A 72,089-nucleotide genomic window follows, 5' to 3' on the forward strand; every position below is an offset into this window, starting at 1 on the left:
TAATGTGTAAAGGAAAATGAACCTTAAATATGTTAAACTGTAGGAGGGCTGAAATTCGCCGTGAGAACAACATCCCTACAATACTGTATGGTAAGGTCCATTTTCCTTTACCCGCCTGCACAGGAAAATGAACACTACGAAAAAGGTTCTGATGGATTGCATATAAATATGTGGCTGGGAGGCGTGACCAGTCTTAAGGAATATAATGAGTAGGAAGAACATTGTTACATACGAGGTTTTAGAAGTAAGCCGACGAAATACAGTAATAAAAAATATGGGTATCGATGAAAGAGACGACATACTCTCCAGGACGATATGTAGAAAACGCGGTGGTGAGAACACTGGACGAGTATGTTCCTGGGGAACAGTTCTACTCCATTGTGAGCATTTACAAAATGTAAACTACCCAACAATCAGCAAAGTTCTTGATAAATCCTTGACATTGTTGGTTCCTGATGGCATTCGGTATGACAATTTGTTGCTCTTAGTAACGGCTGCAGCGCCCTACATAGTCAAGGCTGCTATTTCGTATCGTGCTCTCTACTCTAAAATGGTGCTTTTCACTTGTTTGGCCCACGTGTTACACCGAGTCTCGGAGGAGGTTCGCTGTAATTTTCAAGAAGTTGACCAATTGATAGGATGTGTGAAAAATTTACACCGGAGGGCACCCTCCAGAGTTTCAACTTTCAAGTCAGAAGTTCCAGACATTCCACTTCTCCTTCTCCCGTTCTGGCAAGCTGGGTAACCTGGATTGAAGCCTGCACGTATTATAGCGTGAACTTACAAGTGGTGAAAGAAATCGTGTATTCATTCGACAGCACTGAAGCCGCATCAATAAAAGCAGCGCAAAACCTTATGGCAGATAGTGAAATTGCAGGGAAACTTCCTTACATAAAAGCAAATTTTGGATTTCTTCCTACTGATATAACCGCTCTGGAAAGGTTAGAGTGCCACTAGTGTAGCATTTACAATTTTTGCTAAAAGTGGTGAATTATTTGAATCGCGGTTGTGTCAAATTGGGACAAGCTGTGTCTGAGAATATGAAGAAGGTTTGGAGAAAAATAAAGGGTATTATACAATGTGTTCAATTGCTAAAATGTTGTCAAGTGAAACATTTTCTCTTTGTGACTTTAACGAGAGTGAATTAAACTCAAGTGACATTGTTTCCTTTAAGTATGCCGCTGCTGTGCCAGTGGATATAGGAGGGCACTTTTCTATGTATAAAGCTTTGTTGGCTGACAATAGACAATGATTTTCATTTGAAAATCTTTACCATGTATTCGTTGTTCTTTGCAAGTCACACATTTTGAAATGAACAATTGGGACCTTTATGACTGAGAAAATTCTGTTTTGTAAACATGCAATTATGTTCAAAATTCATTACTCGAAAAAATGTATTACAAAATGTATGTTTTGTCAACATTAATAGCTTGAACTCATTTTATTACCACACAAGAATGAATCAATTCAGAAATCATAGAAAATCAAAAGTCTTATTTTTAATTTTACGTCATTTCCTGCATATTTATAGGTCATAAATGCATTTTTATTTTGCATTTGTGGCAGTTTTTAGATCATCATAATCCTATCCCTATTAATCAATAATAATTCGAATTTAAAAAATACAAAACAATGAAACATTTTAAAATTCCTTATTAAGAGTGCGTACAAATTAGGGGTAATAAAAATTCCAAATATTATAAAAAGGTGGCAAACCATTTTCTTGCAGTATTAAATGCTGGTGATTTTTATAGAAGCAACTGCCAATGAAAAGTAAGTATTTATCTGGAAATCTATGTCCGTACTAAAAGTATTGGGGAAAAAATCGTATATATAATACTCCTCAAGCCTACTCACATGCTTGCATATATTTATTTTTACTGTTCCTTAATTCCTAAGTGTAACAGTGGAATAAAGGGCGACGATAACTTTTAAAAGGATATGGAATGTTTTTTTTTTTTAATCTTTCAGCGAAAAATGTATTTCATTGCTAGGAAGCCGCGCATGAAGGAATATTTTAACAGAAATTTTTGGTTCAGGTCTTAAGAATGTTACGTATTGAAACTGGTGCATTTATAATTTCGCATGACGCGGGTGTAATTGCTTGTGAACCCATGACCAGGGGGAAGACTATATCTATGGCACGCAAGACAGGACGCATGTTGTTAGAGTGTGATGCATGATACATCATGATGACCCGTTAAAATGTATGGCATACTTAATGCGAGTTGCACAGCGACATAGTGATCTACAGTAATGCTCGTAACGTATGAATGTTAAAAACTTACTCAAATAATTTAAGCTTTTACCTGTGCTGAATCAGCAAGATTAACATCCTTATAAATAGGAATGTATTACCGGAACATTAATTGTAGACGACTATATCATCATTAATCCCCTGCCCCGTGGCACTCGAGCTGGTCTACGGCGTACACAATATTGTTTCTAATTACCTTTACCTGGCACGGAAGGGAGGTAAATAACTCAAGCTTCATGGCCCCAAGACAGAGAAAAAAATCATACTGACATTCACAAACAGAATAACAAATTGGCATTTTCTCGCTCTACTACGAATCATTTTTTGTTTCCTGACAGGGAATGCCTCAGAAAGTTAAGGACCAGCTATATCTGAATACCGAGCTTTTACATCATTGTCTTCGTGAGTTCACTACGTGGACGAATTAGGATAATTCATATCCACCCAGCTCACATAACACAACACAATACTCAATAACTAAATCTCACAGATCTCAGGAGCAGTAAAATACCTCAGAGAAATAATTTACCTCACAATATTTGAGCAAACTGGAGGAGTAATTTTTACTGTGAATACAATACAATTGGATTTAAATTTCGAAGAGATTTATTGAAATGAAATACACAAGTTCAAATGTACTTAGGGACCCGTTTTAGAGTTAGTACATACATACATCGTCATTATAGATGGATATGACTTTAAGCGTTCAGTCTGTAACCCTATATGAATTTACTAAATACCCACATAATCCTCTATTTAAAATTAGCTCTGTGGCCTAATTTTTCCCTATACCTTTTATTTTTAAATCATTCGAATATGAGTCTAATTATCGTCGTCTTGGTTTCTAACTATTTATTTTATCCCCTAGGGCCGGGTCCATTAATCTCCTAGATAGCTTGTCCTCCTCCATTCGCCTCACATGTACCCACCACCGAAGCCTGTCAATGCGTACAGCTTCATCAACCTGGTACATACCCAACCTACCATTTATAACTTAATTCTGAGTATCCCCCTGTTTGTATCAGCGATCAGTCTCGCTACTAACTTCTAACTTATAAATAACTTATAAATAACTTATAAATAAGATAATCCGAGTCCATTGAGGTTTCACTACCGTAAGCGATGTTGGTCTGAAAACAGAATTATGTAAAGATTGTTTTGCGCGGGACCTGACTTATTTCTTACAGAATACTGTTGATCACAACCGCGAGCTCACTCCAGTAGCGTTGCTGCACCTGATTCTATCTTACTAAAGATGCTACCATTCCGGAAGGAGACAAACCTTAAATAGTTGATATGATCTACAGTTACAGTTTTGTATTCCTACCCTGACGTTCAGTTCTCTTAGGATTCTTGCCTACTGACACCATTTTAGTCTTGGAGAGGCTGAGTTTGATACCATACTCATGCATCTATTTTCAAGTTCCAAAATATTAGCCTTGCAGCAGAGTATGCCATTTTATGGCTGCCGAGAACGGGGTTCAAATCTTATGCAGCCATTTCACCTCTGCCTATCCAATGTATTTCATCATTTCAGGTCTAATTTCACCTAGTCTTGCTGCTTTATTAAATAGGATTTTATATACATTCCTTTGCACACCCTAAAGTCACCAGCAGAGTGCTCTTCGTTCAGAGGGCTCGGGGTTCGATTCCGGCCCTTTCGGAGATGATAACCTTGAATGGTTAATACACATGGCTTGGGGACTTGGTATTTGTCATATCCCAAATATATCTGCAACTCACTCATCACAAACAACACTATCCTCCACCACAATAATGCGCAGTTTCCTATACACGATAGATGCACGATTTATTTATTAGGTACAGTCAGAGGAAACCATTTTACACCAATAGCGTGCTTAAACAGTGTAATCCTAGAAATGGCGACTTTTCAACCGTATAGATTAGTATGTCAAAAATACCTTATTAAATGAGTATATATAAAGGGCTTCAAGTCCATTGTCCTTCAGCAGTAAGTCAATGGCAGTGCGTTCAAAAAATGGACGACATCGAGACTTCAGTGAAATGAATTGTAATAAGGACTGTGAAGCTAACACTACAGGTGCATTGAAGAGAACAGCGATATCGACTCTTGTATCTGCAAGGGAAATATTCTTGGTTACCTAAATTCAACCGTTGTACTAACACTTACCTGGGGGAAAAATATTGTTGCCAAAATATTAATCGCATCCTAAAAATGTAAGCCTAAAAGAAACTGGCCTCTTAAACATTGAACAAAAGGATATTTGTTGTTAACATGTTCCGTTTCTTTTTTCGAATTGAGCCTCTATGGACTGTGTGTTAAAACAATCTCATTTTCAGTGTCTGTGCCTTGTTCGTCCGCCGGCTTTGACACCCTGCCCGTATCTATTGAGCCCATCGATCAGATCTTTCTTCCTCTCCTCTGGTAAATGGCCTCTCAGTCTTCTGGTTCTGTCTCCACCATAAAACCCTGATAGCTTTTCACCATCCTTCTGAATATAACACTGTCATTGATTTTATCCTCCGCAAAGTACACCCCGCTCAGATCTTTCTCACATTCTCAATATAGATGACTTTGGATTTAGAAAATTTCAGATTTTCTTTCTGATCCGGTCATTATTCATACTGAATATGTGCTGTATAATTCTTTGTTGAATTTCAGTTGAACCTGCCCGTCAACACATCTGTTGCCTAAAATATTCCGCGTTCTCTTTTAAGTAGTTGATTGATTTGTCGCTTCCGATTCATACACAGATTCTCCGAAGCATATACACCTTCTAGTCTAACAACAGTGCTGTAATGTCTTAATCTGACTCCTAAATTCAGTATTTTCTTATTACCTACAGATGTCTTTAGTCAACTGGAACGCTCGCTCTAATTTCTGGATGCGGATATTGGTCGCTTCTTGTTCTAGCCCATTCTCTTGGATTTCTTTACGCAGGTACTTAAAATTCTTGACTCTTCCAATTTTTCCATGGTCTGTTAACATCCATTCTGGACCATCAGTGATGTTCGTCATGCATTTCGTCTTCTCAAAGGAGATTTTTAACCCTACTTTCTCTGCTGTTTCATTTTGTAAATTTATCGTATTAAATTGTTGTTCTTCTTGAGAATATTTTTTAAAGGATTAGAAATATACTACATTTATGACTATTATTCCACTTATGGAAGAAGGCGTGGATCTACCCTTTATCCTGTGAAAGCATGGTGTGTATAGTAGTGAGTTAAACTGTTATTATAATAAGGACGTTAGTTTTCAGTTGATATCTAGGATCTAGAGAAATGATGAAAACGAATATTAGTTTTATGAACGAATTTGGTAATGACAAGGAAAAACAAGAACGAAAATTGTCGTATTTCAGAATCAAAGCATAAAATATAGGTAAATTGAAATGAAATGAAATGACATATGGCTTTTAGTACCGGGAGTACCCGAGGACAAGTTTGGCTCGCCAGATGCAGGTCTTTTGATTTGACTCCCGCAGGCGACCTGCGTGTCTTGGTGAAGATGAAATGATGATGAAGACGACGCATACACCCAGTCCCCGTGCCAATTATGGTTAAAATTCCCGACCCTGCCGGTAATCGAACCCGAGACCAATGTGACCAAAGACCAGCAAGCCACGCATCTAGCCATGGAGCCGGACATAGGTAAATTAAAAGTTGATTATGACTCTTATTTTCGGAGTTCTGTAGAGGTGATTATTGCCACTTAATTTTTAGATGGTGCCGTGATCAGCAAGAGAGAAGTCATGTGCTACTGTATTCATCGACCGTAACTGCAAGCTATTTTGTAGTGATACTCGGAATAAACACGGCATGTTTACGCACACCATTTGGTATTTCATTTTTATCAAATGTCTTGGTTACGTTTTCAGCGTTATATTTGATTATATTGTTATAAATATGCCCAGCACATCTTTTTAGATTTATCCAAACTTTTGTTGCGAAGAACATGACTCTCTTGAAGGTTGGTTGGTTGGTTGTTACTGATGTAGTTTATTACAAGTACTTTTTGAATTAAAAGTGAAGGAATTGTTTTAATCCCCTTTCGTATGATCTGTGAAGACGAATTTTAAATCTAGTGTCTGAACTACGTGATAAGCCGAACAACAGAACAAAATATACTTAATTATTTCCTCAACAGCAAAGAAAGTAGAAGTATGCCGTACACATTTGAGTAGGACTGGGTAGTTATGAATAAATAAAACTGCAATTACGTCATAAAATATAACCGAAAATGATAAAAGATGACTCGGGAAGGAAATTTTACAGTAATATAATAATAATAATAATAATAATAATAATAATAATAATAATAATAATAATAAATGTAAACGTATGATATAAATATATACCTTTACTATTCCACACTAAGCACCTAAAATAATATAAGTTACAAGAGCACCTACAACCAAAATAATTGATCGAAAGAGAAAAGTAATCGAAATTTGTAGAAATATGATGTATGTTCATAAAATCATTTCTCGTCCATCATCTTGTAGATCATAAAGGAGCAGTCCGGTGTGAAGTGATAAAAAAATGAAAATGGAGGGCTTGAATAAAGAAACAACCGCATTTACACCATAATAATCTGATAGGGCATTTGAGAGATAAATAACTGTATCTTCAACGTAGTGATCTCTCTTCTGTCATTCGCTAGATCAGCATTAAGCAGCAGCGTTGTAATTGTGATTTCAATCATAATCCTAAAAATACAAATTTCCCTCTGTTCATCGGTTATCTAATAGTAAAAAGGCACCCAAACGTGGGAAATTAAAGTAGTGTGCTCAAAACACGGAGAAGAGGGACTTCAGAAAAGCGAATTGTAATAAGGGACTGCAAAGGTCACGCTGAACTGAAAAAGATAAACGGGGATATCAACTCTTTACCTGAAAGGCAAATCTTCCTACTTCTTCAAGATTATCTTTACTTACACCATCTACTACTTCAGCAACATTTTTTTTTCTCATGTGAGTACTAGATTACTACTAGTACTCACATGAGAAAAAAATTGTTGCTGAAGCAGTAGATGGTGTAAGTAAAGATAATCTTGAAGCTCTCACGGATTATGCATAAACTACTTCTGAATGCATGGAAAATAATGAATCGATTCAGCACAAGATGGACGTGGAACTATCCATAACACAGGCGAAGGAGGTCCCGAACTGATTACGAAGAGTCAGACGAGAAAATACCTGAAGAAATGGAAGTCACAACAGGTGATAAAACTGAGAGGTGAATGTGTTTATTAATTCTGATACCATATTTTCTCTACACTAGTTTTCCTGATGCAAGCTCATATCAACACGGTTTTTAATTTTTTACGACTTTTTACTCACCAACAGCGCTGCGTGGAACCAGCTGTAAAGTAATCCCCTGACCTCTAAAATATTACAAAATGTTAATATGAATATGAGTGAATTTAATCCATTTTGTCTCAATCCCAACAAAAATTCTACACAGTCAAATAGCGACGAGGAATTATCATTCCGTATAGAAATTGCTGTATTAGACAGAATAAATAGTATTTCATGATGTAAATGTGAAAGTTGTACTCCTATTCCAAACGATACGGAAAGCGTATGTTGTCATGCGCTTCATAATATGAACGAATATTGTTGTAACTGTGGTTCGCTAATTCGATAGTGTAATTTATTATACAGATGTGCCTAATGTAATACGACACAACTTAGGAGTAAAAACGAACAATTCTAAAAGTACGCGTGTCAGTTAGATAAGACGTGGAGATTCGTAGTTCAAAAACAGTTTTTAAATTGGAATGAATTCGTTGGATGCAATTTGTGTTTAAAATCGTGTTGTTATACCATCATGTGCAGCGAACCGAAACAGAAGTAAGTTTCTACCTGATGAAACTGAAGGGGTCGTACGTTTGTTCTACCCTTCTAACTTGCTGTTTACATACAAAAATGATTATTAACAAGATTATACATACCCTCTTTGAATTACATAAGTCAATTGTGGTTTACTGCAATGATTTTAATACCTGAATGTACAACTAAATGCCTGTACTACGTACATGGCTGACAGCGAGCGGAGAAAGTGACGTCAAGCGTATTTTATCAAGCTCTATATTCCAGCTTCTTGTAATCGCATTGCGCTTAGACAAAGTCTATCAATATTGCAATTGTTCTTCAATTTCTTTAGTCAATAATACTCGGAAGTGATTCTGGACCAGAGTGTTCCTTTAAAAATATTGACATTATATTATTCTGTGGAAAGCCTTCGTGGCTCAGGCGGCAGCGCGCCGGCCTTTCACCGCTGGATACCGTGGTTCAAATCCCGGTCACTCCATGTGATATCTGTGCTGGACAAAACGGAGGCACGGCAGGTTTTTCTGCGTGTACTCCGGTTTTCCCTGTCATATTTCATGCCTGCAACACTCTACATTACCATTTCAATGCATCCGTCAGTAATTCATCATTGCCCCAGAGGAGTGCGACAGGCTTCGGCAGCCGGCACAATATATATCCTCGCCGCTAGATGGGGATTCATCTTCCATTCCTGACCCGGCCGAATGACTGGAAATAGGCTGGGAAGTTTCATAATATTCAGTGGAAGGAAACAACACGTCGCGAATGTTTGCTCTAAAATTCAAATGAATTTAAATTGACTGCAGCCGGGCTGAGTGGCTCAGACGGTCGACGTGCTGTCCTTCTGGCCCCAACTTGGCAGGTTTGATCCTGGCTCAGTCCGGTTATATTTCAAGGTGCTCAAATACGACAGCCTCGTATCGGCAGATTTACTTCCGTGTAAAAGTAATAATGCGGAACAAAATTCCGGCACCTCGGCATCTGCTTCGTTTATGTTTTATTTATTTGTTGAACTTTCTATTACCTCAATAGTACATATTTCATAACAGTATCTAAAAATTACATGTAATAGAGCGCCATTATTACCATTGTTAGGTAAACTATTCTCAATTGCAATCACTTGCATAAAGGTCGAACAGATGAGTTGCGTTAATATCACTCCAGAAGCATTTGCGTAAAAAGTCTCGGATTTTGAAACATCCCGTAACAAATACACTGGCCATCAATTCTTGCATTGTAATTTTCAATTTGACGACCAGAAATAGACTTCCATACAGCTTACAATTCCTTGGATATTCTGCCGAAAACAACATGATTCTTAAAATTTAATTATCAGCCATTTACCGTATCATGGGTTACTGAGCATTTGATCTGTTACCTTAGATTATTCCAAGCACAACCGAAAACTAGTTTTGATGTAGCTCCAAACAATAGGTTGTAATAATTATAAACCAATCCTGTAGAATCAAAATACTTTACCTTATTTTGTAATATTCTGGAAGTAGATAAGTCAAACATTTCATCCGCAAATATGCACGCGGGTAAATTCCTCCCTACAGAAAATCGCACAAACACCTTGTAATTTCTGAATTTATGTACGAATAATCTCCACCTATAAAACATAGATTGTTAATAACCGACTCCCTAATTTGGAAAACATCTAATCCCCATTCTAGTTCACACAAATAGGTGCTTTGTTTCCGTAACTGTAATGTGTTATTTACAAAACACAGTCCTGTGCAAGATATGCCATTCTCTGGATCCAGTGAAGCACAAGAGAAATATAGACCTTTATAATTCCTGGGAATGCGGAGGTTGAAATGTGAACTAAACATGAATAATAACGGTTCAGTTCCTAATCTAAAAAATCATGATTGTAGAAATATATTCTGCTTCACAATCGTCGATAACAGTATTTCTATATACTCGAGTAACATCATGAACGATGTACGAAAATGACAAAAAGCAGACCGTAGTAGAAAAACTGTTACAAAGTAGAATTAACAGGAATATATCTACATATTAATGCGTTCCTTCTGTATATCTCCTTAAACTAATTCGGTTACTATTTGCGGTAATCGGGAACCGCTTGTATACATAACACAATGATGTGTAATTTCATTACCAATACTCTGTTCATTTTCTTTAAATATTCTTGAATTCAACACGACGAAGCAAAATTTTAAACTGCGTCCAATTGTGGGTTTATGTGATATTTCTATGAAACTCTACTTTAGGGACAATATTCCATTGAACTGAAAATTCTCTAGAAATTTTTAATGGAGTGAGCCTGAAAATTTGTTACTTATGACAGAATATCACCAAAATACATATACTTTTATATTCGCATAAATCATCAGCTGAGGATATTCTTACAAAATCAAACATCTATGGATGATACTAATGCCTCGCATTGGTTTATTGCATTTAACTGTGTTACGAAAATTATACCTACTGCCAATCACTAATATGTTCTGAACATTTACAGATAGCAATGGTGAGTGAGTTATGTACTTAGAATTACGAGTGATATTCCTATGTATGAATATTATCAAACATTGAACTCTCGAATGGGTAATGTGACTTTTACATTGTTAAAAGCCAGAATATGAATAGGGAAGGTAATTTTAGATCAGTTCTCATACATATACATTTTTATGGTTTTCTTTTGCTTTGAAAATCTATTAAAGCATTCGTGGCATTTTCGTATGGAAACTTCTTCCCTTCGTTGACCAGGATTCAATGCTTGACCGATTGAACTGAAAGCATCCTTGTAAGTAACATGTTTCGCTCAGTATCTCAGATATATTATTCTCCGATATTGAGAATGATGGCCAGAAAGTTCCACAGTTTTAAAATAGTTGAAACTCGATTATTTTTATTTTATCAAATTCAAAATTTTGAAATTTGCAAGAAGGAAGGTTACTCTCGCAATGTTAGGAAGGAATAACATTGTTAATACAGTATGTGGATGTATAAACACGTACGAAAAAACTAGTCTTGGAGGAATCCTTAAGTGGAATTGTAATCTTGAAGTTTGATATTAAGCAAAAAATTATTCTAGTTTATGTTCCACTAGCAAGATATCCGTGCTTCGCTACGGTTTTAAACTGAACGTTATTATTCAATGTTTTACATTTTGAAGAGTCCACTGTCATCTGAGCCTGTAAAATACGCCTCAGTTCGTACGTCAAATGGTTTAGGGGAAATGATTACTTATTTACAGATATAACACTCATTTGAACCCCATACAGAAGAATGTGAATGTTTTAAACCCTATCTTATTTAAGTTTTAGGATGTAAAAGCGACCAACCTGTGAAATTTTGATTTTGTACGGCGAACAGTAATGGAGGAATGAGTACTTTATTAAGGCGTAAATGATTTCAAATATTTATTAACATCTAGGGTTTAGAATACCACCCTTCACATAAATATTAAGTTCGTACTGAACCCTTTATGGTACCTGAAATGATTTTGGAAGAATGGATATTGAGTTTTTGAGTGTCAACCAACACTTAAACCACTTAGGGGAGAATTATTTTTAAGTATACGATATTTTACACCTAGGGCATAAAAGAAGACCCTTCTCGTAAAATTACAACTTTGTACTTCAAATGGTTTTGGAGGGATGAATAATTTTATTTACGAAGCTAACCTCATTTTACACTTTAGAGGTGGAACGTTAAAAATACTTCTTATTTCACACCTAGGATTTAGAATATATGCCGCTCTTTGGAATGTTGTTTCATACGTTACACCGCTTCGGAGGAAGGAGTGAATACATGTATTTTTGTATCTTAATCCCAATTTAACTCTTCGAGCGGTTAAATTTGTTTCAAACCTTCTGTTATTTAACACCTAGGATACCATTTGAAATGTTAAATCCATAATTGGAACGGTTTCATGTAAATGCATATTTTGGTTCTCATTCCTCATCCCCCTAGTCAAAAACCCCTTAGGGGTCCATTGTTTTAAGTCCACTTCTTATTTCTCTCCTCATAAACAGAATTCAATTCCTTTTACACCCCCTTAAGTTGATTCCAATCCCCCTCTCACACCTGTCACAAAATAGGTGTGCTTTTATTTTTTTAAAGATTCCAAATTCCAATTTTTTCTTCCGTAACATCCTTCGTTTTCACGATATAAGTACAGTATACTCAAACAAAGAATTCGACTCATCTTTCAATTAATTTATCCCCTCCCATTAATAGCTTTTTCCAGAAAACAAAAGAGTACATGTTTCGTTTCTTTTAATGTAGATTGTAAATACAAATTTTCATGTCACTACCATCTTCAGTTTTTGAGATATAAGTATCCTCATAATAAGAATTCAACACGATTTCAGTTCTTTTTAAACTCCCACTCTTTAAGTGTTCCTCCCGACACAAAAAATACGTATTGCTTTATTTTTAAAGATACTAATCATATCAAATTTCACGTCTGTAATATGTTAAGTTTTTTATATATACAGTAGATACGCTCATTTTAAAAATTCACCCCTTTTAACACTTCCCCTTAAGTGGATTTTCAGAAAACAAATTATGTGTGTTCCCTTTTTACAGGAGATTCCAAATACTAATTTTCACGTCTGTAACATCTTCGGTACTTGAGATATAAGAATCCTCATTTAAATAAGTCAACCCCATTTTCTGTCCTTTTTACAACCCGCTTAAGTGAATTTTCCGAAACAAAAATACCTGCTTCTTTATTTTTAAATAAAATTCCTAAGTTTGTTTGCCTATAACATCTTCATTATTTGAGATATAAGTATCCTCATAAAAAGAATTCAACCCCTTAATCCTTGCTTTTTACAACCCCCTTAAGTGAATTTTCCGACCAAAACATAATGGGTGCCTAATTTACATACTGGGTTCCTAATTTTTAAAGGAGATTACACATACCGACTTTCACGTCTGTAATATCTTCGGTTTTGGAGATAACAGTATCATAATAAAAATAATTCAAACTGCTTTTTTAGCCATTTAACCCCCTTAATTGTTATTTTCGGAAAGAAAGTGTTACTTTTAAAATAAATTAACCAATTTTCACGTCTGTAATATTTTAATTTGTTTAGATATACTGTACATATTCTCTCTTTTTAAAATTCACCTCCTTTAACACTTCCCCGTAAGTGGATTTCCAGATAAAAAATTATGTGTGTTCCTTTACATTTACAAGATATTCCATATACCAGTTTTCACGTCTGTAACATGTTACGTTTTTCAGATATATTATAGATATACTCATTTTAAAAATTCACCCCCTTTGTCACTAATGTTTACTACCTCTTAAGGAGATTTTCCTAAAACAAAAACATTATGTTTCTTTATTTTTAAAGAAGATTCCGAATGCCAATTTTCATGACTATAACATCCTCAATTTTTGAGATTTAAGTATCCTAGTACAAGGTATTCAACCACTTTCTCACCTGTTTTCACCCCCCCCCCCGTAAGAGGATTTTCCGAAAACCGAACAATACATATTTCCTTATTTCTGAAGAAGAATCCAAATAACAATTGTCACGTCTTTAATCTGTTAAGTTTTTGAGATATGGATACACCCATTTTTAAAATTCACCCCCGCCCTTTCTCCCCTTTAGTGACGGAATATCCAAATATCCTCCCTTGGTGAGCAACTACATTGTCATATAAATGTATCCTCTAAATTTTATTTCTTTATGTCCAGTAGTTTTGGCTCGGCGATGACGAATCAGTCAGTTAGTCAGTCAGGACATATTATTTTATATAACAGATTATCCTCACTGCGTAGCTATAATTTTCTGTACCAAAATTCAATTTCTTCATGCAACTGACCGAGACATTTAGGTTAGCATATTCGTGATTTTAGTGTGCAAAATAATACATGAAGACAACAGAACGTTTTAGAGTTTCATCTGTAGCGAAGTCGGACACCTCTTGTAGTTAAGTCTAACGACGAACCAAAATTATAACAGAGATACCACGTTCACTTTAATTTCAGATCTTTTCCCAGCAAATCGATCTGCAGAATTTCCATCCAAATTAATTTTTTGACAGACGTTTTCGGAGATCAAAAATAATTATACTATTCAACACTGAAATAGACGACGTACAATTCTAAACGTGTCTCTGTCATCACCGTTACAAGATATCTGAAGAAGCTTAATAAAAATAGATATTCACTCGCTGGCGTGTATACCCTTAAAATAATACACTGAAAAAGTACCCGTGTTGGCAATTATGGGCTTTTAGATTCGCTGAATGGACCTACTCTACAAGCAGAAGCACTCTAGCAATGTTGGCATCTCAAATCTACCAAGGCTCTATGTTGCAGTAGAATCCGACGGTGAGTTCTGCTCTGGTTTTCTCGTCAAATTCCACGAATGATTTCATCGAACATGTGGCTCCGTTGCTATTTTTTAAATTCTTGTGGGCCTCTATGGAAAGCCAATCAGATGATACATCCTCCAAGTTAATGAAGTTAACTTTTCACATCTTCAGATAAGTCTTTCGAATATCCTTTTATCGTTTTCCTTTGTGCTCCCTGATTGCATTGTCTGGTCTTCAATTGCGAATACATCACCTGCTTTGTAAGGCGTACGTTAGGAATACGGACTACGTGGCTGACCCATTGAACTTGATGTTAGATGTTCTTAGTCTCTCACAAGTCACCTATTTTTATTCGACAGTCCCGCCATTTTACGCTAAATATTATTCGTCTAAGATAGCACTGGCGGTATTCTTCCAGGAACCTTAAGTGTCTCCTGGAAGTATTCCAAGTATTACACCCAAAAGTAAGTGCTGCGAAATTTTGTCATTCCGTCTTTGCGGAAATCTGAGTTAGGCGAGGTTAAACAAATATAAAATAATAATTCGACAGCAGCGCTCACTTTATATTCCATACTGCAAACTAATTGCGGAAAGCTTTTCGCAGCACTGGTTGTAAGAGTTAAGACGGTGGTGTGTTCTGGTGGGTGGAGTGAAATTCCGATTTCTGTGCAAGTTACGTCCAGTAATAAAGTGACAGTGGAAATTGAGCCGATATGATATTGTAACTTTCATTATTATCAGAGTATTATTACTCTTATTATTATTATTATTATTATTATTATTATTATTATTATTATTATTATTATTATTATTATCGTAGGCTCATAATAGCTATGTCATTGGTCCATTGCTGTAAATATTTGAAATTTATTGGGGTCAAAACTGGCATTGTATTGGCCGTGACGAAATGTTTGGAAAAAAGGAGGATTCACATGAAGTTGAAGAGTTAAATGACGGAGAACCGCTCCTCAGATGAATAACCCAGAATGTGTACACCGTGTTGCAGCATCAGAAGTTAATCTTAAATTTGTTTCAGACCTAGACCAACACATAGTGTGGGTTAACGCAAACCTCAGTTTTGAAACCTTCCTCCAAATCTCATGGCACTTCTTCTCATACTTTAGAATTTTCTACACGCATTTACATCAGATTTAATGGGTCGTACTTGGCAATTCACTTCCGCATTCTGATTTATACCATGTGAGTTAAGACTGTGTTACCACTAAGCAGTCCTTGTTCGTATTTACGGCGTTGGATATGCTACAGTTCATGTAGCAGCAAGACTCTATTCGTGAAAATAACGTTAAGTCCGTCCGAACTGAGTAGCCCTGATGGACGAACACTGGATTTTCGTAACTACAGCGCTGGGGTCGATTGCGTCTCATTTCGATGGTACTTGAAGTTATTCAGATACGCCAGCCTTGATTTGGTAGATTTGTGTGCACGTAAAAATCTCCTGCGGATCAATCATTTGGGCCCTTCAAATTCTATGAGAACCAAAATATGAGATAGTGAGACATCACACCAGTTAGGGCTTCCATTAATATTAAAACCACCTCGGGCAACCGTGAGGATATATTTCCGTGCTTTACCGTCTCCACACTACGATAAAGCAGAAGGAATACCTTCATTACGGTCACAATACATGCACCAGTTCTTTCCTAAGCCAATGAAACATAAAACAAAAGAAAACTTGGAACAAGGGCCCACTTGGGCCTTGGTGTGCGAAGACGGACTGCAGATAGTCTGATGCTGGCCCTTCTGGTCCTGATCTCCTGCCCATCGTATCAGGCAGCAGCTCAGTTGGTCTCGTGACGCTGCGTTGAACTCGTTTCAGACCTTCGACCAGAATTAAAATCATTGGGCTGGCCGCGAATCGAACCACAAGCCTGAAGATGAGACAGACACATATCTCTCCATACGGTGGTTGGCTTCCTACAACATCAATGACGAAAACTTTCAGTGTTAGTGTGAAGTTAAGCCACTTGCCTACTAATCGCGCATTCCATTATTCAGAGTATTCTGATAGAAGAATGAGTCCTTTTAGTATTCATCTAGAGACACAGGAATCAGAGGGAAATTAGCTGTCCCAAATTCGCTTATGTCCGTAGTGTCAACCGCACCATTCCACTTTTCTCAAGGGAGAAATTGTACGGCACTCTGATGGAAATTCATCGGCGTGATATCTAAGCTGCAATTGAGAGAGAGGGTATTCGTATTGGATGACAGATATTAATGTGCCTTTTTTTAATATCCTGATGCAGGTTCCTGTGCACAACCTGTTTTTAGAGTGAGTGAGCTATTGGTCACTGATTACCGGTTTCCTTTTCCAATCCTTTTCTTAAAATCTAATCGAAGTCACTTTCACCATATTTGGTTCCATATATCGGTAAATATGTTCTTCGAATCTCTATGAAAATTGTATCTATAGTGGCATATACAGTATATTAGTAAAGAAATTCGACTATAAAAGATATATACTCGAGGAAATGATGATGAGACACTCTAAAACTGGTTTTCATTTGGAATGTGCAAGACAAAGATAACGATCCTGACATATTTCATTTTTTATTACAATTCAGTGATTATCGTTCCCTTACGATGTGAGCAATTATGACAGGGCCTCAGAACAAATAAACCGCACGGAAATACTAAAAGACAGAAAGAAAATGAATAAACGTGCACATAGAGTCCATGAATGACTGCTGTCCGGCCAGATAGATGCCATTGACTGCAAACGCTGCAAACAACCCCTTACTTGGTCTCCAGAAGCTGAGTAAATCCCTTAGTCCTCAGTACGCAATTTAGATCCTTGGACAAGGATCTCCAGGTAAGAGGAAGGCACGTTATCCCTACACCACTGACCTAGCAATGCATGCGTATATCTATACACTAGCAAGATACCCGTGCTTCGCTACGGTATTATAATGAAATTTATAATTGAATGCTTAACGTTTTATATATAATCCGCCGAAATTCGCGATCTAACTCTTTTTCTGAAACAATCCGCCAAAATTTGTGATCTGACTCGTTTTCTGAGAGATTACGGCAATGTTCCTCCCATTTTTCAATCTTTATTTCCAGCAATAGATTTCGTACTTCCTGGGCTAGGTCCAGGTATTCCACCCGGTCAGTTGGGTGCCTAAATCTTTGCTATCTTTTCCTATAGGTATTTTTAATATGGATCAAATCCTTGAGGAGATCCGGCGTGGTGTCGTCTTGGGTGTCTTGGTGGTACTGAACCCGCGGCCAGACTGCAATCGTAGTCATTACCAGGCCAGGACCCATTTCCAGGGCGGTCCGCACATTTTGACGACTGTCCAGAACATTCTTATTTTTTTCTTATTCTTATTTTATTATTATTAATATTATTATTATTATTATTATTATTATTATTATTATTATTATTATTATTATTATTATTATTATTATTATTATTATTATTATTATTATGTTTATTGATGATCTGGAACCCACAGCAAAATGCAAGACCGCTACTTGGCGGTAAATTACACCTGCAGCCATTGTCATTGCTGACAATGTGACCAGCATCATCGGCGAGCATAGGCAAGTGCGCGAGATTTCTGGCGACACGAATGATATACGTCCGTGAATTATTGACCTTATTATAGAGGTGAACAATTGCACGGTCAATATGATCCATATCGTTTTGAACCCATGAGCTTTGTGCCCTAAGAACATTATGCATAAATCGACAATCACTTAAAAGTTGGATTCTTGATAGCATGGATTTGACACGTGACGAGGGGGTGATTACCTTCGGTCCCACGCTCTGGGGTACGTGACGTCAACCACACGTGTCGACGGCGGAAGAATCTCAATTCATTTTTATGAACTATTTCAAAGCGCGTGTACATGGCGTGACCAAGCCAAGTCAAAAAATATAGTGCCTATCAAAGGGGGTCAATCATCTCACAAATTGAACACGTAAAAATTTTAAATGTCCATGAACACTACCGCCAGAAATGTAGCAAGCATTTAGTCACTTTCAAAACTCTTGAAATTACAGTTTAGGTAAGTCAGAAAATTTATAGAAATTTTCTTGGCGGCAAAGGGAGAGATCCGAAGAGAGGGGGTAACTGCTATAAATACGAAGGGACGCCATGACGAAGTCTCCTTCTCCGGCATTTGTGATACAAAGCGGACGAAAAATTGTTGAGCTGCTCTGCGAAATCAAACAACGAAAGTAGACTGAGTTCAACTGCAGATTTCATCCAGTGTGGCTAGGTCTTGAGTCCATGAGGGGATAGTTTTCTTGAGTGAAATAATTGTACCAGATAGGACGGTCAAAGTACTGAATAAATTCTAATGTGATTAAGTAATTCGTGTGCGGAAATAATTATAGTCCATCGTGTGCGCTCAGCAAACAAGTGAAGGGTATTTTCTTTTTTTATGCTTTATTCCAAGAAACCTGAAGAAATATAAAAATGGTTTGTAAAGCCATGAATGTAAAAATGGCTAAATAAAATGCCAGGGTCGCAGGTGACCCCTATGACGAACAATGGTGTGACTACATAAGGTAATGTGACTTTCCATCTTACTACCTTTTATATCTTGTTTCATGATCTCTAAAAGTGTATTTGAATGGGGATATACGCCGCAGTGGTCACCCCTACTAAGTTTGGTGAATGTGAGAATACGACTAAAAGAGTCATTTGTTTTATTTTCCACTTGGATAAAATTTTTGAAGTCTTGCGAGTGCCGTATAATGTTGTAAAAAGTTATTGAATAGAGTTTCGAAGTGATATCACGTCCAGTGTAGATCGTTATCCGTGTGAGTGCACTGCCTATATTTTGTGATGTCAAATTAAGATGTTTATTCGACGTAAATTTTTCCTGTCTGCAATTTGACGTTAATAATGTAGGAATCCATGGTTACTCATTTTCAATCGAGTGGAAGCGCGCTGTCGGGGGAGAATCTAGGGTGATGAATTTGGTCACGGGGAGAAACGTTTCTCTAGGCCCATTTTAAACTGTGTCTGACTGACAATAAAAAGATCTAGTAGAATGTTTCAGTCATTTCTCGTAAAAATCAAGTTATTAAATACGATATCATTTATGCGAAGTTATTCATGATTAACGCATTGTGCGATATTAGACGTCGGGATTCCTAGTGAGGATTTTATTCCAGTTCTTTGTCGATGATAATTGTGGAGCTGGGAAACAGAGGTTAGTTTTGTTGATATGAGATTTGTGAATCAGGTTGAACCTGACATTGAAGCCGGAACACGGAAGCCCGAGGAATGTTTTATGTGAGTTGAGATGAGATGTGCGAATCAGGTTAGAGTCCTGTTATTGAAGCCGGGACATGATAGCCCGAAGAATATTTTATAATGTCGAGAATGGAAAGAAATTCATAGAAATCCATAGCGGTATCAATTGGCGACGCGTATAATTAGTGTGGGCATCTTGAAGCATAATCTGTGCATTTTATTGGTTCGAATATCGTATTTGTTTAATTATGTCGGCAGAGTTTAAAGGGAAGCATTTTTGAGAAGCCAGTCAACTGTGAATAAACCAGGTGTTTCATGTAACTGCCAAGCGAACTCGGGGGATGAGAGACCTCAGTTATGATAACGGGACAGGCGTGGAGTTGAGATTGTACTGTAATTCTCGGCCAGGGAAAACGTTAAAATGCTGGATTTAGTTGAAATTCATAGCCGGTAATGATCTGAGTATTGTGAAATACTGTAATTGGGGACGTAATGAAGATTTGAAATCACGAACTTTGAGTATAAGGAACAGAGTAACCAAATTCAGGGTTGTCCAAAATATAGAGCGATGGCTGTGGTGATCGGTTTGTCTGTGAGGGGTGTGCAAAATTCATAAATGGTAATGACGAGATATGACATCGTAATTATATGGCGGGTTGTTTGGTTTGTACGTAGATTATTAGGATATCCAAGTGTTAATAACGGTTAGGACTAGATTAGATTTTAAAGTGTGAAATCACGAGACAAGATATATAGCTGGACATGAATTATGTAACAAATTCTTTTCCAGCCAGATAAACATCGCAATATTGAATTTACATCACAGCTTCGTAGGAATTTGTGAAGAAACCAGAGTCCGCGGAGATAAAATTTACTGATCTTTAACATTTCGTTAAATCATTTAAATTTATTTAATTATTGAATTCAGTGAAACCGCATTTTGAAATAACTTTAATCAAGCGAATAACTTGGAGATGCATTCTGGAAATTTTAGTTTGTTTTTCTGGGGAATATTAAAATATAAAGTAACGATTAAAGGGACATATCCGAAGGAAATGGATTTTACTGCCACAAAGTTTGTGAGCATTGCTATTGTTGTAATTATTGAACTTTGATTGATTGAGCAGTGAATGTGCTGGGGATAGTAAAGTGGAACTTTGGTCATCAACCGATGTAATTTAATTGTGTTTAGCCTTCAGCCTAGAAACATGGATGGACAGGGGGTCATCAACCTCAGTGACTTAGATTAGGGCCATATGCCATTGTAGCATCCTTTCCTTGCGGTCATCATCCACAATGAGTTTAAAGTAACTTAGAAGATTAGATGTCGGTCCATGACATAGATGCAGGTCACATCGATTTAATTAAGGGTCCATGCCGTAGAACCACTGTGTGGCACACACCGATTGGACGGCCTTAATTATACCCAGAGTCCAGAGTTCGTGTTACGAGGGCTGGACCATAACGAATCACTATGATGGTACATGTGGTCTCACATGGAAGCCGAATTTAAGGATTTCCAGACTTTCCTTTCTTAAATGATTAATAATTGAGACAATGGTTTCTATTAAGAATGCCCGTCAGGCAGTTACGTTAAAGTCTCACACCAGTGTTCTGACGTTTATGTAAAAATGATTGTGGTGTCCAGTGGACACAATTGACTTCTATGATACCATTGACATAAAAGAAGGCTTCAAAATTTCCTGAATAAATAGGAATCTTTTAAACAGACCTTTCATTCCAGTAGATAGATTAGAATTACTGAACCCTACCATTACCTCAGCAAGTGACGAAGAACCCGACACGACCCAAGAGACAGATCTCATGAACTTTGCTGATAGGTATGAAAGGTAGCTATCCCTCAATATGGACCAAAGGGTTCAGTTTATTTCAAATGTGTTTAAATTGTATTCATATGCCAGGAGAATCTACTGTAATCTAACTTTATGTACTCCAGAGGAAAATATGGTTCTTGAAAACGAACCCAGGAAAGATTAAAAATGATCAGTTCATGATCATAATAAGTACATTATGAACATTAAAATCAATTGGTCTCAACTCCTTTTTCACCCGACTACCGTTAAAATGATTTACCCCCCCCCCCAAAAAGGCGTGTTTCCTTATGTTTAAAGGAGATACCAAATACCAATGTTCTTATCTGTTATATTCAGTTCTGAGATATAAGTATCCCCATAAAAAGAATTCACTTTTTTCACTTTCTTCCACACTCCCCCCCCTTAAGTTTATTTCCCGTTAAAAATACCTGTCTCTTTAATAATAAAGGATCTTCTAAATACCAATTATCACGACTCTAACATCTTCAGTTTTTGAGATATGTGTCCACATAAAAGGAATTCAACTCATTTTCACCCCCGCCCCCAAAATGATTTCGCCCAAAAACGCTTTTTCCTTTGTTTTTAAAGGAGATCCAATTATGACTTTTTACGTCTGTAACAACTTTAGTTTTCATTACATGTACGTATCCTCATACAATTAATTCATTTAATTTTTCAATTTTTGTTTAATTTTAGAGCAGATTCCAAATACCAATTTTCACGTGCAAAATCTTTCGTTTTTGAGATAATAGTATCCTCATACAAATAATTCAATTAATTTTTCAATTTCACTCCTCTCCTTAGATGGATTTCCGAAAACCAAAAATACGTATTCCTTTATTTTTAAAGAAAATTCCAAATACCAAATTTCACGTCTGTAACATCTTCAGCTTTTGAGATATCAGTATCCTAATTAAAATAATTCAACCCCATTTTCAGTCACTTTCAGCCCTCCACGTAAGTTGTTTTCCAGAAAACAAAAAATACATGTTTCCTTACTTTCAATAGAGATAAAAAATACTATTTACCCTTCTATAACATGTTAAGTTTTTTAGATATATTGTAGAAATGCTCATTTTAAAATTTCACCCCCTTTTTAGTTCCCTTTAAGTGGAGTTTCCATAAACAAATCACCTACGTTTCTTTCCTTTTACAGGAGATTCCAAATACCAATGTTTACGAGTGCAACATTTTACGTTTCTGAGATATACTGTAGATATTGTCTTTCTAAAAATTCACCCCAATTTTCCAATAACAAAAATTTTCAAAGGAGATCCCAAATACCAATTTTCAGGTCCGTAATATCTTCATTAAAGGCATTCAACCCCTTTTTCACACTTTTCCAGCCTTCCTACCGGTATTTTCCGAAAACTAAAATACATGTTTCCTTATTTTTCAAGAAGATTCTAAATACGAATTTTTACATCTAAAAACTTCAGAAGTTTTTAGATACAGCGACCCCCTTTTCACCCTCCATTAATTGGATTTTCCTAAAGGAGGTCCCAAACACCAATTATCAGTTCTGTAATATCTTAATTTTCTGAGATATAAGTATCCTCCTTAAAGGCAATCAACACCATTTTCACCCCTTTTCACCCCTCCTATTGGGATATCCCGAAAACAAAAAATACGTATTTCTTTATTTTTAATGAAGATTATAAATACCAATTTTTACGTCTGTAAATTTTCAACGTTTTCAGATATAGATACACTCATTTTAAAAATTCACCCCCGTTTACCCTCCCATTAATTGGATTTTCCAAAAACAAAAAAGTACTTGTTTCTTTATTTTTAAAAGAGATCAAAGTACCAATTTGCAAGTCTAGATTATCTTCAGTTTCTGACATATAAGTACCAGTATCCTCATTAAAGACATTCAACACACTTTTCCAAACTTTTTCACTCTTTTTTCATCCCTCCTATTGGGATTTTTTTTCAACAAAAAAATGCGTGTTTCCTTATTTTTAAAGATGATTCTAAATACCATTTTAACATTTGTAAACTTTTAAAGTTTTGAGATATAGAGCAACTCATTTTAATATTTCACCCCGTTAGCGACGGAATATCCAAAAATCCTCTCTTAGCGAGCACCTACATCTTTATATGAATATATCCCCGAAATTTCATTTCTTTATGTCCAGTAGGTTTTGCTCGGCCATGATGAATCCTTTCAGTCAGTCAGTCAGGCAGTCAGTCAGTCAGTCAGTCAGTCAGTCAGTCAGTCAGTCAGTCAGTCATTCAGTCAGTCAGGCAGGCAGGACAAGTTACTTTATATATATATATATAGATTTTGTCTCCAAAAGCCATTAACTTTACTACGTCCGTACATTTTCAAGTTGCCTTCCAGCATGCAATACGCAAAACTCCGTGAATGAACAAAAAATTACAGATTTGTTATAGCCAATATAGGGGCGTATACTTTAATGTAATGGTTAATATTGTGATCACATACAAAAGACTTCTAGATCTTTGTAGTAGCTGAACCACAAAGGCAGGGTTTTAAATTTCATAAATCACACACATATTGATCAGGATTCGAATCCTGTCTGCCTTAGTGAGAAGCCAGTAACTATGTCACATGACTTTTACGACAGGTTTGTAATTAGCACTGTGGCCTCTTCTGCTTTCCTATATATTCCTAAATGATAAGTCTAATCATTGCCTCCTTGGGGTCTCACTATGCCCCCTATATCTCTCATAAATGAGTTTATAATTTTATAAGAAAGTCAGTCTTCTCCATTCGCCAATCAACAATCATAGCTTCAACCACTGAGTTTTGGCACCTGTTTGAACCGCACTTATATTAATTACTTATACGTCTGCTAACACAATTTTCCTGATAAATATGCATAGTCTATCCATTTCTCATTAATGTTCAACAACGCAAGGCTGAAAATATGCCGATGTAAGGACACTTCAGTGTTCCATTTCATTTTCATCTTACAAAATTGCGATCATCACAATTATGAACTTAATATATTAGCCTTGCGACACCTTAAAATAATGCATACGCTCCTTTTTCAAATTTTCTACCTTGCTGTAGAGCGTCTTAGGCTACGGGGAGGAAAGGAATGGGATTCAGATCAATGAGAATCATGACATTCGGAATGAATAAGTGTTGATCGGAGGGAACAAACCGATCTCAAAAGAATGAAAGGAATACTACTTCCAGTCATCACTCACTGTGTATCGCATGCCACTGCACCAGGCAAAATGAATGGTGCCCAGAGTCATATCATCTTCTTAAAAGCAATGGTCAGGAAATAAGCGATACATATCGATTCAGAAATGTGAAATAGGTTAAGAAATAGCCTCATGGTGCTTAATTTACTCCTAGCTAATATTACCTGATCTGAAGGAAAATAATATATAATTCTTTGGATGAGAATAACTCTGAATGTTCATTCTGAGAAGGAGAATTCATGAAAATAGTATCCGGCACCGCTGAAGGTGTTCATGTTCAACCTTATCTCACCAATATCACATAAATGGATCTGCGATCACACTCTTCTCTACAATCATACAGTACACGTCTTCAAATGGAAGTCGTCCATGATATTACGAAATAATATAACGTCAATTGAAAATATTTACCATTGTAGCATCGAAATATAAATGTGGCACATACATCCCATTAAGAGACAACCTGGCAAAACTACTGCTGCCCAGCCAGTTTGGCCTGCAGATATTGCAGTGCCACATGGTCAGAGTGACGGCATATTCAACTTATTGCTTGATTTTATTGAGTGGTTCCACCCCGTCTCAGATCAAACAGCTCCACATTTAGTCCCATGAGGCTCAGTGAACTCCGTTCCAGCCCTGAGTCGGGAATTGGAATCCGAGGACTAGCCGGAAATCGAAGTCGTTCCCTCCTGGGAAAAAGTAAGCACACTAAATATAAACTGCGGCACTGGCATAAATGAATATAGACGTACAGGAAACCAATATATAGCGATTGAGGTGTACACTATGTGAATCCCAAGCAAAAGAACACAGAACATGTCTGTAACTAAATGCTTTCCAAAGGAAATTCAACGGCGTGAAAAGGCAACGCTGTATTATAGCGATTCCGATCCAGCATTCGCTTTTCATCACGTACATTGAGAGAAATGTTCCTCACTTACGTAAGTTTTGTCTAGCGGAATGTTGGACGGGTATGCACGTCAGCAAACCTACAAGTAGCCGTACCTAGTGAAAGCCTAATATTCAATTTACATAGCCAATAAAGAAAATTGGGTCTTGCTAGGAAGTTGCTTTACGTCGCACCGACACAGATAGGTCTTACTGCGACAATGGGACAGGAAAGGGTTAGGAGTGGGAAGGAAGCGACTGTGGCCTTAATTAAGGTACAGCCCCAGCATTTGCCTGGTGTGAAAATGGGAAACCACGGAAAACCATTTTCAGGGCTAGAACCTACTCTCTCCCGAATACTGGATACTGGCCGCACTTAAGCGACTGCAGCTATCGAGCTCGGTAAATTGGGCCTTTCTCTTGTGAACAAGACTAATGATAAAATTTGAACCTGTCGTCAAAGTCACTTTATGGCAGTAATAACTAACGGCTGGGACGTTCTTGGGTGTGTAAATGTGCATCAGAGTGACAGGATTCGAAAACAGATTCCTTACACGCATTAAAAATGCTGAGGAACTTCTCCGAATTTTTTTCTAATTGCTATAGCTTCAGATAAGTACCCCATATACCTTTAGGCACGAAGGAACCATGAGCCTGGCAGTACTATGCTTAAGAATCATTTTTCGGCAAAACCAAACCACCGTAATTAGGTTGCAATATGCTATTCAACCCTCACGACAATTATGACAAAACATAGCTCTTACATCTAAGTACCATGGAGAACGTTAGAGGCAGGCATAACATCATGCAAGAAAAATAGTACATCATTGCCTCAATGTACGGATCGTTGCCAATTTGTAAGGAGAGATTTCGGAAATATTTCACTCCGAGATCTGGTGCACGACGAACACTACAAGCTACGGAGTTTCTGATTTTGCCTTCGTATTACATGGAGTCACGGTACGCATTCTGTGATTAGGGTAAGCTCAAAAATTTTCCCCACCGGGAAAATATCTTCCAGCCTATTGCAGACGACAATATGCACGTCGATCGTTCAGTCATCGTCGATATGTTACACCGCAATGCCGAAATCTTTGAACTGACCTCGTTATCTTACAGGTATGGGCCCTATTTAACTATCTTGAATTGATTGGAACGGTCATTTTGAACATCTTAAAAGACCACGTAATTAAGGATACATATGAGAAATCGCCGTTGAATAGATAGACAAATTAAACCCGCACTGCCTGCATGGACTAGTGGATGGTATGCCAAGAGATATACCAGCATGTATTTCTTCAAAAGTGCGAGTAGATAGGTATTACGTGAACTGTCTGTGATGAACAAAAGGTATCGTTGATTTGATACATTTGCAAGTTGCATTACAACTTTGGGCCATGACTAATAGCTATATGTACGGATGTAGCCTACCACAAAATGGCAGATCTATATCGGTTCATAAGTAACGATTCTCGAATTTTAAATTAGTCACTTTAATGTATCATCCTTGAACAACTGGTGTAATTAAAATACTATACTGTTGGTTTTCTAGTGATTCTTCTAAATAGTCATCGCATTATACCTCTGTCGCTGCGTGACCGTTGCACTTCTAAGAAAGTAAAAGGGTTTAATTCGAGTCAGCGCTTCTTTTCCTATTCATATGACATTCCCCCATATTGTGTGGCTCGAATTCGGATTTGAAGTGGTGGCAGCAACTAGACCTTTCATTTTCTTAGAAATTCATCGGTCACACAGCGGCAGATATACAAAGCAAAGACAGTACTTTATTCCATTTTCTCCCTTCACCCTAGATTCGAGAATGAGAATGTTTCAGTACTCCGATTTGGCATTCATTGTATTTTAAAACATTTGAAGTAGATATTATAGTACCATAAATTGGTCTGAATAAATGTGGATGGAGTAGAAACAGTACTAAGGGGGATCTTATAAAAAGGGGACAAAAACGAAGTTATAAACTGGCAAATTTATTGCATCTGCTGTTTGAGATGATCAGGTAAAATTAGTGTAAAGTGCAGTTAAAAATAAATACTACATCCAAAATTGTATAACCAACGATTCAGAGGCAAGAATTCATTTGTATCTGTAAAGCTACTTACAGTATGTGATCATAGAAGCGTTCAGTTCAATTACAGCAGACACCATACTTGAGGATAAATAGACAATCATGTAATGGAATAGGAAACCAAATTTCACTCAGGACAGCTCTACTCACTTCCTGTTAAAGTTAACTCGTTCCGCCACTTGATGCAGCAGACAAGTAAGCCTTACCCTCCCCTGCGACACGTGGAGGACTGACCCCGTTCAGCAGCGACACAAGGAGAGGGTAAAGGGCATTTCAACATTGGTGACCCTTGGCCCCAAGTAACTAGGTGTCTTATTCTTTTCGAGGCTATTCAGGTGAGTTGGCAGCTGCCTCAGGTGAAGTCTTTTACAACTAGGGAGAGGTGGCGAGAGCGTGTGAGGGAAGTCGGCTTGAACATAAGAAGACATTTAAAATACAGCGAAGCTCAAGGATGTGCCGGATTAAATGTAAACACTACATATGGATTCAAGTGAAGATTGATAAGGTGAAAGAAATAGGGCATAGGAGCAATTGGCAAAAGGAAGTGTATTAATAATTACACAGGAATAACTGTAAAGAATCAGGGGCACAAAGTTACCAGAGCATAGAAGTTCTGAGGTGCAATTTCAGGATATATTGAGGAGCTGGTTCGTTAGAAATAATTTTAAAGTGCATACTAATATAATGTTACTAGTATTACTAATACGACCTCACCTATCAAAAATATATTTCAGGTCGACGTCCACTGAGGTTACAACCGTCGTTCTTACCTTTATTATGCACATTTTATCTGGTGTTAAAATTAATGATGGAGCTAATATGAGTAATCGAGAAGCAACCAGACGTCATCCAGTCTAGTCAGATGCCACTGGTCGGTCTTGTACTAAGATCCTCGTCAGAGGGTTCCACTTATTTCACCACAACGAGAAGAGTGTTTAAAGTATCTCTTTTTAAAAACGTACTTTGATTTAAATTCCTTTAGAAAGAGGTTGTAGAGTTAATGCATCTCGCTCTCAGAAACAATACATTGCTCCAGTTTCAGCTCCTTGAATACTAAATTAGACAGCAGGGCAGCATGGAGAATTCTGCACATCTTGATAGTCTACCTAATAAAATCTCTTGAAATTTACCACAATTGCAAAAATTATAGCTATTTAGGAGAATATCGTCGTTGCAGGGACAAAACCTCCTATGTGATAATATATTTGGAGATATACTGACCCGCAGCACATACATTATTAAGAGCGAGAATGCCTTTACAATATTCACACAATATTGCACCTTAGATGACAGAATCTTACCGGCCGAATTTCTAAGCTAAAATATTTCACATATGAGGTTTTGTCACGGCGACGACGATATACAGAAATCTGTCGATCGTGTAGGCCAACGAGTAAAGAATAATGAAACACATCTACAATTGCGTTTTACTATATCTCTCTCTCTCTCACCCCCTCTGTGCGTATTTGATATCTATGGTGGAGAGGGTTGCTCAGAACATTACAACACTTTTTAGTATCTTCCGTGCGTGCGTTTGTTACCTTATTTTCTGAATCTGTCTCATACATTATATGTTTCTTAGCAATTCAATGAGCATAGACATTTTGGATCGTTCATGGAGCCAAGCTTTCAACGACAAAATCAAAAATAACGGTTACTGAGATCCAATATATCTCTAATCAAATCACTTAACATTGTTCTGTAACGCTTTTGAATACATTTAAAACTAGCTCATACATGTTTCTGAAGCAACAAATTCAGATATGTATCGTAAATTCATTCAAGTAACAAGCACCACAAATGTTTGTGTGGAGTTCTTTGTTGTATGGTTGCAAAACATGGGTCTTAGAATAACAGGATATAAAACGCCTGGAAGCAATGGAAGTAAGGATATGGAGGAGGATGCTGAAAATTAGTTGGAAAGAGAAAAATCAAACAATAAGGTCCTTAAGGAAATAGACGAAACAAGGGAATAGATCAACACTTTAGAAAAGAGGAAAACCAAATTCTTTGGCCACACACTTTGACATAACACATTCCTCACGACTCTGCTGGAAGGAAAAGTTCTGGGTAAGAAGGGAAGAGGAAGGCCGAGGAAGAAGTATCTGGATTCCGTCATGGACAGGCTGAATTTGAAAAAAAAAATGTTGACCTGAAATGCTCAGCAGAGGAGAGACAAATGTGGTTGCAGCGACAAGGCCTTGCCTTTAGGATATGAATGAATAAACAAGCAATAAATATTTCATACCTTAAGAAACAACCAAAAATCTATCTTATTGCTTCTATAGATTGAGATAATGTGCTAAACAAATCAACAAATACTCAAACTGCGAATTTCTCTTATTCATTTATTTACAGCAAGATGTAAAAAACGGAATTCAACACTATGGATGAAATCAGAATGACTTTCCAGAAGATACATTAAGAAAACTGACGAATAATATAAAAATGCTCACATTTCCCAGTTATGTGCATATTCGTACATTTTCTCTCAGCAATTGTTTTACTGGAGCATAAAGATGTAAACTTAGTTTACTTGCAAAAGGACAGTACACAGTATTTCAAATGGAGAAGAAAATACCATGAAACATTTGGGAGGAATATACTAAGTAAAAGTCCTATACTGGATAGGAAATGGAAATAGGATCACAATCACAATTTTGGTAAATAATGGCTCATTGAAGGTTTTAATGCTTACTTCAGTTATAAAATTATATTTGACACACAATACAAAAATATTCCTTAAAATTATGTATACTCTATAAACAGAAATATGTTGAACTAATTTCAATATAGTTTACAGGTCATAAAATGAGCTAACTATAAACTATGTTACTTGAAAATGAATATCCATTCTACGGAAATGATTGCATTTAATAACTGTTACTGCATCACTAATGCAAAATAATGTTTTGAAATATTCACAATTACCAAAACACAAAAATATATCATCATTCGCATATGATTTAGGGAAATAATTTATTCTTGGGGATGCTTGTTATTGGTGTGATATAAATTCGGGTATAAAATATAAAAAAGATTAAAAGTACCACTGGAAATATTTGGGTTAAAGATACCAGCAATCAATTGTGCTTGAAATAGAATAAAACCGAACAAATAATTCCAAAGTAGCTTCCATAGGATCCATTCCCGGAAATAACTAACACAATCAGTACAGACGTTGTGATTAGCAACATTCCCTAATGTATTTGGCGCTTAACGGTTTGGTGAACATGATCCACCCAAATACAATGTCACAAATTGCATCAGTTACCATAAGCGATATATTTCCTGTCCTTAAGAAATTCAGGAGTTTGAAGCACACGGAAACATCTAAATGTTTAACGTGATTATAAGGTAGCACAATAATTTAAAAGTGAATGATTTTTAAACCACAGTAAGACACTATGCTTATCAAACTGACCAATCAAAGCAAGCAATGAAAAACTTTATATTGTTATGAAGAGTTTTATGACCAGGATTACATTGCTGCTTGTAGTGTCGTGGTTGGTGCAAAAGGCAAAATGCTCAAGAGAAGGGTTCAAAATTCGAATGCCTTGGGTTTCAAAACTAGGATCTTCGATTTATTAAGTACACCATCTCTTTGTTGCTCATTCGCTTTCTGTACCAGCATGTTATGCATGTTATGTTCGAATAAATTCGTAGGCTTTAGATAGTTTGAAAAAATTAGTCCTTACTTCCAGAAATGGTCTACTGTATATACAGTATAATGGAATCATAGAAGGATTCATATTTATTCAGGTAGTGAAGTGTAAGAAGGAAAGAAGGCATTGTGGGCCTCTTCTCACATAACATGGGAAATTATGTCCTGGAAGTTATTGCCTATTCAAGGATGATAGCGGTGGTCTGAGACATGTATACATTTTCTCCACTTAGTTGCGAATATGTATTTAAAATATTCACTCAATATGGATTAATACAGTTTTCCATCTTAATTTGCTTCATAACCTATCAAACTTTGAACACATGATCTTTGAACAGATCGGAATTCCCTACATATCATTTCCTAGTTCAATAAGTAACGTATACATGATTCCTAATTTAGGAAAAGCTAGACAAAAACACCAAATCGAAATCCGAATGAAAACTTGAGGTAAGTTTCGAAATACTGATTGGAGAGACATTTTTCATAAGTCAAACAGTAACAGTTGCGTTCCATGACCCACTATATGGTAGTGATGATTAATTTTCAACTAAATACTTAAATTCGTCACATTTTCATTACTTAACTCACTTTTACTCCAATGAAATATGAATGAGATAAATCCTTTCCTCATATCAGAGTGGTGATTATACTCAAATCAAAAAAAAAATTATTAAAAAGAAATGAGAGTGAAATTCTTACTTCGTAATTAGGATATTAACTAAATTTCGATGAAATTTCCCTCTAATTAAAATCACATTCACTTTCTCTCTGCATCGAAAGGAACAACAAATATTAATTCATGTATAATTGTGTGTTTACTTGAATAATAATTTACAGATTCTGCTGTAACTAAGAGCTCAAAAATGCCGTGATTATTAATGATTATATTCTTAATAGCGATTAATTTAAATGATGTATAGACATGAACTTAAGAAACTCTTCTGCACATAGAACGTTCTTCTAACCGAGTGACGAAAAGTTAACTGTGTTCCACACTTTCCACGCTAAAATACAATTCTGATTTTTATGGGATGGGGTGATATGCCAAAAGGAAAGGTGATTATTAAATAAATCAATGGTCAGTCTGTAACACTGAAATGAAACCGAGATATTACCTATATATTTTAATATTGAATCATCCCGAACATAATGTGAGTGAATTCGTACGCGTATTGCCTTACTATGAGCTCGTTAAGGCTGCATATTAACATATTTTTCCAAAGGTGCCCAGATACAACTCTATACTGTAGGACGAAAGAAGAAAATAAATCCCATAATCTTCCAATTGATACTGCCCTCCAAATTAATCACATCACTTCAAATCACTTCACTTCACACACATTCTAAACCTCGCGAGAATTACTTTCGTGTTAAATAGTGTCATTGAACTGATCTCCTTAAATTCATCTCTTAAATTGAAAAACAAAATGTTAAGGCACGATATTTCTGTAGATCTATTTGTTAAAATTAAAGATAAAAGTAGACAGGAAATAATATCGATTTTTGTCTACCATTTTGATTAGCTAATATATGACCTTGGATTTGAGCATTTGACTTTGGCGACAAGATTAATTGCTTAGAATATCCGTTTACAATCAATTGCACATACTCCAAATAATTATTTTTTCCCTTTAAATCGACGATTAAATGCTTGATAAGATTATTAATTTAAGATCATATTTTATGTTTACATGGTTATGAAAAATATCATTCCAAAGCACCTTTGAAACTGATAGCCAGTGGGTACAATTTTACATTTTAGTTATCAATTTATTTCGTTCCACCTTGTACCACTAGGTATCGATTACCTACGTGTTAGGCCCCTTCAAACGACAAGCATCATCATCATCATCATCATCATTTTGAAACTGATATCCTGAATATAATATAATTGACAGAGTTGACAGATGGTACTGCCTATGGTCTTATTCAGGAGAGAAAGGAAGAAATTAGTGAAAGAACGGTATAATGGATAATCTGTTAGATTCTTGCAATGTCACACTGTTAATTGAATATTATGAGATTAAACGTAATATTTCCGTAAAATTCCCACCCAATCCGTCCATTAACGAGTGTAACAACACCCCGCTCCCCCATTGAGAAGGCACTTGATTTACCAGTCCCGAGTTCATTTCTGCTCTGTATAAATACCGTACTATCGGACATGAATAACTAGTTATTGAATGGAATTCCACGTTTCCTCCACCTGTGCAAACACTAGGACCTGCAGAACATAAATGCCAGGGGGACTGAACTCAGTTCCTGTCTACAGTAGTCAAGGTTCGAACACTGTGATAGTTGCAATAGCTTCCTCGAGCATCCTGTCTAGTGGTAGGTCGATGTTTATATCAGAAAATCAAGTAAATATTATTCTAACATGTGGGCACAAATTACAAATAGTGCCATTGTGTCCTTGGTTGAACGACATTGCAACGAATTATAACTGTGTCATCAACGATCAACATCATCATGGTTTATATTATCCACATAATTTACTATTAAAATCCATAACTATTCCAGAACAGAAATTCACACAAGTATAGAAGATGTACGGTTAGTAGATGATGAGTAAAATTATAGATTATCTTCGATAATGTTTCGGAACCTGAAATATATGCACAGTCTCACTTTTATGATATAATTATTAAATTAATGTAGTAATGGTCCACATTTCAATACTATAATTATTATATAATACTATAACACTATAATTCTTATAAACTATAATTATTATTATGGTATTGAAAGGTGGACCATTACTACATTAATTTAATAATTATATTGTACTTACAATTCAATAAGGATCAAAACCATGAAGTTTATAACCTATGATCACTTTTAAAAACTTGTGAATTCTGTTGAATTTCTCTACCTCAATACAAAGGGATCATATATGAGTTTTAGTGACTGAAATAATGTCGCATTCAATAAATCATGTCACTTGCCAGTTATGCGCAAATTCTTATTTCGATTGACCTCTAAAGTCTACATCTGTATAACTATAAATAATTCAGTATAATTCACAGCAGTAAAATCAAGATCGGAAAGAAAGCAATTTAGTAGCAACAAAAAACGAGATTAAGACAAAATAAATATGGTAGTCCTTAAGGAATGTCTAAGTTCAAAATAATAATGCACGAAAATATCCATACAGCCGTAGGAGTGAACAACTGAACCTCCTAGCATAATAAAATGCTTAGTGTTTGAGCATATGTCAGTTTGTTGAGGTAGAACTCAGACTCTCTTCCCTTGCTGTGATGTTCACAGTATTTAGTTGGTTGTCGAGAAGGGAGAGCGGTTAACACACCTTTCATAACAGTGTTTCCTTACTTAAAACACAATGTATTATCCATCAAAAGTTATGACTTATTTTATTAGGATTATTTCCAATCTTTAATTAAATAAATATGTAAGGTTTCCGCATATTTGAAATGTGAGACGATAAGTGGCGTACATAGGAAAGGTGTGCAGTACATTTTGTACCGTAGATCTAAAACACACCGCAAGAGTGGTAGCTTGATACTCTTCAGGGGAGGCATTCACTGCAGTATTACAATACGTTTGAAGAATTACGAAGGATGCAGAATACAGAAATTACCACCTTTCTGCGACATGGTAACGTATCTGGGATCGTTGGCAGATGTTTGTCACTCAGAATGTCCTTATATGCAGAGGAAGATCTTTCAGCGTCACATGATGTAAATGGAGCAAATATCAGAAGAGGAATTTTTGCTGCAGAGATGTCCCGAAGTGGATCAAAATCTTCTCCATTTAGAATTCGGCACACGCCTTGAAATGTTCAATAACCAGAATTTCTCTTCAAACATTTTTGTGATTTTTACTCAAAAAGCTAGCACCAGTTTCTTATGCCCAGCACTTACTTTTTCCAATAGCATCGTCTATGACAGCAATAGAATCTTCTAGTGGCATTCCTAATATTTATTGATGGTTTACGCTTTGTGAAAGGCAGCTGATGTAGACGCTGATGGAGACGATTGACGACACCACTTTTGGAGTCACTAAGGGCAGTTGGTGATTCACAAATTGATACACCATTTTCAGGTTCAAGAGAATCTATAACAGTCTTTATAGCATCTAGGTGCTCACTATATAAGTTAACTGCTTCTATCCGTGGTACCCACCCCGTCAACACTGGTTGCGGGGACAATGGCATCTCTGGCAACTGCTGCTTTTAAGATATCACTCAACATCGGGCTTTTAGAAAAATCTTTGGTGTCGCTGAAATTAATCTATTCGCTTGTGGAAACGTAGCTCTAATATATTCAGCAACATGTTGCTCTCAATTAGCCAAGCACATAAAATGGCTCATATTGGCATAAAACACTTTTAAAGCAGTTGTAGCTTTAAGCATCACTAATAACGTTTCCTCTTTCATCTCAGTCGGCCACAGAGTTTTTAATCCGTCACGCTTAAATACCTCAACAGTTGAGTGATTTGTATGGTCCAGTTCTTTCCAGTAGATCAAACATGGCTTTGAGGTGCTGTCAGATTCTAGCTCCCCCACCACAAGATTTTCAATAAATCTATCCTCAGTATCTCTTATTTTATCAACTCATTTCCTATATACTGCCTTATGTTGTACATTACTTCGTAATAGCACACTTGAAAATAATACTTGCATAGCGTTCACTGGTAAGGAACATGTTGCTTGCAGTATTTCTCCCGAAAAAGTTTGAATTCAGGCACTTCAAGTTCATACCATGCAATAACAGCTGCAATCATTGCACTGCAAAAATCTTTATATAAAGATTACTTCAAGGTTAAAAGTATTTGTTCATTCCATAGGCCTAATTGTTGGTTTTTCGATGCAGAGCACTTCGTGCATGTTGTTCAAGCTGAGATTTCACGAACATGCGATGTGTTTGATATATACTTGACAAATCACTACCTTGCCACCAGTTGTAAAGGACTCGTCAACTGCAATTCATGATTTTAACCTTGAATCCAGCAAGGACGCAACTCGTGCCATATTGACTCTAGAGAAAAGAGATGTTCATGAACTGTGTTCTTCAACTATCTAAAATCTACTTGAGACATATCAAAGGAAGAAGGCCTTAAGAATAGATTTTGAAATTCCTAAGTAAGAAAGAGATCGCTGAAATATGTTTAGAATATTTCTGGAAACATCAATAAGTAAATGGCCAGTTTAAAAGCAATTAACTCTTATAGAGACGAAAGATGTTAAGACCTACACAGTATTAAAGTAATTGAGTTTCCTACAGCTAACTGGAACCTTTGGAAGAACTGAGTTCACAGGTGTCTTTACCTGCACTTGTAATCCTTTCAAATGCATGTCACTCATAATTTTAATATCCTTTGTTGAGGTATTTGACAATAACCCCAGATTGTGATACTTCAATACACAACAATTTAGGCAATACGAGAAAATGAAAAGCTAAAAAATTGAAATTTTATGTAATATCACTAAAAATATGTAGAATAAGTAAGAATATTTTTAAAATATACAATAAATTTCAGTTACAATAACCCTGATATAGCGGTCTGTGAAAATACATTAGCCAGCATCTAAATAGCAAGGAACAAAATATGTAATTACATAGAAATCCCAGCTCTAGCAATTACATCCCTCCACACAGGGTTGGCATCACGAAGGGAAAATCCACACAAGTGCCAAACTCAAGAAAATTGAAAATTGGCCAGGAAGTATAAGAAAATATATGCCGTATACACTTTATATAAAAATGCATAATTTTGCTTGTGTTTAGTACATTATTTGGCTTTCCATTGAATGATTAGTGCCTACTTTTCGCGCAAGGAATCTAAAACATATCACCGTTCTGCCAAAACTGGAAGAATGAAATTCACGTGGGATCAACTTTTTATTGGTTCACAGTTCACTTTTTTTGTTGCTAAATTAAATTTCAAATATAAATTTGTAACGTTACCTTATGTTTGAACTGTGTAACATGAGATATATTTTACATGTATACAGAACGCAAACGAATATCGTATGTACTTTTGCTCCGAGCTCTCAAGGTTCAAAATATGCCCCGAACGAAAGAGGTAGAGAGTGAGTGGGAAAGGGTGGAAGGTAGTTAGCTGAGTGGATGGCAAATTGTATATGACGTACAAAGAATAAAAGTACTAAAAACAGACTTTAAATAAATAATACAACAAAATAAAAGAGTCCTTATTTTCTACATTAGGACGACACTTGACATTTCTTTGATTTCACCAAGTTAGTGATGTCAGGTAAAAATTGTTTATGTAGAATGGAAGCGTAACCCTGCATCCAACGCAACATTGGACAAATATGACTTAGTTTTCTCCCGTTCAGGTTCATGGCTGAGAATATGTGTTCGCAGATGTATGCAGAACCAAACATAATAACTAATTTGCATGCCAGTACTTGGATACGTGCAATTTTTCCACTTAATTGTTAAAATACAAGCAGACCAATTGGTATACTGTAATATCTATTTGAAAATTTATTTCATTGAAGACTTATCAGTTTTATCAGTTCTCTTTAAACTTTGGCTGGAGCGAGCTCAAATTTATATCCCAAAATATTTTTTCAGGCGAAATTTCTTCGATATTTCTGAAACATTATGAAATGCCTTAATGAGAAATGTAACTATCAGTATCTATACATAAGAGTTCATCAAAACAAATTCTGCTGCAATTGTTTGCAAGTTGTTGCTCTGCAAAGGAACATTAAATCAAACAAATGCTTTGTAATTTCGTCTAAAAAGATAAGGTCAGGAACACAGCACGGGCGTTCTTACATCACCACACCAGCAGCGACAGCGATTAGCGAGTAGGGCTGTCAATCATGGGCAGATACGGAACAGCGTCAGGGCTCCCTAGCCCTCAGACTCTGAGTTGATACGGCCCCTCATAAGTTAAGGTCTTTCTCCACATTCCTTTTAACTTGTGATATAGAATTGCTTAAAGCTTTTTAGGGACCTCGACATTTTCGGTGTGTTGCATGTTTTTCCATTGCATTAACGGCATGTAGCAAGAGAATACAGTACAGTATATTACGATAAACCCCAAAAAATCAGGTTTCAGGTTAATATAAATTATTGAATAACAGGGGATTTGAGAGCTGAAATAGAGTGATTCACTCTAAGGCTGCGATCGCTATGACATATTTACTGTGTTTGTTTTTATATTGTTTTCATTCTCTCACTCCAGAAAAATGGATACTTACTCCGTTACTCAAGAACACTTGGAACCCATGGCAAATACAGCCCATTTTTTGCCTTGGCTGGTCAAAACCGTTGTTGCGAAGCCGGTTGAGCTCAAGATACTGCAGTACTATGTAGTCAGCCTAATGTTAGCCTCATCCATACTGCTTCGATTTCGAAAATCAGTGGCCACTGATCTGCATCTAGTGTTGTCGCCCAGGTGTCATATTCCCTAGCAGTTGTTTAACTAGATTTTCTTAAATGATTTCAAAGTTTTAAATTTACCTACCGTCCCTTGGTAAATTATTTCACGCCTTAGTTCGTATTGTCTTATTGAATTCCAATTTTATATTCATGCCTTGATCATTCCTACAGTTATATACTGCATTCAATCGTATTCGTCTACTAATTATCATCCCTCGCCATTTCTCCGCTGACAGTTTGGAACGTACCACTTAGTCGTTCAGCTCGCCTGCTTATTCCCGATTCTCAATACCCCAAAGTTCGCATCAATTTCGTATCACTACTCCTATGTCATAATTCACCCAAAACAAATCGTGCACCGTTCCTTTGGATAATTTTCTGTTCTCGAATCAATTAATCCCGGTGAGGACCCCTTGCCACTATTGGGGTCACGCCTATGACACACGCGCCCTCTCCTTTTATACCATACTGTTTGTTAGATCAGTGGCCCATAGGCTGGTTGTATTCCCAGATGGCACCACCAAAGTTTGCGATGGTACCGCGTAAAGGAGGTGTACCAATAAATGCCCTCATAACCATAAGAAGAAATCAGTAATCATTATTTACGGCCTCGTTATTGTGATTAACCTTATAAAGGTCTTTCCTTGTATAGAAACCTAGGTACAGTACCTATAAACAATGATCCCTATGATGGACTCTCTCTCTATCAACGCAATAGTGAAAACTGTGAGGACCTTCCCTCTTTATAAAATTTACAGCGCGAAATTTCACCACATCCTGCTGCCAAACGCACGACTAACAATCCTGTAATTTATTCCCTTTTTTATAGAGTGCAGTACAACATCATCCGAGAAAAGCCCTATCTGTAATTCCAGTTCTATGCTTACATCTTTTATCTACATAAGAATGTATGAAGGTCCAATAAAACTGCCCTCTGAACCCCTTTAAATCATTACAGGATCAGACAATGCTCCACCTACTCTAACCCATTTTACCTACCGATACCGTATGGTATCAGTGCACATGCATGCAATTTAAATAGTATATAACTTAAAAATTAAGTTGGCATGGGTTATGCTTTAACTACATAGCAGTGCACTTTGTTGCTCGTTTGTTTTAAAAAACCTCATGTGGTGCTGTACTCGAGTGAGAATTCTTGAAACTTCTGGTTTGTTTTCCTGAGATCAAATATGGCAACGTCATAGAACTAAGTATCATAGTTTTGGCATTCATTATCGTGAAATCTATTATTACAGTACATTGCATTATTTTAATTTAATGGATTGGATGCCCTACGCTAAAATATTGGTGAATAATATTTCCCTATATAACTCATAATTTTATTTTTTCAATGGTACCTTATGAGTCTCCCGTTTAACAAAGCAGGCCAAACACCACAGTTTCTTAATCGCCGTCGAGGGGATTATTTGTCAGGCAGAAAATTCGGCTAAAATTTCTTTAAAATGCGTTTAAAAACGCATGCGGCTGCAAACTGAGGCGAGTGACTGTTGGCTCTGTGTGCAAAATTGGCCAACTGTACAGCGGTTGCAAAACCTGATGAAAACATGGCCACAGGAAATGGGTTCTTATACAAAAGGGGCTATCATTCCATCATTTAATAGAGGTCCTCTTTCCAGGAAATAAAATGAAAATGTGAATGTTTTGGTTGTATAAGTATAAGTTGAATGTACCGGAGATCTTCATTTGTTTCTCGCGCCACTCCGACGCAGTAAAACATGAGCAAGAAAATGATGATGAATTTACGCTCAGCCACGACTGCCAAAACAATTTAGTGCCGATTACTGTTACTTGTACAACTTTACCGTTTGCCAGGGCTCATCCACAAGCACTCAAATCCCAGGAAATATCACGTTCCACGCTTCGTTATAAAATGAGTTCTCTAAAATCTCCAACGAAATCGCTTCTGCTGTGCATCACAAGATTAAGATGGTTATCGGATAGTTGTGACGGTTCGAAAAAACGATATGACTAGTTGAAATGCTGGTGCATTGGTTCTTATTCGAGGCTCCAATACACAACCACAGTATAGATATATGGTTCCCAGCCGTAGGCAATTCCTTCGTCCCCCTCAACAGAGCATTCGAAAACTTGGAGAGAAAGTTTAAGAACATAAGCGTGCAAGAAAAACCCAAAGGCTACATCAATATAATGAAAAATTTTCGACGATAATTTCGTTGAGGGTGGAACATTCTGAAGTAAGAAATTGGAAGCAACCCGCCAGTGTCGTCGCCAACAGTCCGGAAAGCTGGCATTTCGAATTTCAAAGAGCGAAGAAACTCATCATCACCAAATCAGCAAACATGAAGGCATTCCTTATGTAGGGAGATCCATTTTACAGTGTTGAATGTGGAGAGCCCAAAACTCTTATCAAAAGTGGCAAACGTTTCCAAAAACGTGTCGTTTCTGATCTGATTTAGAAAGAAGTCAAACTGAAACCAGCTAAAATAAATGTCATTAAGGGAATCTTGAATTGCAATTCGGGGAATCGTTGCCTCAACTGGAGAAGTTGGATTTCTTTAATTAAGTGTTTCTACAGCAAGAAAATTTTGCAGTTAGGCGCAGCACCAAATGATGGAAACGATGGTGAAAGTCTTGATTTTGAACTTATGGATGTTAACGATACAGAAAACATTGCTTGAGGCTACCTCTCTTTGTAAATACTTCATTTATTTTTCAAAGATTTATTACCAGACCACCTGGGCGTTTGAAAAACTGGTCAACTCTATTCTTCTCCTGAAAGCGGGCTAAATTCAAATTTCAAATAAAAACATTCATCTAACCCTTGACCACAGATTTCTGAGCTTCAACGAATTAAACCGCTTATTTCTTAGCTATTGTGTAAAAATACTGTTTTAGATTAGCTCTGATAGTAGAAATCAGTTTTTCCTCATTTATCAACATTCTGTCAAAAATGAACTTGGCCCACTTTGCAAATAGGCAACTCATATGGTATCGCTAGGTTATAAGGTAGTCATCCTTCGAGTGTCTATCAATTATCTTTCTGTCATTTTAGGGGACTTAATGTGCATGAAATATTAAATGCCCTAGAAACTATAAACAGTGATATCTCAAAATTCTTTTTAGAATCCCGAAAGCCTAAGGTTTATTATTATGATGATTCCGCCGTTGAAGATGTTCGAGGAGTACTTGATACTACTACTACACTACTTCTACTACTGCGGATACGCCGTCTCTGTGTCTGGGAGAGTTATTACTAGGGAGCGGATTTTTATGTAATTACATATTTTTTTGCGTAAGTTTTAACGCAAGTTACGAAGTTCATTATTCCTATTGTGCATCCCGAAGTGTAAAAACTGAATCTTATTTCACATAAAAACACATATTTTCACAATTTTTTTATGTAAATACATATTTTAAGAAAATCTATAATAAGCATGTACATCGCCAATATTTGTTGATCAATAAAATTTAAAATGCTTTTGTGTTATAAAACAATGCTCCTATTTTCATTTTACGATTACGGTATAGTTTTTAACAGTGTATTTAACATAATGTATCTGAATGTTTCGGCTATTTATGGACTTTCCTCCATAAGTTCCAAAACTTGCTGGTCACTGGCTACGTCGTTACATTTAGACAGCGATTTGATTTGCTGCACAAGATGTTTCCTTGCATGATGTCATTCCAACTCTTTATGAGTCAGCCCTCTCGTGTTTTGTTTATAGAATATCAGCGAAAGGCAATCACGAAGAGATAAGGTGACGTAATTCCATTACGACATGGGAGACTCGGAAGAATATTGCCCCACCATTAGGTAGTGGAATTTCATCACTCCTAAGAGTAAGGTTAGCTGTTCGGTCCATATATCATTCCCGTGGTCGTGTGATTTTGTATGGATTTATAAGAAATATTTCCTTCAGTATCCGCTGCTATTCTTTTTATTGAAACAGTGATTCACCGTAAATGCGTGTGTTGTAACCTGCAAAATAATGCCAAAAGAGAAGTCGAGTACAAGGTCGCGTCTTCAACAATATGTAGTGGAATTTAAAAGCATTTTCACTACCGATGGAAAAGTATTATTTTGCCAACCGTGTGGTAAAACAGTACGTGCAGATCAACGTTCTCAAGTAATCCAGCATTTGTCTGGAAATAAGCATACTGCGGCTGCTTCGCGTGTGCGTTCGCGACAATTACTAATAGCTGAACCAGCTACTTCAAATGCAGGCCCATCTAAATATTCCCATTATTATTTATATGTGTGCAGAGCATTTGTTTGCGCCGACATTCCTCTTGGTAAAATAAATAGTCAGAGACTGAGAAATTTCCTAACAAAGTGCATTAATTTTGAGCCTCCAGACGAATCCACATTAAAGAAAAACTATCTCCCAAAATGTTACGAAGAAACTTTACAGAGAATTCGGGCAGTATGTGGTAGCTAAAAACTGTGGGTGAACATTGACAAAACCACTTATTCAAGTGGCAGAAAAGTAGGAAATGTTGTAGTTGGTGCGTTGAAGAATGACAAAACTGTTTGCGAACATTCTTATTTGCTAGCGTGTAAAGAAATGCTTGCTGAAAACCACGTCACTGTGGCTAGGTTATTCAATGAAGCCATGCATTTACTTTGGCCAAAAGGTATAAAATACGACCATGTATTGCTTTTCCTTGCTGACAGTGCAGCTTACATGAAAAAGGCAGCCGAAGGCTTATCTGTGAGCTTTCCAAAAATGATACACGTAACTTGTGCGCGCTGTTGAAAATAAATTAGATTCACTCCCGGCTTCGCAGGTACAGGGACTGTTAAAGGTCAAATATCAAAATTTGTTCAGGAAAAACAGAGGATTTCAAACAATGTGCCAAATTTCTAATGTATTAGAGGGTACTTATGTTGGCGAAATTGATGGCGTTATTGTTGGTGACATTCCTCTCTTTAACTATGCTCGTCTGACTTCCTGTGATGTGGAGTGATCGTTTTCGCAGTATAAGGCGTTCTTTAGAGATAATCGGCATGCATTTGTGATGGACAATTTGCAGATGACCTTTGTTGTTCACTGCAATTCTGAGACTACTTCTAGCAACTAATATTCCAACGTGTGATGGGTGAGTACGAACTGGTACTATTTTCTCAAAGATGATATGTTGCTTTTGCCATATTTAAGCAAATCATTACCTTTAAAAAATAACCATTCATAATATCTACTCTGGAATATCAAAAATGAATGTACCATACAGCACGTTTCCATACACAGACATCATTTTGCCTTAAGGAGCACGTTTGTTAGCACCATATTCTAATAGAAAACATAATACTTATTTACTTCTTGAGCGCGAGTAGTTATGTGATATTTAAAGGAAAATAATTTCAATTTTTTATCACATATTTTAAAGTTTTTCAGCACATAAAAAATAAATATTTTTCACAGATTTTATCACATAAAAATCCGCTCCCTAGTTATTACCGTGAAGGAATTGCACGGAGGAGATGAGGGGGTTGGCGGCCGTGGCCTATACTAGGAACTGTCCCGGCATTCGCCTTAGTGCAGGTGAATGGAAAACCACGGGAAACCATTCTCAGGACAGCCGACGGTTGGGGCCAGCCATGAGGTCCAGCCCTGCCCCGTCTCCCGAATGCAGAGGTGCAGAGCCGCGTTAGAGCCGTGACCACCCCTCCTATGCTCGGTTGACCAGTCGGAGTGCAGAGCTGTTGGATCACGGACCAGCCATTGTCACTTGGGGCCGAGACCCACTCTGCACCCACCGACCTAATCTAAGTAGGAGGTAACTACAGGCTTGGTGTGAAGTTGTTATGAGTGACAATACTAGATTTTGGACCGCCCTAAACAGTGGAAACGACAGTGATGAAGAAGAAAGCCAGGACAATGTATCTGGAATTTGGGGGAGAGGAAAAATGTAATTCGAAAGATTTATGATCGGCAGAACAGTTATTTAAAAAGACGATCTTATATTCTTCCACATAGTATCTATGCTGCATGCAGAGATTTATCGTGTACTGATCTCTTTGAACCGTTCCTTGATGAAGATATGCTCAGATTTCTCATTTCAGAGTCGTCTTCTTATGCTGTCTTCCTAAATTGTCCTGATTCGTGTGCCCCCAATGAAGATGTGAAGTGATTTGTTGTTATTCTCATACTGTCAGTCTAGAGTCAGTTACACAGTCAGCGAAACTATTACGATGCTGGAGATGACATGACGACCAGTCTAGTCTAATGAATCCATGAGAAGGGACGGATTCATTCAAATAAAGAGATTCATTCAGTGTGCAGAATACACTTCCCCGAATGCGAGTGATAAACTGTGGAAATTGCGGCCGAACATTGAGAAACGTAGACAGAAATTCAGAAAGCACTTCAACTATAGAATATGATAGCATATGATAGTAAATGACAGCATATTTTGGCCAGCAAGCCTGAAAACAGTTTGTACGGGGTACGCCAATTCGCTTTGGCTATAGGTATGGTGCCTGAATTCAAGGTAGTAAAGGTTACCTTATATACTTTGAAGCTTATCAAGGGAAACAAGCTATTGGAAACTTGGACTACGAACAATTTGGGAAGGCAGCAGCTTCCTTGGTAGAAATTATTAGTGGCCTTCCTCCGAGAAGAGGAAACTGCCATACCAACCATACTTTGATAACTTGTTCACTAGCAATGATCTACTTTGCCATGTAAAGTCATGTGGCTATTTTGGCACGGGAATGATGCGTGAGAATATAATTCCAAAGGGCTGCCCCATTCCTACAAAGAAAACAATGCTGAAACGATAGTGAGGGAGCATGTGCATATTGCAACTGAGGGGGTGATTGTTGCTCACAAGCACACGCATTCAACCAGTGACAGCAATTTCTTGCTACTCATGCCAAGAAAAGAAGAATATTCACGTAGTGCGTCTACAGTGGTCACAAAATACGGTAAGTAGATGGGCGGTACCGACAGGATGGACGAAAATATTACCCTCTATCTCGTCGGAGTTGTGGGTAAGAAATGTCGGTGGCCCATTTTCACGAGGCTCATCGGTGCAGCTATGCATAACGCCTAGTATTTTAAGAGATCAACTGGATCAAATATCCCAGAATTGGATTATCGCAGAAGTGTTGTGCAAGCAAAGCTCAAATGTTACAGAATCCACCAAAAGATGCCGGAAGACCCGTCAGCAAGAACAGTACTAGTAACTATAGGGCGTCGGATGACATTCGCTATGATCGAATTGATCACTTCGTACGGCCTACTGCTCAGAACCAAATAAGGCACTGTGCTGGACAAATGCGCAAGAGTTTTGGTCGCACACAGTGTACAAAATGCGATGTTTGGTTGTGTGTACCCGGCGTTTCTGCATTCCATACACGGTAAAATGCAAGAAGAATGTTTATGCTCATATTATGTCATTTATTCACTGTAGTCAATAATGCTTGTTGTTTGAAGGTACTAAATTGTCTTTCACAGCACCATATGAAAATATTTCCTAGTGGCTTCCTAGTGGTACCATATGGCATCGTGGAATATATGGGTAATGAAAACTATTAAACACCTTATACTTGAAGTTGCATGCCCTTCATATGTATTACAAGCAACTGTAACAAATTTGTGAAAAAATACAGCATAAAATGTATTCAAGCTTTAACGGGCTAATTATGAGTCCAGGTTTCTAGAAACTTAGCCATCCACTCAATCACTTTCTTGTCTAGTCCAACAGCCCTCATCTTAATCAGCTCCCATGATCTACCCTATAAAATCCTTGGATAGGTCAACAGCGGCACAGTCCATTTGACCTCATGAATCTAGATATAGGAGTACGGTGTCCTCATTGATGTACAGTAAGTTCTGGGACTGAATAGCATGTGAATGTAATAGAGGGGAAAGCAATGTCAAAATACCCATGTACGCGAAAGTTCTTTAATTATTCGTCGTTGTATTATCTTACAAAAATTACGAAGAGTCACTCCCCAAGCCATAAATAAAACATAGAAAAATCAAGGAAGACTGCCAACAATTGATAATTTTAGAACTTAACATGATAATTCCACTGAGGAAGCACAACTTCCTACATAAAACTTATAAAGAAAATGTTACTTATATATTGGAGACTGAAGAACAAGTTGAAAGATTCTTGAATTATATTTTTTTCCTTCATTTTCCAACGTGTGCATGTATTTTGGGGTATGGATGAAGGTTGCAGGTTCACCACCTCAAACTGAGTTGTCGCATGTCCTAAACCAACGTACTGTACACCATCGTACATATTATCGAACATTTTGTGTTGTTACTTCAGAGACAATATTTCTTGTACAGTTAAGAGCTGTCTCTCTGCCACTTGATAAATAAATACAAATCATTTCGTAATTGAAAGCTTTTGAAACCAATAGTTTTCAGGCCTAGTGTGCATTAATACTTATTATAAGAATTAAGAAAGTAATTATTAAAAGTAAGCTATTCGTTCGATATAGAAATTAACAATATTTCAGCATAAACAGGACTAACATGTAACCCGTAGTTATGCCGATTCTTCAACTATTATTGTCAAATTATGAACATCCTGCAATCGTGCTAATTGTCACCATATAAAATACACTCACCTAAATGAAACAACCAGTGTCATAAAGCAGAAGGTATTTAATATTATGTCCGTGTTATTCATAATATGTCTGTCAAGAAATTTAAGTATCTCGGAATATCCATTATTATTACTACACAAAATGGATCTTCGTTCATTACTATGTCCATACTATTACTGTAATCTTCATACTGGTCATATCTTCTAAGAGATTAAAAATACATATCCCGCTCAGTTCAACATTGTGGGTGTAACTCCTACCCTGGATGAACCACCACCTTGTGAAACATATTAGAACGCGAGTACAAATCCATTAACTGGTTCTGTCACCATTCGCCTTGTCTTATTTTAACCTTGTAGTTTCCTTTAAAAAATTCAAAATTAGGCCTATGTCACTGCAATTTGCACTTCAAAATCCATAATTGTTTATCGAACTTGATTAGAAATTATCGTACAATGTAAATATTATCCTACAAGCTGGCAACACTGGCATGTACATAATATGAATTTACGAAAGATTTTTACTAACTTGATTAATGTCATAGTTTTGGTAACCAACTCTCGAACCTAGAGGTAAAATTAAAATGAGTTCTCCGATTTTTTCAAGAATGTTTGCAATTACACCTTCAAACGATTGTCTTACATACGTGTCGTGATATCCGAGAATGCACAAAATTAAACTACAATTTCAAGTTACAGCCTATAATTCTAATTGATTAAGAATATTTTGGAAACATGATCTAAACATTTGTTAATATAACTACGAGAAGAATTTTGAATTGCACTGAAAACAATCGATAAAGTAAATCAGTTTAATTAGTACTAGTAAAATATTCAGCTCACTGCATGACGCTTCCTTGTGGCCAAGCATGAGTATTCTCGTTCTCCTGCGATTCAATTAATATTGCTTTCATTTTAACCGAGAAAACTACCGTCCCATTACTTCCAAACCACAGTGTGACATAAATGATATGAAGGTCTATTTACCAAAAAAAAAAAGGCTGACTTGCATTTATAACGTCATCATCGTTTTAAAAGGAATTTGCTAATTTTAATAATTTCTTTAAAAGAAAATGAGATTATGATAATTGCATAGGAGGAAGTATAACTTCGACAAACAGCCTTCAACAAGCTTATTAAAATTCACATGGTTGATTAGACGCTCCACGAAATGGAACCGAAGTGATGTGAGTAGTTTGGATCGAATATAAACAATGTTTTTAGCGCATATACAAAATCTTTCCGATTTTATACATGCTTTAGAAAATGAAATTGAGACTTCTGACACAGTTAAATATGCCATTATGACGAAAGGGTAACCATTGAAAGGTGAACAACATCCGTTTTTGACCACAACATTAAATTGAATCCAAACGGTTGTCTAATAAGTGTGCCGTAATAGCTGATAATGCACAAAATGAAACTACAAGTTCAATCTACAGCCTACAGTTCTAATTATTTGATAGTATTTTGACTTGAAACAGAACTTTCCTTGAAACAGCTACGAGAAAAAATGGGATTTGTTCTGCTAACTATTGATTCTGTCATGGTTTATAATATTGCACTCACTACGGACAATTCAATTTAGGTCTGTAGGTTTTTTCATCATCGTCTTCTTCTTCTTCTCTCCGCCCCATTCAACGCCGCTAAACGGAAAATAGTGCCGTACAGTTTTCATCTGAGGTGGCGCATGGCTATCGTACAGTAAACCATGCAGAATTTCATAATCAACGCCTTCTCGCATTGTCTATTGAATGGGACCACTCCCATGTACTGACGTATCATATCGTTGCTAATATGCTCAAGGAGTAAATGATCAAGAGATCAACTTAATTTGTGCATCTCCTTGGTGGGCAGTTGTGGGATCCTAAATCCTAAATATAGGAAACGGTTAGTTTTGACCATGTCTTGACGAATGATTTGGCGGTGGATTTGGTAGGGTTACTTTGCAGATGATCGGTCTTCTTAACATTGGCTTAGGCCCTTCACTCCATGTTTGAACACAGCCCTGCAGTTCCTCTTTGGTTGCAGCTGCAAGTAAGATATCGTCGGCGTACAGTGCGGTCCACGTAACATTCTCTTTTAGGTCATGTCAGGGCAGTGGTGACAGGGATAAATCACAGATGTACTCCAACTCTCACAGAGAAGCTCCCACAGGGGCCAGCAGCGCACCTCACTTTACTACAAGTATTCTCATAAAGCATTCGGACCTACTCGGTGAGCAGCTCTGGCACGCCATTGTCGCGCAACGCATACCAGATGATCTGATGGGGAACAAAATCAAACACATTTCTCTAGGTTGAGGAATTCAAGGTGTAATGGTTTATTCTTTCCTCTGTATTTCTCCAGAGGCATGCGGGAGGAAAATATGCCTCAGAAGTACGAACTTCCGTTACAAAAACACACTGGTTGATGCCTACTGTGACAAAGTCTTTCAGGCACTAGTCAAGTTTACACTTAAAGATTTTCATCCTGTGGCACAAAAGGTGGAATTACTGATAGTTTGACCTGTCTGCTGTGTTACCATTGTTCTCAGATATGGGCTCTAATATGCTTCGTGCCCAGTCAGTGGGAGCATGAGCATCATTCACCATGGAATTGATTGAGGCTAGCCAAATATTTAGTGGCATTATTAAGGAGTACTTCTAGCTTCCAAATATCTTCTGGTAGATCACATGGGCCCGGTATTTATGAAATCTTTTAAGCCTTATTGCATGGGTGGCCTCACCGGGGGTGATGTGGATCACTGACACTCCCTGTGGAAGTGGCGGATGTAGAAATTCCACATATGAAATATCTTCGAAATACCAGGATCTGTAGGTGATACAAAAAATAGATAACTTGTATGAATTCACGCGCCTATTTTAGATGAACTACTATATATTCACGGGTCTATAATATCTTTACCGTCTTGTATAATCTGCTTATACAGTATTTCGATTCCATAGAAATAGATGAGTGAATGGATTACAGAACAAAACTGTTTAGCTAGGCACAAGTATGGATACTTGTGAAGTGCTCAATTTCTTGCGAACCAATTCAGACTTTATTTACGTATCAAGTAGTATAAGCTTTTCTTACTACAGAGCAAGATTACCGAAACCTTCTGACATTAGAACTCAGTCAACCGAATTATAATGCAGATTCTTACTGCAAACTACTTTTTCACGACGTACAAATGGAAAAGGAAAAGAGAACAGGTGAAGGTTTTCAAAGAGGACAACTACAAATGCACGCAACACGAAAAGTGGGGCAACACATGAGAAGATCAAGAATTCAAGACTGTGGAAGGATCAGGAGCATTTGCCTTTATTCATTGATTGTTTATCAATATTTGTAGATCATCATAGAGAACAGACTCTGGTTTCGTGGGTGAACCGTGATCCAAGTATTCAGTGTGTTTGATATTATAATCGTACAGTGATAGAGTGTGTGCGTAACGTTTGTGCACTCAACCGTGCTTGAACGAAGATTTTTATTTGAACCTCAGTGAGGGCAGAGAGTCACACCGGATTATTGCCCAATAAACGCATTGTACAATTAGGATCGGCAATGGCGCTGATGCTGATGGCTTTGATCAGGGTAACTTCCACATGGCCATTTGCCTGATTGTAGCACAAGTGACATACGGATGCTCTCGAAGACCGTTACATCGCGGAACTTACACACCTACCGCGGCACGTATTAGATGTAGTGGCTCAATATTTATAGGATAAGAATATGTCTAACATTATTGTCGGCCTACCCACCAAACGTGTCCCACTTCCAATATATCTGAGACTGAATCGGGCGCCTTCTGCAACCTTGCGTGCCCTCCAAGATGTTTTTCGATCCCTCTGGCCAGCTTGAATCTGGGATACGGTCTGTGGTATCACTAGGCCGACATTTACTCATGCTTCAGCTCCATGCAATTCGCCTTGAGCGATGTCGGGAAAGGAGAGCTTGAAAGAATGTATAGTGAAGCATTGTGTTCAAAGATAAGAGCTGATTCTGCCTCAGTGCTAACGATGTTAGTTTGCTCATACAGCGTCGACCATGAGAATGACACCATATGCATTTTATACGATAAAGACACAGAGAACCAACTTCTAGAATCAAAAAGTAAGGAGCTATAGCATCCAACGTCCGATAATCACAGGTCCTTGTACAAACAACACCCTACATCTAGAAAATCGTCCAATCAGTTCTAGAGCCATTCGTAGAAGGACAGTGATATGTGCTATGCCAAGACATATCTCTCTCGTACCTACTTACCATGCACCCTAGCACGCTCTCTAAGATTTGTTTGAAACTTATGGCCAGCTCAGCCGCCAAACGCGTCCCACCTTGAATATGTCTGCGAGTATACTGGATTCAAGCTGTTCTACCCTTCAAAAACAAGTACCCAATTATACCACGAAAAATGGCCTTGTACGATAATCATTTTACTCCAGAGAAATTAGGGTAATGAGAATTTACGGTCAGCTGCAAATAATAACACTTCCAGTTTAGTTAGAGACTGTACAATAATATTCATTTTATTCTTGCAAGTTTTCTGGCCCATCAAAATATTCTGCAGTCATAATAATGTCCAAATTACCACTAAGACGTTAATAATATGCCAGGATCATCGTCAACTCAACACTGAAATACGGCGGAAGAATAAAATCATTCGAAATCTCGATGGAAGGCATTTCGTACCATGTTACTTCTAGACATCGTTTCGAGGAGAAGTAGGCAATTTATGTCAGAGGAACCTGAAAACCTGTGAAGCAAAGGGGAAAGTTAAGATTATAATTTCAGGTTAAATACAAAATTTGTATAGGTATGATTAGAAGATTCAACAAGGAAATGTATGGTACAAGGTATAGACTTCACATTGAAATCCAGAAAGTAATACAAGAGGAAATTCTGGAGAGGCATTCAAGTATACACAGTCAGTGAGATTGCTATAGTTGTACATGTCTTTATTAAATTATTGCACCAAACATTTTAGACTATGATTACTCGGTAATTTGAAAAATTCCAACGTTAAATGATTTAATTTGATTCAACCTAAGATTTAAAATTTAATTTCACTTTCTCGGAAGAAAAATATTCTGCCTTCTACAAAGTAATTACATATATTTCCCAGTTAACACAGGCTTTTGAGTACAATAGTGTTAGTAAATTACTTGAGTCATATTTAGTTACGTGTACAGAATCTGCGTTCACTTGCAATTCTAATACAAAGTGGAAAATAAAAAATTGAATTGATCAAGTGTAAAATATTATACGGAACTGCAATAGTTGCACGGAGTTCCCCACTAACGATAAACTTTTCTTTACCTGTGAAGTGTGTATTAGAAATTATTTAACTAGTTGATAAAATTCCTTTAAATATTGGTATAAATTGATTAGGAGGGATATTTTTATATTTTTAAAATTAAAGTGGAATTGAATTTCCTTTTCAGAATTGGAACAATTGTGAACAGTACGCAACAGGAACTTTGGATGTATTTAGTAGAGCTGCAGTGGTGAACATACATCTAGCCAAAGATATTCGTTGTCGTACCATTTTGTAGTCTGTTATCGGGAATATAAACCTACTGGAATATCTGTTAAATCCTTCGTAAGTAATGAATTTCATGTTCACGGTCCCTGAATCTCTATTTATTTTAAATCAAGATTAAATATTATCCTAAGCTACAAATTAGAGGATGGTACTAACTACACAGTTCAAAAATATTAGGGGAACATGTCTCTGAACGTATGTCGTGCTCCACAAAACAATACCTTACACCCAGGTATATTACCAAATAGGTAGACCTTTATTATTTACCGTTGAAGTATACAAAAGAACATTGATGGATTCGCGTTCATTTCAGAACACAAACGGAAATGTCCAAATAGGGGCGAAAACGAAGTGATAACAGTCCCCCAGGGTGGATTTTTATCACAGTTGGAGACGTTCAGTATGGTGTATGTCCTCCACGAGAATTTATCTCAGCTTGGCACCTACGTGGCATGCTCCGTATAAGTCGACGGAGGTCACGTTGCGGTACCAGGTCCCATTCTTCAATGTGAGCTTGTCCGAGGTCTTGGAGAGTCTATGGTGGAACAGGACGCCCACGAACACTTCTGTCAAGCCTACCCTCCTGATGTCTTGTTGCAGTTATCTAGCGGTTGCTCAACGACACCGCAACGCACAAATGGTCAGATATCGGCCATCCTGTGTAGTTCTCGTGCGTCCACGACCTTTTCCAACCCGCCTTGTGAACTGGCCTGTCTCATTTTAGAGATTCCACAAGCGTTGGATATCTGACGGAGAGACATTGAGATCCACAGCAACACGACGAAAAGTCCATCCTTCGTGGATCAAAGTGACGGCCCTTGCGATTTGAACCTCGTTAAGATGGCTCATGGGCCGATGACCTTCGATGTTAGGCCTCTTAAAACAACAAGAAAGCAAGATGTCTCATGGGACGTGCTGGTTTACGTACAACGTGCTCCAACGACCTCGGTAGTCTGTGTACCTCATAACGAACACGGACGCACCGCTATTCACTTTGTTTTGAGGGGTCATCTGACAGTTTAATGCATGGCTATACCTACAGGTGGAGTATAACATCTATTTGACATACCCTGAGTAGCTACGTTCTTAAGGTATACTGTTCGACCATTGGAACCCCATCTACAACACTAACGTTCACATACAAGACGTTACAAAACATGTTCCCCTATTTTTCCCAACTGTGTATTTTAAGAATTGAATATATTGTTAAGTATTTCTAGTACGATGATGATTCATAACTGCTATGAAATAAAGAGTATAACCTAACTTAGGGAAAAGTATTTGTGTTTTGTTAATACAATATCATGGGAAGGTAGTACGATGGTGAACATTGCAACAAACAGCGAAAGGACTGAACAAAACAATGACGACGTTCATCCAGCCAATCAAACTTCGGACATCAATATTTTTTTCCTCCGGTTCCATGTAACAAAGATTATTGCCAATGGAAGATTGAATTAATGTGGAAAATGGTATCTATACATTAGAAAATGCTTTAAACTGATTCTTAATCGAACTTGATCTCCATAGCTTGACACGTGTATATTACTTAAAATATAAATGAATTGGAAATTGTGTGAATCATCATTCATTTGATATTTAGACCTCTATTGATGGTATTTATACAGGAAATGAAGATAGTCACTTGAAAAAGCGCAGTTCACAGTTTCAAAGATTACACGCTCTCTGCGCCCAAGGGTTATGCTTGCTCCATGTAGAAAATTCTTGGACATCGTACTTTACAGAATTATAATAAATGATTGTGGTATTCTTTACGAATAATAAGCAAATTTCGTTACGTTAGATCGGATTAACGCAGACTGAGAAGATATTTCCTCGACATAATCAGATTCCAGATATTCCAGATGGATTACCATTGATCCATACCACTGATCATTTCTGTAAAGTCTTCACAATTGCTGGATGGAAAACTGAGTATTGTGTTTCGAACACGTTGTTTGTGTGTACGACACGACTTGATTTATACTCAATTTTACTTTAGATATTGTAGATTGAATACCCCTTACTTCAATTAAAGATTAATAGAAGGCTTTCAAAACATCAGTGTCGCAGACGTAGTGGTTACTACAACCTTAAGTTAATGTTATAGACAACGCAGACGGGCTAGTTGTTTCAATCTGAAATGAGTGTGATAGAATTTATAACTTAGTCATGTTTAGTTACTAACTGAATTGCCATGCAAAATTGTGTCCGATGGCTATCTTTACAAAGAAAATGTGCTTTTTATCAATGTGTTCGTTTCTGCGGTCACGCCGTATTTCGAGAGCCATGAGTGGCCCCATGTGTGGTCTTGAGAGTGCTGGTGGTGGTGATTACAGTTTTAAGAGGAACTGGGTAACAATCTCTATCAACACAAATCAGAGAGAAAAATTGGATGGAGTCCAACACTTCGAAAAATGAAGGTACTGGCTGAAGAAAGACAAGATCCACGAAGGGCTTAAAATTGAAAGCCTCCCTAGTCCTCAAAAACAGAACAGGAATTGACCAAGGGAGTCTGGATAGGATAGATGAAATTGAGGAGCCTGGCAAAGGTGAGTGAAAGCAATGCCTGGATTAAGGTAAGGGACCCGTGGGCGCCAACAACCGCTCCCATGTGAGGGCCCCTTTCAGTAGTCTCTTCTGACAGATAGGTGATAACGTGGGTGTATTCTACCGCTCCCACCCACAGGGTTTACTTTGGAGTCAGATACCAGCTGCTACGGAATATAAGCAGGACGCTTTTTATTCAAGCAGGCAGGAATATCCAGATCAGTGGCAGTCCCTAATGCATTAGTGTTAATTGCTCATTTTTTTTGCTAGGGGCTTTACGTCGCACCGACACAGAGAGGTCTTATGGCGACGATGGGATAGGAAAGGCCTAGGAGTTGGAAGGAAGCGGCCGTGGCCTTAATTAAGGTACAGCCCCAGCATTTGCCTGGTGTGAAAATGGGAAACCACGGAAAACCATTTTCAGGGCTGCCGATAGTGGGATTCGAACCTACTATCTCCCGGATGCAAGCTCACAGCCGCGCGCCTCTACGCGCACGACCAACTCGCCCGGTTTAATTGCTCATTAGGACTATGTATAAGTAAGGTCAGAACCTTGATTCACAGAGTTTTACCAAATTACTATTAAAGTATAGAACTTCTTGAGAAGATCTTTTCAACGTGTGCTCAACAGTTAAATGCTGTAATCAATATTACTTAGAATATTCTGTTTTTCTGAATGTCGGTGCATTTCTTTCACACACTATTCTCTCCTTGTTTACTTATACCCGATGTTCAAACTGGAGACAGAATTTACAAATGGAACTTTACTATTCAGTAACACACGGAGTATGTAACGCAACAATATGACCAAACCAGTTGGCTACGTGTTTTGGATCACGTTGAGGTTAGTGTGTTCGAACAGCTGAAGAAGTTCTACCGTGGTTTCCCATTCTCACATAAGGCTGTACCTCAATTTGGCCACGGCCACTTCCATTCCAGTCTTAGCGCTTTCCTATTCAACGTCACCATAATACTTGTCTCTGTCGGCACGACGTAAAACAAATAGAAAAAAGAAGAAAACGATATAACTAGGACTTAGATAATTCGTCATAAATTTGTAAGATAGGTAAAATATCCTTTAACATCTATATCTACCTTACAGTCGAATGACATCCTCGGTGGAATTTGTATATAAATCTGAGAAACTGCATGAATAATCGCTGTGTTCTTTAGAGGAGGATTAATGTTGTTTCAATAATCGATCAGTTCAGTAATATCTGAAAGGACAATGAGACCATTATGTTCGGATGAATTGCAAATTTCAGTTCTTCTCCTAATTTAAATATTCAGTTTCTTTCATTCATAAATTATAATCCCAATCTTTTCCATTACCAGTGCCTAACGTGGTGATATTATTTTCAACTGATTTATATATACGACAGTTACTGCTTTTAGTATTGCCATTATGATATTTACCTAGGCTAAGAACAAGATTGATTGAATAACAAACATCACTTCAAATATCCTCCCTCGTTCAGCTCTAGTACTGTCCAACGTTGAACTTCGCAAAGTAATAAATTATATTTTAGATGTATTTCTGACAGCACACACTTTTGTTGAATTCGTAATGAAAACTTAAACGCGGTCAGCTTCATATACCCAGCACCACCTTCACCAGGAGCATCACCAACATGCCTTACCTCATACAAGGTCGTCATGGCCGCAGTTCATCCAGAATCATCTACCATATCCAATGCACACTCTGCCCTGCTTTCTGCATTGGCTTAGTTACCAACACTCTGCCTAACCGAATATGCGGCCACCGCAGTACCTAAAAGAACCGACAACACGGATCTTCAAGACCCTCTTCGCACTCATCGCTCCTAAACTACATTTGATGGTTGTTTCACGGTAAAAGTCTTCAAATATTTACCCTCATTTTCTCACCCTCTGAACCTTAGAGATTCAATGGTACTACATCAATTGGCATTCAGGTCTGGGGAAGCAGCCACCCTTAACATTAGACTCCGCTCCTTTTCATCCTCCCACTTATTACTTCAGAACAGCGTATACATTTCAAGAATGATCACTTGCATTCTTATTCTATCATCCGCTGATGACGGCTGCAGCCAAACATTTTGGACTCATGTGTATCTCTCTTGATTGTGTGTAGGCTACTCTATCCACGCGTGCTTTAATGATAAGTCCTTAATTTCCATCCACATCCTATACACATAAAGATCTCAACAAAAAAACTAGCATTATGTCCATGGAAAGGATTGTTTTTAATTTTCTTCAGTATTCTCATTTCTTGTCATTCAATGTGGGCTGCTCGATTCACTACCTTCTTCAATCTCTCTACCCAGTGCGATTTAAATAACGATGATTTAGAAATGTATCCGGACTTCTAGTCGAAACGAGGGCCCATTGATCTGAATATCATCAGATCTTCAGTTTTCTGAAGAATTGTTAGTGATCTCTTCGACTACACTGACCTACTATGCCCAAAGGGGTAACTGAAATTTTAAAAATTAATGTTAGTGATTCCTACTGTACGTTTTGATCTAATTCTGAGGTATAGAAGCTATATTAGCATTCTAAATTGCTTAATGTGCAATTTACATCCCGGGGTATTTACGGGTGTGACATCTGTAGCTAACCATACTGGGGGTTAAGCATTAAATCCTTAGGCAACATGGTGGAATCTGCAGTACAGACAGTAAAATTGACTTAAGATTGTACAATTACTGCTTTTCTGCATTAATAATGCAACCTTTACCACCAAGTGTAGTTAGTATTGTTGATAAGTTTATGAATAGCAGTGAGTGTTAACTGTTCGAACAAGTCTGCTTTTGTGAATATTTTGAAGGACGTTCTGTACCGTTCGTGGGAGACTTGCAATGTATGCAAGCAATCAAGCAAGAAACCTGACCTGACTTTACTGCATAAAGGAACAAAGGAATTTATTAACGCCATATTTTCATTCTGCTTATTTCAGAATGAGTAGGGGACAGAAGATTCTTAAATCTGGCTCTCTTGATGTCTGAGATAACATCTAATGAAGAGGAATCGCAAGTTAACAATGCACCTCATGAAAACTTTCAAACGGAAGTAAATGAAGATTGCGGTGTTTCACTTCGGAATGCAGGAATAGTAATACTGAGTTTTAACACAGATAATTACAGCAATATTGAAGCAGAAGAAGAAAATATAACGGCATTTGTCAATGAAGTACCAGCAACCAGTACAACAGAAATAGAAAATGTACTGGAGGTTGAAGTTAGCCTCCACAGAAAATGCAACAGATAAAACTGCAGGCGTAGAACGGACATTTGTAAATGAAGTAGTGTGTGACGCGACCAAAAACGGGTGAAAAAAAGGAAGAGAGCAAAATTTAAGTACAACCGTGTGGAAAGGGAAGAAACTTAAAAAGCGAAAATATAAGCGTTCAGTTATACCAGACCGCGTGAAAAATTGTAAGTAAACGTTTACAGAGATTATTTATTAGGACAGAGCCCCCCCGGGGGGGGGAGGTTAGGCATTAAGAAAAAATTCTGAGATTTAAGCAATAATGTGCAGAAAACTTTATTCTGTCTTTTATAAGCAATGCTGGAGCAAAGCTTAAAACAGTAGGAATTGATTCTCGGAGAACTTCCACACTTCCATGTTTTTGAAGGATTCTCATGGGGAATAAAAACCAGTGCATAAATTATTGTGTCACACAACACTTGGGTTTGGAGAGACCAATGGTAAGATAATATAAATTTTAAGCAAAACCAAAAAATGAATTATTAACGCCTAATAGACACAGACGTATAAACAGAGTACCTTACAACAAAATAGATTACGGTGTGGTACAGAAACACATTCACTCGTGCATATCCCATTATCGAAGAGAGCACGCTCCCTTACGCAAATATTTGCCCAGTGACTTGAAAATACAAGAAATGTTCGCAGAGTTTCAGATGAAGAATCCTGATTTTCAGTGCTCTTAAGATACTGTCGTTTTATATTGGCAATGTTAAAAAAAATTCGTCACATTAGGGCATGAAGGATGTGAAATTTGCGAACATTTTGCTAATAATCCTCCCAAAAAAAGATGATGTTCACAAGTTCACAACATTTTGCTTATCATCCTCACAAAAAGGATATTGTTCATAAGTTTCGCACTCTTCATGCCACTATAAAACGATAGTATCGTAAGAGCACTGAAAATTTTGATTATTGTTCTGAAAGCCTGCGAATATATCTTGTATTCTCAAGTCACTGGGCAAATATTTGCGTAAAAGAGCGTGCTCTCTTCGAATAGGAGATGCGCATAACAAATAGAAACGGCTAGAGAAATGTATAGAGACCATGCAAATAAAAAGCAGAAGAGAATGAAGTGATCTATTCTGTTGATTTGGAGAAAGTAATTATGCTACCAAGCTGTGAGATTTTTAAGTCAGTTTTGTTAGTTTTAATTAACTTTCATAATTTTAAAAACCTTATAGTTATAATGGAACCTGTTTATTTTTGAAGTAATTACTACATTTAGCTTAGCATATTTATAACTTACCGTAAGCTGGTAGGTTGTAAGTATGTTTTCTTCACTTAAATGAATCTAAATTACAATTTAGTGTAAAATAATAGAAAGGCCGTATAAAAATACAATTGCGGAGACAGGTTTAAACCATTTTTGGATAAAATTGCAAGCATCATTAATTAAAAGTCCAAATATCTCAGAATTAGGAATTTCTCGGTTACCACCTCTGTGCTTTGTAGGGCAGTATAATAGCTTATCGTAGAGCTTTGGAATGCAGTTTCATGGAGAGAAAGTGGAGAAATGTAAGGCAGTATGTTAAATTTACATCTACATAGTGGTAGGTGGTGTTTTCAATGAACAATGTTTGATTATTTCATTAATAAATATCGTCGCTGTAGACATATCCGTGTCTGCTCGAGTAACAGACAGTATAATGTATCCTTAATAGAGACTGTCTCATGTTCATGAAAGAAACACACAAACAAATTACACAAGTACATGAATTACTAAATCAATTAAATTGACAAGAAACAAATTGCTGTGATATACAGAATGTTTCCTCTTTATCTCAAGTGTATTAAAGATTGAAAATAATTTTCGTTTGACTTACTATGTGGAAATATTGTCCTAGCAAGAAAGTCTTACATCACTGAAATTACTGAAAGATGCAGAGAAGTATTTTAGATTTTGGTGGGAATGATATTCAGAAAATTAAGTCAGTACATCACAAAATGACTCTGTATCACTGAATATATTATTTCAAGGAAACTAAGTAGGAAGAGTATATAAACATTTGCAATACCGTGCTCCTTGGTATCAAAGTATTTTTTATAAAACGTACTCGTATCATTTTTAGTGGAGAAACGCGTTAGAAAAGCACAGAGACACTTTTCGTCATACCGGAACCGGGACTAATGTGATAATAATAATAATAATAATAATAATAATAATAATAATAATAATAATAATAATAATAATAATAATACGGTAATCGAAAGTTTCAGTAACATAACAGGAATACATTTTCGTATGTACTATAGTTCAAATATGCATTTGCAATGATATTGTTAGGCTAATATTAAACACAGCCAGGTCCACCGTCTACGGGTTGTGAGCCAACCGCTTATCCGGAGGCCTCGGGTTCCTACGAGAGAAAAACTGAGGAGCTGTATGGCGGTGAAATAGTGGTCCCGGTCTAGAAAGCCAAGAGCAACGGCCGAGAACCTCGTAATCTGCAGGATTTTGGGCTGAGCAGCGGTCGCTTGTTAAGCCATTGTACATCAGGGCTCTAGTACCATAGGTTTTAATTGTTTACTTTTTTAAAAATAAATTTACATCTATATAGCGGTGTGCAACCTCGGGAAATCTACTCACCTCAGTCCTACAATTTTTTGAAATCTCTTATTCGTGATGAATATGCTTTCTCACTGCTTACGTGTGGAATAGGATAATTTAAGGTGAAATTTTCCTTGATATTGTAAGGTTGTATTATATACTACGAATTATTATCTGTTTTCCAAGGTAAAATATTTAAAATCACAAGAAATAACTTCTACTTCAATGAGATTGATACACCTAAATATTTACTCGAAATGGATATTATAAAAATTGTATCGCATTCGAAGGATTAGTGTAGTGTCAAATATTTAAATACAGGTATTATGGAGGCATTCAATCCTTTATGAATGCCAATGAACCACACAGCAAAATGAAATTATTATATGTATATATCTTCATGTGAATAAATAATATTGATATTCAGGAGTATCATGTTGAGAAATTTCGTTCCTCATAATTAAACAATATGTTTTAAAAACCAAATATTTTAATAACTATATACATAATTTCTCATTTCTTAACTTTCGTTATTCTTATGTCCCTGGTCTTTTGAAACAGTAAATATAACTTTATCTTATTTTCTTGATACCTATGATTTGGAACCAGCTATAGCACTGAATAATTCTCTATGATCGGTTTATTTAAAAATACAAAGTATTAGGAGAAGACGTAGTTACATCATTGAATTATTACTTGGAATTAACTGAATATATTCCATCGTTCCTAATAATTTCTTAATAACAACTTAGTTGTAAGTATGCTAGGAAATAAGATAAACTAGATTTACAAATTTCCCATCTCTTATTATCACTAAAGTAGATTTTGTATCACTGTAAAATAGGAATTCCTTGATAATATAAATGGTCTTTAAAGCCCGTGGCTCATTTTAAATCGGATCATTGACCAGTGTAAACAGAATGTTATTTCTAAGGAAATCAAACACTAAACCTGTTAATACTTCATCTATTTCTCTTGATAAATTCTACAAATACCCAGGAATATGAGCTCACACCTGCACTGCATAATACTGAAAATATGATATAAATACATTCAGTTTTTGTCCACTGAAGTAAATAAAAAAACGTATATTTTTACATCGGTCCTGAAGGGAATCGGAATTTGAAATGTTCTTTCGCTCTAAATTAAAGCAATACAAAACAACATACACATAATAAATTAATAAAACAAGAAAATATCAATCGAGTTGCAGAACATCCATTGAAACGTGCCTTCAATAATCGGGGCTGTCTTAGTCAGTTGCCTATTGTCAACAATCCTAATCCCTCATATGCATGTTACTAAAATGAGTAATTTTTGCTAGTATGAGAAAACACTGATTAGTAACCCTCTCGTGTTCATAAAGCATAATCAATGTAGTAATTAACAACGTTGAGCAATTCTTTAGCATCGAATATATTATTTGTGGTTAAAAAATGTCCACACTCTACTTCCCAAAATTTGCTTCAAAAGATGTTCAATGAGAAATGTGAACGCAGCATTGTTCTTATAACTAATGTAGCGGTATATAGCAGTCATATTTCTGTAGTTCACAGTCACAATCATTAGAATATAACGGGAAGGTATTTCAAATAAATTAATAAGTAGTGTACAAATTTATAATACTATATTTCAAGTTTCATTCAAAATTTCAGACACTGATCATATAAAAGCCCTTCACAATTCTTATGTTGTGATTAGAGGTTATTTTTTAAAACTCATGGTCTTTATGAATATTTTGAATTATTTTCACATAAATAAATATAATTATCATTTAATTTAATAAAAGACAATCAGATGGCAACAATACACTCGAAGATTCAGATATACTTGTATTGTGAATAGTCCATTATATTGACATTATTCGTTGGTTTTAGAGTACCATACTTCGAAGTATGTATGAAAGATATAAGAGAATTAGCTCGAAAACCAAACGTCTGACTAAGCAACCTTCATTTTTATAGACGACATTTCTCATGACAAGGTGTTTAACATTTGGTAGATTGTTTTGAAATAAATGAATTTCACATTAATGATACAAAGACAGGAGTACTGTAATATTTAATTTATTCGAAATATCAGCTTAAAAAGGCAAGTGTCCAAATCATCCTATGGGCCAAAAATTTAACCCCTGAATGTCTGAGAATACGACTATTTGTTTCAATAAATAAATTTTCTATTGAAAAGTGAACATAATGTTTTTCTGCTTGAATTCATGTGCGAAAATCTAATATGTGGTAAACAACTGCCTAGTTAAACATACTGGTTTTTCAGTCCTAGTTCCTGTAGCACAGTACGAACAAAAAGCATTCGTAAATGTGTCATTTACATGTGAAAATCTTTAGAATCATATAATATATAACGTTACCAACGTATAATATTATAGGAATCATACGTCAGTGTTTAATAACTGAAATATAAATCCTTATTGAACATTACTTCCCCGTTTTAGAAAAATGTATGAGTCTCACAAAAGGCATTTTCACATATTACTTTTCTCCTGAAGCACTAATGTAATTATTCACAGCTATGACTGACTTACAACTATTAATTTACTAACATAAATTAGAAGCGCAATATTCGAATTTAATTTTGAAGTGATTAGACCCAATCATTAGCGTCTTAGACAACATATTGATCAGTTTTTATATGCAGATCCCTTTAAGTTGGATTATAAGTCTACGTCAAGGTAAATATAATATATACACTTCGATAGAATATCAATATAAATTCTACCTTGATATTTCTGTTGAGTGTAAATATAATGCGTGACAGTAAAACACATGGGATTTATATTGATGCCACGTTTGGAAATGAAGTGATCTGTTCATCATATAGAAGCAGCCATTGTGAAAGGAGTCTGCGCCTCAGTGTTCTCGGCAAAAGTTCGACCTATACACTACCTGCCAAAACGTTAAAGACAGGCAGGACTGATTGTCTACGAGTCGGTTAGCGCTAAAATTGTGTACTGAGAGGGAATGAGAAGAAGCAATACTGTTCGGGTCGTGCAGGCCTAAATTGATGCACACTTTAACACAAAATGTGAATTTCGACGTGAAATATGTTTTATTACGCTGAAGAATTCCGTTCCCACGTTTCTTTGATATTCTCATCTAATGCGCATGCACTTGTGCTTAAATGAAAATAGAAGGAAACAAGTGCTTGAAATGCAAATAAATCACGTACTAGAATCCTCGAAGGAATGCAATAAAACTGCTTTGAATGAAAGGTGGTATTGAAAACTAGTTACGGGAATGCAACTACCGGGGCTCGAACTGGAGTCTGAACAAGTGTATCAACATACCTGTAAGAAAGTGCATGCTTACCCTGTTTATATTGTTGGTTGCAAGTCTTTCACTTCATGATAGATATTTTTCACTCACTCGTAACATGTGATTACCTCTCCCCTCCGCCGCACAACGCTCTCTAAACAGGCCTACTGCAAGCGTCAAAGTCATCTATTAATAGTTCTAGTCTAGGCCATGCCTATGAGCCTGTTTATTCACCCCTCCCACCCTTACCCCATCTCCAATAGTAAACGCTCTACCACGTGCCCGCTGTGTTCTACTATACGGGGGTGATTGATACAAATGTGGGACGCGGCAGTATTACACGAATTCTTTCATTTTCTCAGTATCCATGGATGTTCACTAAAATAAACAACCACTGAAGCAGAAAATCACAAAGTATCTCCTACTTTAAGTGTAGTGTTAAGTAACACATTAAAGAAGGTTTCACAGTCAAGCGCTACGGATAATTTTTTTAATTATTTATCCAGCACGATCCCAGCCTCTACACTGATTTTCTCAGCATCTAGTTAACTTTATGCAGCTCCTAATAGTGAAGAAAATGTAGTGAATTACTCCAATTGCTACATAAAACTTCATAGACGATTCTGCTGGAATGTTTTAGGGTTCCTTTTTTCAATATTATTTATCTTCTCTTTGTATCATTAGTGAAATGAAGTCGTATTCGCAATGATAAAATATAATACGTAAGCATACGTTCTTACCCTGTGTCATATTAACCCAGGAATTATTCTTTTTCAGTGGATTGATGCCCGATAAGAATAAATGATTAAAACTTACCTTATATCCCGTTCAATCGATAGCACATTCGACTGAACATTACCAAGATAATTAATAAATATGTTTGAAGGATTCTTCCTAGATTGAGCTAGGCTCCACCCTCAGCAGTAAAATAACACTTTTTGTATCATTATGCGTGTGCTTAATTATACAGCTCCACCCAAATCAGTGACTGCCATTCTGGCCAAATTTCGCAACAAGGCCATTGACCTTATTTCAAACGATCAGGTTCTTACTCATTGAAGCTCCGCCCAGTATTGTACTCTCCCCTTGGTTACAGAATACATATGAAAGGCTCCCCCTTTTCGCCATCATGGCGAAATGCAGCTCTGCGACCATCTTCTTTGCAAATTATTTGCCTGCTCTTTCTCTACACCCCACGTCCGCTGGTTATGCAAAGGGAAGGCCCCCTACACGTCTAGCAACTACTCTAGAATAACGTTTTCCTCTTTTGCCATCGCTGCAAAATACTACACAGACACTACGTTCTTTGCAAATTACTTAATCCCCAGACTGATTATTATTTTATCCCTGTTACTCTTATTCTTATTAACAGTAATTTTGTAACTATTCCACAGCTCGGAACACACCCCACCTCCATGAAAAACATACACATTAACGTCCGTACACTGCGGAAACTTCGCAGTTTCACTGGGAATATATTTAAAAGTAGCCACGTAACCAGTCCTCAGTGCATCTATTGCAATTTTTTTTCAGTCCTGCACTTCGAGTGAGGACACCTCAGCATATGCTGAAACTTCGAATGTCCACAGTAGTACTCAATTTTAACAGATAAGTTAACTAAGTAAATATTGGCACTATATTCTCACTTTAATTCTGAAGTTCTACTTTACCACAAATAATCAACAAGGCATTTACAATATATTATAACATATCTACGCATACCTCAGAGCGATAGATGCACATGTTAAGACATGAGCATTTTAATTCCTAGAAAACCAAAATTCAAAATTGATCATCGATTCATGGTATCTATGGAGGCTGCAGTTTGTCCCCTCTCCTTTTCAATGTTTACATAGAACAGGCAGTAAGGGAAATCAAAGAGAAATTTGGAAAGGGAATCACAGTCCAAGGAGAGGAAATCAAAACCTTGAGATTTGCCGATGATATTGTTATTTTATCTGAGACTGCAGAAGATCTCTAGAAGTTGCTGAATGGTATGGACGAAGTCCTGGGTAAGGAGTACAAGATGAAAATAAATAAGTCCAAAACAAAAGTAATGGAGTGCAGTCGAACGAAGGAAGGTGATGTAGGAAATATTATACTAGGAAACGAAGTCTTAAAGGAAGTAGATGAATATTGTTACTTGGGTAGTAAAATAACTAACGATGCCAGAAGTAAGGAGGACATTAAATGCAGACTAGCACAAGCAAGGAAGAGCTTTCTTAAGAAAAGAAATTTGCTCACTTCAAACATTGATATGGGAATTAGAAAGATGTTTTTGAAGACTTTCGTGTGGAGCGTGGCATTGTATGGAAGTGAAACATGGACGATAACTAGCCCAGAAAGAAAGAGAACAGAAGCTTTTGAAATGTGGTGTTACAGAAGAATGCTGAAGGTGAGATGAATAGATCGAATCACGAATGAAGAGATACTGAATCGAATTGGTGAGAGGAGATCGATTTGGCGAGAAGAAGAGATAGAATGATAGGACACATCTTAAGACACCCAGGACTTGTTCAGTTAGTTTTTGAAGGAAGTGTAGGTGGTAAGAACGGTAGGGGTAGACCAAAGTATGAATATGACAAGCAGATTAGAGCAGATGTAGGATGCAATAGTTACGTAGAAATGAAAAGTTTAGCACAGGATAGGGTGGCATGGAAGGCTGCATCAAACCAGTCTATGGACTGATGACTCAAACAACAACATGGAGATTACTTTGGCCATAGCTTATCCCATGTTTCATTGTATCTTAGTTTTAGAGGTGTATTTCCTTATAATCTCTGGTACATTTTCTGATGATGTTCCTATCAATTTAAGAAACAATATAATCACCCCTAAAGGTATGTAATCGAACAAGATGTACAGGCCCACACAAACACATGCAATAAATATATAGATTTTTTGTTTTATTCACCTGCCCATAAATTAACCTGCAGCTAACATCTACAGCGACGCAATAAGATAAGAACTATTGAGAAATTAAATAAATTGAATTACACATAAGTAATAAATGATGACACTGGAAAAAATTGGCCAATTATTATTGGAAATTCTTTGAAATTTAAGAAACAGAAATCAAGCCGCACATTTCAATGCTGAACAAAGAGTGAATAACGGACGACCGAAATTCCTCTTACATAAACTACACACCGTGTTGGGAGGAATATGAACCGTTTGCACATTTATTTACATCTTTCAGGGGAATATTTTATCACGAATATTATAGCAACCATAGAAACACACCTACGAAGACTGTGAGGAGGAATGATGAACACACTATTATCAACTTATAATTATTTTCACATGACATAGCACATTGTTTATCTCAATGTATCTGTATTATACATAAATTCCACAATTAAAATAAGGATTAAATGAGACAAATAGAAGGGAAACACAATTATAAGGAACCTCTTGTGTCTGTAGAAATATCATACTTTTACCTGAGTCTATGGGCTGATTTCAGTCCACCAAGCCTACGTGCAAATAAATGAGAAGATATTTGACAGCGTAATCGTGGCCCTGCCTAGAAAGCCAAGGGTAACGGCCGCGAAAATTCGTTGCACACGTCACAATGACCACGCGTCATCTCGTGATCTGCAGGCCTTCGAGCTGTGTAGAGGCCGCTTGGCAGACCAAGATCAATCAGGGCAGTAGCGCCTTGGGGTTTGTTTGTTTGTCTGTATTTGAGTTTTATTTTCAGACGACCCTATTCTTGACATTGTATGAATTGGCCAATGTACAAAAGCACTTGTATACTAATTAAAATGAAGGTTTGGTTCCTAGGATGAATGGTCAGCGTCACAGCCTTTAATATTCAGGAAGCCCCGCGGTCGATTTCTGGGTGGGCTGGAAATTCTATCCCTGTCTGATTAATTCCTCTAACTTTGGTATCGGGTGTTTATCTTCGTCTTAATGCATTAAATTAATCTCACACTCAGCACATCACACTACAAATCACCAGTAGAACACGCAATTTTAAAAGCATCCCTTCACATAGAGTTTGGGTCAGGGAGGGCGTTAAGCCTTAAAAATGGGATGAAATTCACATGTAGTGCTGATCCCATGTTACTGGAAAAAGACAAAGACACTGAAAATTAATTTCAATGAAAGCCTAATTATTGATCATAAAAATAACTTCTGTCTTCGCAGTACAAAATTAATGTACTATCAATACGGGGGAATTTAAGTTCAAGTATATTATTCTAAAGTAAAAAATGTTTAATTACTTCTTCAGTCAACACCATTTATTATTTAAAATGGGTAAGTCCACAGCTGTTTCACCAATTACTCAATGAATTTATTATTTAGGCTACTTTGGAATTTCCGGAGTGCATTAAACAGTAATTATACTTCATACTTAATTCATAATTTTAATATTTAATCAAATATCCACCTTCAGTTTATCTATCCGTGAAATAAATCCTATTCTTTCCTATAGACGATTTCAATTGAACAAAGTAACAAAGCGGATATATATTGTGTTAGCTGAAATTTAAATAATCGACTCAGAAGTGTAGAAGACAACTCAAAAAGTTACGAAATGCCAACAGAGTAGCGAAGGAAAAATGGCCGAAAATGCCTGATAAACGTTACAAGCGATGAATAAAACTTTAAACTTTGGACGATTTACAGTTAAAGAAACTACTAATAATAACAATTCACTATGTGGAATAAGTGGAACAATATATTCCTTCCAAAGTTTTCACTACCGCTGAGTATGGAAGCTGTGTAAATCCGATGCGGTTGATACAATTGCAATGTATTTTATAATTATGCACTTGCATTTCCTGAATGCAGTAATACGCTACATTCATGAAAATTAGGTCATTTGCATTATATCAAGTGTTACTCAAAATGGATTTACTTGGAAGTGAAATGAATTAAACAGCGCACCTTAAAATTGGTTTTTCTTTTAATATACACTAATGCTGCCTCGAAATAAAATCTACATGAACCAAACGTTGTAATTTAATGAAGTCAATCCGGGCAAAAGTAATTTAAAATTATATACACTATTCAGTTCAATTTCTCTTGGTTTCTTTCGATAGTGTCATGGTGTGAATTATACCATTAACACAAAGACATGCTGCCAATACACCCATGAATATTTTAATCAGTATATTAATAACATTAGATAAATTATCACTTCAGTGATAGTAACAGTACCCTGTGTACTTTCATTATCTTCAGGATAAGACAGCTTCTCGATTTTCTACATACATTCTGAATGAGTTGTATATAGTGTCGACAAATGAACCCAGGAGCACTGGAATAGCAGTCACAAGCTCTAACTACTGGAAGGATTCAGATTACCCTGAAGTAACACAGGCACCTATCTACCAATGTAACGTACATCCTCAGCACAATGATCCCATTATCTATTTATTTTTATCTTTTTATTAAATTTGACTTCTTAGCTTGCTATCTGGGTAATTCCTCCCTGTTTATGTTGTCGCTCCATATTCCTAATGCTCGAGTTTCACCATATGGGTATTCATTATTTACGTTTATAGTTAGATGTAAAGACTACTTATTTTAGACGAAGGAATGACCTCAACGGAGAGTATTCCACCTAATGTACGGCTATCAAACGGAACCCGATGCAAGAAAATTTGTATAGATCTGCAATGACCAACATACATCTGGTGAATGCCATGTAGTTTATTTCCAATCATAACGTTATTTTTACTTCATTTCGTCTCATTTTACACTGTATTGAATTTTGGAGAACTCCTTTCAACATTTTATTGAAGAATACCTTAGAAATATCGGTTTCACTGAATACGAGAGTACTGGTTTTTGCTTTTAGCATAGCTGATAAATGTGCTACGAATCAAATGATATTCTGCAGTAATTTCTATTTGTTGGACATTCGGTTATTAGTTATCACTCTCTTCGTTTCACAAACTTTGCTTTTCCTTGCTGGATGTTTAACGTCACACTAACGGCTTTATGAAGATAAATCCACTGTAGTACGAACATTTGCTTTGTGGTCCGTTGAGAATTCTGTCCACCGACAATTTTTGTCCACATGTGATCCGCCTACCCTCAATGATATCCATAGACAATATGTCCACAAATATGTAAATTTGCATTATCATCTAACAGAGTTTCTGAGGAATTAAATATATTGTTATATACATTTCTATGGGCACACTCATACTGCTCAATTAATACTACAACAAAATTTTACATTTTGTATGGTTGGAACATATATTATTTTGTCCTTAAAGAGATCAAATTCTCGTTCACGAAAACCAGGTGTACCACTACCACCATACAAATAATAAATAAAAAAGGCTGTATTGGAAGTGTTCGAAGTTTTCAAAGAGAGACATTTTCAATGCACGATGAGATAGAAATGCAAATTTCGATGAAGGAATAGTTGTTCATAAAGATATTCGTCACGAGGATTAAGGTTACAAGGACGTTTCTAGAAATAAACAAAATAAACAAAAAGGCCTAGTAACATCCCAACCAGCCACATACGGTTATTATTTGTAATGAAGTCCTTAATATTGTAGATGATGAAATCCAAGTCCTACTTCCAGGCAGAGAAACTCTCCTGCAAATGGTAATCAGGCAACAAAGAAAATCGAATACCAAAACCTGGAACTTGGCCGGAATGTATAATTGTAGAACTATATGGTAAGACGATAGTCGGTGAACAGTTTCTGGAGTATGATTCTGACATTACCGACCAAAGAAGGATGTTAGTGTTTACTACTAACGAGGCACTACCCCACCTTAGTAGAAGCAATGTATGTTTCACCGAAGGAATCTTTAAGACCGTATCCCATGTAGTTTAGTAGCTGTATATCGATGGCTTACATCTAAAACCTCGTATCTCCCAATGCACTTCATATCGATTTTCTTCCTTAAGACTGGTCACGCCTCCCAGCCACATATGGATGTACAGTCCATCAGAACAATTTTCGTTGTGTTCATTTTCCTATGGTTATGTGTAAAGGAAAATGAACCTTAAATATATTAAACTGTAGGAGTGCTTAAATTCTCCAAGGAAACAACATCCCTACAACACTGTATTGTAAGGTCCATTTTCCTTTACACATCTGTAGAGGAAAATGAACACTACGAAAATGGTTCTGACGGATTGCACATAAATATGCGGCTGAGAGTTAAGGAATATAATGGGTAGGAATAAAATTGTAATATACGAGGTTTTAGAAGTAAGCCGACCATATAGTACACATTATTATCAGTAATGTTTATTTTCTACTAGTATAGAGTTAATTTTTATGTAAAGATGAACAACCTTACGCGAGAATATACGAGAGAATTAATCCAACCTGAGCTACATTCTGAAATCGTGACGACTTATTTCGAAATTATCCGCCTCCGTAGCTTAACGCTATTAGCTGCAGTACTCGAGAGCCCAGGTTATATTCCCAATACTGCTGGAAATTTAAGTATGGCAGGAGGGATGACACGTCGTTGGAATGATACATGAATCTCACCTCCATCGGTGGTGTACTTGGAAAAAGCTGCACCACCTCGGGATGAGGACGTGAGTTTATTATTTCGAAATTAGTGAAATTAATGCAGCAAGACAACATTTCCCACATGCCCAAATTAAAGGATGCGTTGTAGAGTTTTGCCAATCCATTTGTCGTCAGTTTGTACAAATGGGACTAAAAGATGCGTAAAATGGAGTTCAGACCATCAGAAATACAATGGCAAAATTATTGTTCTTGAAGGCCATGTGCAAGAAA

The sequence above is a fragment of the Anabrus simplex genome, chromosome 2 (genome assembly GCF_040414725.1).
Source record: "Anabrus simplex isolate iqAnaSimp1 chromosome 2, ASM4041472v1, whole genome shotgun sequence".
In the NCBI taxonomy this organism is placed as follows: domain Eukaryota; kingdom Metazoa; phylum Arthropoda; class Insecta; order Orthoptera; family Tettigoniidae; genus Anabrus; species Anabrus simplex.